General features: G+C 37.1%; 1 protein-coding gene and 1 long non-coding RNA gene across 4 annotated transcripts; both read right to left on the reverse strand.

The window, feature by feature from the left end:
- Window positions 1-21,200: 21,200 nt before the first annotated feature.
- LOC125317367 lies at window positions 21,201-26,140 on the reverse strand. The gene is made up of 2 exons (XR_007200035.1): window positions 25,944-26,140; window positions 21,201-23,366 (listed from the first exon to the last, which is right to left on the reverse strand). It is a non-coding gene; the product is annotated as an uncharacterized LOC125317367 (long non-coding RNA).
- An 8,880-nt stretch (window positions 26,141-35,020) lies between these two features.
- Window positions 35,021-57,288, reverse strand: PEX2 (peroxisomal biogenesis factor 2). 3 transcript variants are annotated; one of them, XM_048286725.1, is made up of 3 exons: window positions 57,008-57,288; window positions 49,066-49,147; window positions 35,021-39,496 (listed from the first exon to the last, which is right to left on the reverse strand). In XM_048286725.1, exon 3 carries the CDS (start codon window positions 39,475-39,477, stop codon window positions 38,563-38,565), a length of 915 nt encoding a protein of 304 aa, XP_048142682.1. In that variant the 5' UTR covers window positions 39,478-39,496; window positions 49,066-49,147; window positions 57,008-57,288; the 3' UTR covers window positions 35,021-38,562. The 3 variants fall into 3 exon arrangements, with proteins under 3 accessions (XP_048142682.1, XP_048142680.1, XP_048142681.1); XM_048286723.1 differs by lacking the exon at window positions 49,066-49,147; XM_048286724.1 differs by lacking the exons at window positions 49,066-49,147; window positions 57,008-57,288 and adding an exon at window positions 56,570-56,977.
- Window positions 57,289-72,089: the final 14,801 nt, after the last annotated feature.

The raw sequence follows: 72,089 nt of genomic DNA on the forward strand, positions 1-72,089 counted from the left end.
AGAAACGCTACTGGCCCTGAACAGCATCCCCCAAAGACTAGGCCTTCCAACAAAATCGATTAAAGAAAACTCAGACCCCAAGAATATTCACCAGATAGGCACTGTTTTCCTAATTCTCATAACGTAGGTGCCATAGCTGGGACAATTAAAAATGATTGATTCCACATCACAGATTGAGTCATGAATCATAGTAAATGAACCAAAATCTCTCTGAAGTAAATAAACTTTAAAAGCCTTGCAGTAATTAATAATGTAGCACAAAACACCTAGCAGTTGAGTTAAGGTGATCTGATGCTTTGGGTGTGATGGCACAGCAGGAGAGCTTCTGCAGACCTTACACTTCAGAGGAAAGCACTTGCTGCATACCATTCTGGGCAATAAAAGAGTCACTATTTTTCAGTAGTTAACATTAAAACCAGGTAGGAAGAAGCATCTATTAAACTAGGCAGAGCAACACATTAACATAGTAACATGGCTTTTGGAAGCTAACTCTATGTTTTGGACCACTTCAGATACCTTAAAATCACAAAGCAGCACAGGATGACTGATGATACCTGTCAATGTGGTATCTTGCAAGTATCAGTAATATCCCTGATACAGATTCCCCAGTTAGGGGAGAACTGCTGAGTATGCTGGGAACAGAGAGGATGAAGCAAACCAGGGTATGAGAGCAGGGAAAGATGAAGCACAGCAGGACTTGCTGGGCAGAAACTCCATACCATGCCACATCTGTGCCAGATGTGTTATGCCACAGTTCTCAGTAAGAAAAAAAACCAAAATAACCTCAAAAAACAACAACAACAAAATCAATCAATCAATCAAACAAACACAACCAAAAGCCCAACAACCACCAAAATCAATAGCTGAATGCCAGATTCTCCAGAAAAGTTACAATCTTTTTAGCCTTTTCAAGCCTTCTGCAAGATGTTTTAGCTGCAAGCTCAGACATGATGTATTTTTCCTGGAATGACTCCCATTTCAGTTATCATTTTTAATGTTATTGTCCCAGTTACTAAGTAATATAAAGTTGCCATACACAGCCTTCCCTTTAAATGCTATTCCTGTGTTATACTTGATACTTTAAATCACAAAGTCAATTCATTTATGTACATAGAAGGATCAGAGAAACAACAGATTTTATTGACTGAAATATTGAAGTGCTTTAACTTCAACAAGCTGTATCTTCGTTCAATGTAGAGTGTTCATTTGTAAGTCAGTGTTCCAGTCTGAAGTCCATGCTAAATAAGAAGATTATTAAAGCAAAAAAGTATATTTTGAACATATTAAATGCATTATGAACTAACTAAATTCTACAGAAAATGAGAACTTTTCAGAAGTGATGTGGCCACATCCAACATCAGCTGACAGAACAATAAGTAGCTTATTTACATTTAAAGCAGTGAAACATTTTGTCCCTTGATTGAGAATTATAGACTCCCACATTTGTAATGCTTATTTTAGGCTTGCATAGCTCAGCTTTGAGTCACTGGTCAACTCATTATGATTATGCATTCACTGTTGGAAGTGCTATCTGTTTTCTCTGCACTCTACAAGTACTCCCACAAGGCATACTTAAATTCCCACAGAAGTATCTTTGGAGGCATTTGTAAACTTGGAGTAACTCCTGCATACTTGTCTTTTTATCTCTCTTTTCAAGTGACAGAGAAGTAGCAATGGGAATATCTAATATGCCAAGATGTGCACTGTCAGATTCTCACAACACCACCCTGCTTCCGTCATCCTGTCTTTGTTAGGCTCGGGTAATTAGTTCTTCTCATGGCTGGTAATTAAAGCCAGATCTCATGGACCTAAACACTTTGGGAAAGAAGATTAATGATAGGGTCTCTGGTTTTGGGCCTCACAAAGGTAGGGAAATTGTAATGAGTAGGAGCAGGAATGTGGAGGAAAGAAGTTGTTCTGTGCAGTAATTGGAGAAAATGGCAAACACACGACTTCTGGGAAGAGAAGAAAAAAGTATAATGGCATTATCTTCTCCCTTTTTGTGAGAAATTTGCTTGCAGTACATTTTGCATTCCTTCAACTTGAGTGCACCAGGAAGGATTGAAATAATTTTCTTCCCACTATGAAATGCAGATAGAACAGTTTGGAGGCAGCAGCCAACCAGTGTGACTGAGAGTGGCTGAGCTTTGACTGATGACTGTGAGCAAGCCTGCATCCCAGATATGGTCAGGGCAAGGGCCACTGACCAATGTATTTTTTGTATCTTATTGTTTTATGTTAGAATCTCAAGGAGAGATTAGAAAATCTGTCTTCCAAGACGCTACCTGATGTAGAGTTTTGTTGTTGATTTTTTTTTTATTAACTATACAGGGTGTACTAAAAAAAATAAATAAAAGTATTAGCTTTTCAGATTTCATTCCCCCACCCCCAAAAGACTCAGTGATGAACATGAAAAGTTTTGAAGCAAACTATTTGAGACAAATGTAAAAAATCTGATTTAGTTCTTCAAGTATACATCTGTATCAGCATTCCTAGAACCATAGAATGGTTTGGGTTGGAAGGGACCTTAAAGATTACTTAGTTTCAACCCCCCTGAGAAGGGCATGGACAAATTAAAACTCCTAAATTCAGTAGAATTTATGTACATCTCATGTCCAAGAACAGGTCATAAGTGCTTGATTGCAAGATCAGCTGTTGCTGTTATTGAAGTTTTGTAGTACTAGAACACTAAAGGGACCCTTATCTAATTAGGATCCCATTCAACTCTGGAAGAAAAATAAATCTATTGTAAGGAAGAGTTCACTCTAACATGGGGAGACAGGTGAAGTGCATCCTGGCAGAAGGAAACAAAAGACAGGGAAAGAAGAAATACAGGGGAAAAAACAAAACTCTTTTCAAGCAAAGTGACCTTAGGAATGTGCAGTGAAGTATTGGTCAGTTCTACACCTTTGTTTGGATCCCAGTTATAAATAGGCTTGAAACTAAGCTAAAAAAAGAAAAATCAGTGAGTGGCTCACAATAAACAGAAAGAAAGCAAGCCATGCAAGTCCATGTGCCTGCTTAAAACAGCAAGCTAAATAGTTTGTTGGTCCAAACTCACAGTCTTTGAGGAAAAACACCGCTTGACATTTAATTCCCACTTAAACAATTAAAATGAGCAGTTCAGGGACAGTTTCATTTATTTCTGTTCCAGGCCATACCTATTCTATGTGAACTACCCCTAAGCACTATTCAACAATGACAAAGTTAATTTTAAAATAATAAGGAAGTTGTTCCATTAGGTTCTCTAGTTACATAGAAACTTCTTCCATCTCCACAAACACAAATTAATAGGAGAATTACAGAACCGGATCCCCACCACAGGAATCTGTTCCCCTGCTTCTCCTCTCTAACACGAGTCAGTTTTGTACATGAATTTTTACCACGTGTGGAAATGTATGTTAGTACTGAGATTCTGTAAAACTTCTAATTCAATGGAGCTTTACATGTCTGAACTCCAAATATTTAACTTAGGTTTATTGGCTCACTGCTTTTTAAGGAACCTTATGTGGATTAAGCTCTGCCTAGTAGGCAATGTATGTTAAGTTTCCAGCAATAATTTTCCCTTTAGTTTCTCACTTTTCTACTGTGGATCACTGAAAGACCAAAGTAAAACTAGTAAACCAGAAAGAGCTTACCTTTTTCAAAACTCTCCAGCAGTTTATAACAGTATCTGTGCTTCATCTTGTTATTTATTTGACTTACTTTTTTCAGAGTGGGCTCCAAGTTTTAGGCAATAATTTACATGACTCAGACCTTGGAATGACAGAAAAAAAGGCCATTCACTAAGAGCATCTACACAAATTTTCATGTGTGTGCACATTCATACATATCAACTAAGGACTAAAAAACTCTTTGGATTTTCTGCTGCACAATAAAAAGGTGTTTTATACACTCTCAAAAATGTAAGGGGTAGCAGAATGGGAAACTGGTGTATTATGGTATATTTAAAACAACTAACATGCAATTCAAACCTTGGCTGAAGTCAAAGTGGGCTTTGGATGCCAAGACCTGAAAAGCAGATCACTACAAAGTGTGAAAAAGATTATTGAAAACTGATCCTAGTGTTTAAAGGATTAGCAAAGTAAAGGCAGGCTTAGATTTTCTCTGACCTGACAGTACTGGCTTTTGAGCCAGCTTCCAAGAGTTTTCAGTATTCTTCATTGTTATGATGGCTTGTGCAGCTTCCAGAAGGTCATAATTAGGGGCAGAGGCTGGATTAACTAAGAAATATACAAAGTTCAGAATTACAACTCATGGGTTGATAAAGGTCTAATTAGTATTTTAGAGGCTGTGGAACCATAAAAGTTACAGTCTCTCCAGGGAATGGAAGAGCGACTGAATGTTTTCTGAAGGAACTTGTCATATACTTCTGGGACAGGAAGAGCCATCAGAACAGACCTAATGCTTAAGAAACAGCACAGGAAAAGTTCAAGGGCTCATTTGGACCTATGCATCTCATGAAAAAGAACTGAGAGCATAAAGATGAATGCCACAACTGCCAAGAAAAATGATCTAAGTAAAAATTTTCAGTGGCAGAGGGTCGAGCCAAGAATGAATTGTTTTTGTAGTGTAGGCTTGAGAGAAGGTGATTGTATGCAAGTAAATAACTGCCATAAATATACTAGTCATCCTAACAAAATTAAAAGGTAAGTAAATATTTGCTTAAAACCATTTTGGCACAAGGATTATGTTTATGATAGCCTTGTCCAGGTTTCTGTCCACAGTACTTTTTATTTTGAAGTTTTTCTCCTGATATTACAGAAAAGAATCATCAAAAATTCAGAGCATTTTGATTCCTATTGTTTCAGGCTTTTGCAGATTGCTGTTGCAGAACGAAAAAATAATTTGTGATCAGGAGTGATGGTGGGAAGACAAGTGTTAATATTCAGTCCTAGCCAGTCCGGCCATGAAGGAAACAGAAATGTATGTTTTTCTAGAGGGTGCAGTTCAGATTTTTTTACAGAAATAAGAGAAAGCTTAGAGAAGAAAAAGGGGAAGGAATAAATGATTATAAGAATCAGAATCTTTCAAGTCCTTTTTTAAGTTCTGACACAGATCATGAATGCATTTGCCTGACTAAAGACTAAGTTCAAAAATAATGTGCTAGCATTTAGCTCTGAATTTTTTGCAAGTGTGTAACTGTGAGTGTTGTACAAGATAGGACCTACATTCTTCAAGTTAAATAAACATAATGAACAGATACAAGTTATATCCTAGAAGCCTCTGCTTTCTTCATATTTTTTAAATGTTAGGAGGATAAATTGGATTTGGGAACTTTTAATCACCTTTGTTGTAAGCTTGTCTCTTCAAGGGCCTTCCAGAGCAAAGCAAGCCACAGCCTGATTGATCATTTTTAAAGGGATTCCATTGGCCACACATGCACTCAAAGCAGCGTCTTTTATATTTTCTGTGACAAAGTAATCCTGGTTAGGTTCACAAGGTGAATATAGAAAAAAGCCCAAGAGAATGAGAACTAGAAGAAACTTGTATTTCTCATTTTCAGGCTTACCATACACAGTGTTTCCCACCTTCAGTCATACGGGAATTCCTGTCCCACGCAAAATAACTGAGTAACCAAACCTTTTTGCTCTTCTTTTCTCAGGAGACATAAAACAACGAGAAGCACTCAGAAATGCTGGATTGTCCCAAGTAAGAAAACTCTGTGGAAAACAAAAACAACTCCCAAAAACTTTACATAAAACCTGCATCATCTTCATGTAAAAAATTGACTTTGTTGTTTACTGCTGCACTCTGTTTTTAAAACAGCAATAGCAAGGAAGAAATTTACAGTCATTTAAATACCATTGACAGGCTTTGCTAAGCTGCAGTGCTTTGGCTACTGATAAAACAAATTAGCATCAGAGTAAGAATAGGACAAGATAGTGCTATGACAGAAATAATATAAGGAATACTAAGAACCCAGGTGTACATAATTAAGATTGTAATTCAAGCAAAGGGTTCAGGTGACATCATTTATCAATGTCACTACAAACTCTCGATGGAATTACAGCTTTGTATGCAGAACTCAGATATACGCGATTTGTTAGAATACATGAGGAATGTTTCTATTAAAAGTAGACAGACAATATGTTAACCTCAACTAGTGGTGGTGACAGGATGAGATACAAAGAGAGGAGGTTTTTTTTCTATTCTAGCAAAAAAGAAGGATGAAAGAGTCAGAGTATTTCTAAGATATTTGGAAATTAAATTTATTTAAAATACTGACTGGGGACTTTTTCACCCCAAAAAGCAGCAGAAAAAGTTTCAGTTCTAATGTTATTCAACATTTCAATAAAAAACAGAGTTTTACTGCAAAAATGAACAAAGGAACAGCCAAAAATACTGATTTGTCTGTCTCATTATGTAGCACAAAATCACATTAAAATAAGCCCAAGAAAAAAATTTCCATTAGAAGGATGGTATAAAATATTTACAATTAAACACACAGTAAGGCTAGCAGTAAATTATTAATTGCAAATTAACTCATTTTTAGGAGGAAAAAAGAGTGAACACTGATGCTTGTAAATACATGTACTGAGAGGAGATTATGATCTTTACTCTTTCTGAATGTCTGATTCTGGTTTTATTCTTATAAACAGAATACTTTTATGAACATAATTATGAAACAGAGGCCCCACAGTCTGTGTGAATTTTAAAGGTCTTAACTGAACTTAAATGCTAATTAATGCAAAATTACATCCTTAAATTACACTCCTAAATATAATTTCAATGCCAAACTACTTGTTACTCTGTTATAATTCCACAAATACCTTGTGGAATTTTCAGCCTCGCTCAGATGCCCACAGACCTTGCACATTAAAAGTGAACAGCATCTCCTTGAGAAGGCATCACTCAGGAAATAGTGATGCATCCCAGAAATACAGTGCAGAATGGTATGAGGCTTGACTGCTAAGTAATTAGAGAGAAAGATCCTAATCAATGTAGTGAAGAAAAGGTTTCCTTTGACTTGATAAACTTAGCACTAAATCTCACCTGTATGAAGTGCTTACAGCTATAGCTGTAAAAATTCATTAAATTATTCAAGGCGCTGTGTATTTTTCAGGTTTGGTCACTTTCTGAAGTACTCTAATTGAACCCTATAAATTGCATTCCTTTTTAAGTGTACAGCAAAACTTGTGATGCTCTTGAATACAATCTAAAACGTGTTTCTGAATTCTATATGGTCACTGATAGTATCACCAATTTTTCAAGTTTGTCATTTGTAGATTGCAATAATATCTCAAAAGATAACGTATTCTCTGAAACTATCAGGAGGTGCTGACTGATGTAATACAGTCACGGGGTGTTTAGTTCTCATTAGAGAGTTGTGGGGGTTTTAGTTGTCTGTTGTGGAAGTACATATCTCTTATGAAAAATGAAATGCACAACAACTTGGGAACTTGTAGAGTAACAACACTTGTAGTCCAAGTTCACAAGTCCTGAAAGTCTAGCTTTGCACATTGTGCCTGAAGAGAATGGCTTGAACAGTAGCAGTTTTGACCTTGAGTAACTTAATTTGGAAAGGAAATTTGGCCAAACTAGCTCAATGCGGGAGTTCTCATCAAGGATTAATGCAGAGGATCAATATGAACTTTTTATAGCAGACTATTTTTGAAAGAGGACAACAAAAGGTTAGAGTACTTTAAAACTTGAAAAAGCAAATTAGTATGACTTAAAGTGGGCAGTATAGGAATGAGAATGGAAAAAGCAGGGATCTTGATTTCATGCCAGCATTTAGTAATACCATTCAGCTAAAATACAGAGAAAACGGACTTTAAAATTATATTTTTGTATCTTTTTGCAACCATAGCTGACTTTATAAACATTTGACTACCCTGTCTTCTCATCTCTTCATGGTGGTGCTGAATGACAAACATGATTGCAATTGACTGATGTTACTGTCACAATTTTTTTATTTTCTACAAGGTCAAAATTGCATATAAACATATGTCTTTATTTGAAAATTTAAAGGCTTAATTTCCTTCTAAACAAAAGAGTTATGGAAAACACATAAACATAGCTCTTCCTTAAGTTCCTGTACACACAAATCCCACTCCTGAAGTGTAAGAGCTCCTGTAATGGGGAATCAGGCCCCTTAATAGCCCTGTCAGTAGCAACAGATATTTATGCATGACCTCATGTTACCTTACCTAAGGAGCTAAAGGACAGATTGATCCCACTTACTGTCCCCATCACTGTCTCCTTTCCCCTTGTCTCTCCCTTAACTACAAATCAAACTCTAATATGGCTTCTTAGCACAACTCACATCTGATATTTTTCTCCACTGTCATGTGGCAGACTCACAAGAGCTGACTACCTCCCCATGTGCCATTTGTGTTCAGCAAGCTCCATGAGCACTGAGGGTGCTTAGAAGCTCAGAAGGTATCTCCAGCTACCTGCAGCCATTCCAGCATACCCATCTGTGACAGATTCCAGTACATTTTAATCCATTTCAGAATACTGTTAAAAGGATGGTTAACATCTTTGTAGATGGCACTAAATGTGTTTTAAGAAATATTATACAAGCTTTATGCAAAATTAAAAATTTTCTAGTGTGGTTATTTAATTCAATGTTTCAAATTTTCTGTTTCTGACACTTGCTGAGGAAAGTTTACAAGCAGTCTCATTTTCTTAGACCTCTTCAGTCTTCACCTGTGCTCTTTTGAAGCAGAGCAAGCTAAGTTCCTGAAAAACAGCAAACAGTTTTACCAGATAATTTATCTTCTTGAGATCTCCCTGTCATCTTCCCCTTACTTTTTCTCTGAGGATGAGTCAGTGGCACAAATTCTCTTTATTCAGATCGGGGGGGGGGGAAAAAGAATATTTGTCTGACAATGGTCTCTCGCCCCTGAAATTTCAGTTCTTTGTTCTCCTTTTCTTCACTCATTTCTGTCTTTTGTAACCTGTGCCTCCCATTTGGGTTCCTATACCCAAATATTCATTATTTCTGCTCTTTGGACTCCATTTCTTGTCTTCCCTCTCCTTGAAGCTGACTGTATCTTTACAGAGAGATGAAGATGCTTCAGGTGATGGAGAAAGACCATGATCCTTTTTTTCCAATTCCATTCTGGTTTGGAAGTTAACTGGGGTTCAGTGATATTTTCAATAATGGCTGGTTGATACACTGTTTCCAAACATGAACTCTGCTTTCAGCAGCAGAACAATAAAGATGTAGTGCTTAATAATGAAGAACAGCATTTTTTATTTTACAAAACAAGCCTCTCAGCTTCAGTGGTGTTATTCATGAATAACACCTTGTGCATATGCATTATGAGACAGTGCTTAATTGAATGATTGCATAATATGTTGTTCCACAGAATAAAATATGAAATATTCATTAGTCCAGAGAGGGAGTTAAAATGCCTGGTGGTTACATCACTCACCAGGGAAATCCAGCTCCTACTCCTTCCTTCAAGTGAATACGTAAGTAGTTTATACAAAAAGGCTGTAAAAGCAACTAGGATTTTTCTTCCCAAAATCTACTATATCCCCATGGTGAGTGTACTATCCCAACAGGCAGGAGTATGCTCTGAGTGTGGCATGGAAAGACACAGTTAAACACAGATCACCTACATCCTTTCATGGAGCTAAAGTAGTCAGATCTGCCTTAACCAGGCAGCTGGGTTTAATGGGACCAAAAACTCCCTACAGATTTTACTTTTCAGGAAATGACTGTCTTCGTATAGGTGCCTCATTCAGGAAAGGGTTTCCAGATGTGACTCCAGAACAGAAGGAAGAACTTTATGCAGTCTGAATCCAAACTCAATTAAGTCCCTCTGAGAAACATGGTGTTAGCAATCTGTGCATATCCTTAGCTGAAAGTGCAGGGTTCTCCACTCACTGTTAGCTGCTTTGAGTCAACAGCTAAGAACCCAACTCACCTCATGTCTTGAACTGGGAAACAGGATGCCAAAAGTATTGCAATAATCTGTAGTTCAACACCTAAATCCTGTTGCAGATTTAACCTTTGTTAATCTGTGAGGCGGAAAGATCTTTGGGAGACATGCTTAGGTAAAGTAATACCTAAATAATGCCCTCAAAAATTAAATTGATCTCATAATCATTGTGCCTGTTGGAATCCTATTGAAGTGACAGGGGAAAAGAAGTTTGAAATGGATAAAATTAGGAGGAAAATAATGCTTCTTAAATAAAATTAATTAAAAAATTATTTACATCTCAGACAACAGTTGGCTCTGTCAAAAGATATGTATGTGTTTTATGAGTTTCTGGTAAATAGCAATAAAAAAATGCATTTGATTTTGTGTAGGGTATCACAGAGAGGCATTCTCCTGGCATATTTATTTTTGCATTTTTTCAGGAAATAAAAGAGAAAGTGAGATTGGGGAAATGGCACACTCTGGGGAGACAAAATCAGTCAGAATAAATAAATATGCCCAAAACAATAACAGAAGCAAATGTGGCACCAAATATCACTGATAGACAAAGAATGCATTAATTCAGTATTGCAAATTACTTTTGCTTAAGGCGGATGTACTTGGTATACCCTCTTAATTATTGCTCTTCTCATCAGTTTGCAACTCAAAGCACATTCTCTCAGTAGCAATTAGGGAATTATATAATTATATGAAGCTCTAGGAACAAGAGAAAGCTTCTGAATCAAAATGCTACAGAATTTTTTAAAAAAAGTTTGCATTGTAACGGATGCCTCATACACTGTCCATCTGGAGAACCCATTCCACATCTTTGGAGGCTCAGGAAGCAATCTGGATCAACAGAGACTTGATTTTTATATCATCTTTTCAACCCACCTTCTCTTTGAATGCTCAAGCTCTTCTCAGGCATGGAGAAGACAGAAGTAGATGGCTGGTGAATTAAAGGGTTCAGCTTCTCGGCTCCTGTTCATCCACAGAGTGGTTTCCCTTGAGGACATTCTACTTACATATGCACATATGCATCTGTAACTCTAGAGAAGATCTCTCTCAGTACCTGACAGGTCCTAGAAGAAGAAGCTGCTGTACGAAGGCAGGGAGCAGAAACACTTGTGTGTTTGTCTGCTTTTATGCATCCAAAGGATTAGAGGTCTATTAACAAATGTCAGTCATACCAGCAGGACTAAGTTTCAGAGCCTATCTGCCATCATCACCCAGGGGCCAGGAGTCTAACTCACTCTTTTTATTTTCTTCACAGAGCTTCATGCATTGACGAGCTAGAACATTATTAAGTACATTTCTGTCTAAAACTACCTTTTAGTAAAAAGTCCAGGTTGTTTCAGTAGATCAACCCAAAAGATATGCAGGTTCATAGAAGTGCACTAATGTGAATGTGGATCAATATATGTGGACAGCCTAAATGTTTTATGAAAGCAGTCACCATAGTGAACTTCTCTTCAGTTTAAGAGTTCATAAGAAGACAAAAGTTTGCTGCCTTTATATTCTTTTGGCCAGTGAGTTTAGGATACTGCCAACAAATGAAAAATAGTGAATTGCCTTCTCTATTCAGTGCTACAATTAGTTAATTCAGCTGGAGACTAGAATAAATGCTCACTAAAGCTGTTAGCACTGTTAAAATCATTAAGATGACGACAGTATTAAAAAAATTAACTATAGATATGGTACCTTTAATATTTTGGGTAGTCACTTTGAAACTGATACTTTCCCATCAGCTGTGTTTTATGTAATGACCAGACCAATTTTCTTCTTGAAGAGAAAACAAGAAATAGTGTACTTTGTTGTGAGAGATCCTGATTTTTTTAACTTTAAATGGAAGAGTAGGTCTACAGTCAGCCATAACAGCCATTTAACACAGGTTGATATCTTATGGGGCAAGTAAACTTTCCCAGTTGCAAAAGCGGTACTAATTTGATTTTTAGAAATACTAAAAAATAAATATTTCTCGAATCAATCAAAGAGGGAAAGAGCTAAAGATTGGGAGAATTTGCCAGCAAGGAGCCTATTTATTTACATTTGCCCTCTGGAATCTTGATTTTTGGTAGAAATTTTTCCAACATGCAAAACATCTAGAAGTGTGTAAGTAGAAGTAACTTTATTCACCTTTCCTAAGTGGAGAAATCAGTCCTAAAATATTACAAATTTCCATGTTTCATCTTTTTTTCTTTGGAATACAAGGCAATCTGGAATTGTTTTCTTTTGCATTAGTATTGATCATCATTATTTTAGGAGTATATCAGCCTAAGAGAAACTTTATGTGAGATTTAAGTAGTTCTAACATTGGGATAGTTGCAGAGTTTCTCAAGAACTGGCCAAATGCAATTCAGGTAGAGCCTTAGCTTAGGTATCTACAAATCAGACATTTGAAAAATGAAGAAAAGCTGCCTTTGCAGCTTACAATTCCTTTGCTTCTGAGGATATTGTTTTAAAAAGAAAGTAAATTTCTGTATTATAGTAGTGTAAGAGTTTCTCAAACTATTCACATGTGACAAGGATGCCATGCTACTGTTGCTTTCCATGGAAGGCAGTTAATTAATAAAGAATATTTAATTTCATGTCAATGTCAAAGAATAGGTATTTCAGCCATTATCACCCCAAACTGGGTTTCCCTCCATTCCACATGGATATTAAAGTATCTGAAGCAGACATGGCAATAGGAACCCAGAAGACTGTGGTTGGGACTGATAATATCTGAGACAACACATGAGAATAGAGGGGACAGTTCCAGTAATATCCAAGTTCAGCCTGTTTTTCAGAATGGTATGTCAGACTATAAAGATATTGTCTGGCTAATAGTGTGCATTTGGCTTACATCAGAAATCCAGTTTTCCTGGAAGTTCATCTGTTCCCTTTCAGGTAGGCGTTAGCCCAAATGAAGAGCATAGCGGGGAGTCAGAAGTTAGCTCTGATTCATTCAGGATGAGGGAGCGGCCATATGAATGGACGAAGATAAATCATGATAAAACATATGGGGGGGAAAATAATGTCAGAATTGAGATTAGAACAAGAGGTCATAAGTACAGCCAGATCATATTACGGCAAAATGACTGTGATTTCAGGACACCACACCAGAAAGTTTAGGTGATCACGGGAGGAATTCGGCTGATTTATAAATTAACTGAAAAGAAAAATCAGGTAACTATTCATTTGAAGTGCGCTTTCAATGGAATTCTATGTTCTATTCAAATTTCTGACTTGAAAAGGAATACAATGCTAGCAGCTCTAATGGAAGCAATTATTGATAATGTGGGAATTTGGCTGGGGTAGAAAAGCTGTTGCCTCACTGCAGCAAATTTCCAGTGAAGGTAATTATTGACTAATGATTCCACTTTATGATAAACTGTAAACAGAAGTGAGAAGGGAACAGAAGACTGCAAAAAAGGTTGGAGCTACATTTGAGTAAAGATACAGCCACCTTTTTCTTTGTTCGGTCCTCTTCAGGGGAAAGGGGCCCATGGATCTCAGGAGTGATGCTAAGGCCATGTTAGCAGGGTGGAGAGCTGATGGCAGTTTGCCACCACGTGGTATGGATTACAAAGGAAGTATGACCTGCACTGGACGAGTCACTGCCAGATGGTTCCCAGATGTGTTATTTATGAAGTCACGGCCTACTTAAACCACATTCCTGGTGTCTTGTCTTCTTTTCCTGCAATGTCCAAGACATTAATGAAGGAATGTATGAGAACCAAATAGCAGACCAGTTGTCAAAAACCAAATGGCAACAGAAATCCTTTCCTGTCTCTAGATATATGTAAATACATATTAGATTAACAAAACCAGCTTTAAACAGCTGATCCCTGAAGAGTCATAGAACTGGCAGTAGTGCATTTGAAGGACAGTACATATCTTGGCCTCATCATTCCCTTGTGAATCTCTACCATAATACTTACCACATTATCCTTGATGATTCTGTTCTTATAACTTCTTCCTTTCAAAGATCCCTCTCTCCCATAGCTTCTTCAATGCAGAGAAAAAAAAAATTACATATAAAATCTAGGTTATTCCTTATAATATCAAGTAAATCTGGATGAATGCTGTAGTGTTTCAGATGATCTGACAATGTCAAACATAGTTTGTGGGTTGATTGGTTGGTTGGTTTGTTTGCTTAGATTAGTCAGGTCTGGCAACACGCTGATGTGACTGATCATGCAAGTTTCTTACCAGAAGGTAATTTATTCAGTTTGCATAATGCATCTGAGGCAATGCAGTAACGGTGCATTAGAGCAGAATTTTCTATTGCTTTCGTTGGTGTGGGGTTTTTTGTCTTTTGTTAGAAATGAATGGAATATGATTTGGGGGTTTTTTTACAGTTGCTATAGTTATGAGAAACAATTCCTGAGTCATTGCTAAGAAGGTAGAAAAGAACACTGCGAACAAGCTACCGCTTTGTAACATCCTAGGGACAGAACTGTAGCAATATGACTTGACATACAGAATAACATCAGTTGGCACAAGTTTTATTGATTACTACCTATCATGTGATGGGCCCTCAGGTTTTAAAAAATAAGCTGGAATTCTACTGGTACAAGAAGTAATGGAACTATGTTTAAAACAATTCAGAAATATTTGTTCTGAATACAGAAAGCTCACAACAGATTATTTTGCATACAGTATTTTTATGCAGCTATTCAAAACAGACAGTAACCTGTTTGCTTTCTATTCCCAGAAAGTAGGGGATATATATTAACATTGATTTTCATTACAGTGATCTGTGTTTCTCAATTTATTCCCTTGGTGAGCAGCTGTCCTAGGTAGAGGTCAGTGTAAATGAAAACTGAATATGTCCATAATATGAAATAGTGTTGCAAATATATTTAGGGTCAATGGGATTTTTCTATTTATGCAGTATTCTACTTTATTGTAGATACCAAGAAAAATGAAACTCCTATAATCCATTTCAGACAAATACAGAACAGTAAAAAAGGATGTGTGTAGCACATTTTGTATAGGTGCAAGCACTCAGTGATAAAGAGATTGGTCATCTTCATTATGGCAAAATATTTTAAATCATTCATCTGAAGGTTAGAAGGAGAGAAAAAAAGTATGGTTATCATTAAAGAAAAACCCTGGAATCTGTTAGTTTCTTGTTAGAAAGATTATGCTTTGTAAGTTAATACTATATGAAGTAGGGAAGGGAACAGTGAAATACAGATATCTATGTTTAGGCTGAAGGCATGTGGCATTTTATGCATATATTAGAGGACATAGAGCTCACAGATCAAGAGCTAATAGTTTGACAAAGAAGTGAGGGAGTAATCTATTGAAACAAAACCAAACTAACTACCTGGCTTTTACCATTGTTTAAAATACAACCTTCTTGCACAGATAAGTAAGCAGGTTAAAATAATTTAAGAACAAAAGCAACTGGCAGGAACAAGCACATCAGCTATATCAAAACCCCCACAAATGGAAGTTAATTGAACAACACATTAATATAGTCTAATTATTCCAGATGGTTTTAGACATCCAATTCTTACAAAATTTAAATTTCAAAATAGTGGACCAAATTAGTTTATACATTCATGATCTTACCTTTCCCAATTTCCAGTTAAAACTTGATTCCAGACAAACAGCACAAATTCATTATTGTTGTTAACTGTACAGTGTGCAATAGATTTGATCAGTCTTTGATTCATCCCAATATATTTTTATGAGGATAGTACATAGTTAATTTTTTTTTCATATTTAATCTATGTTCTACTAGAACTGGTTCAGAGAGGAATATCTGTAAACACCTGAAGGGATGGTACAAATAAGACAGTCAGGGTCTTTTCAGTGGTGCCCTGTGACAGGACCAGAGGCTAGGGACACAGCTGGATATGCAGAAAGCTCTGCCTGAATATCAGAAAACACTTTTTCACTGGGAGTGTGACTGAGCATGGGCACAAATTGCCCAGGTGATGCCATGATGATTTTTTGCCTTTTCTTTTATACCCCTTTTATACCTTTTTAAATCTTCCGTATTCTTAGTGGTTTTTAGCCTACATTATTAGACTTATTTGTCCAGCTAAGAGACTAAACATTTTAAAAGCTTCATAGATAGAGATCAAAATGCCCGAGACACCCAGGTCCTCTCCAGAACACATTCTGTAAACTAAGATAGAACCCTCCAGGGGAAGGTTCCTTGGAGAAGAGGACTCATTCGAGCCTCTCATTGAGAAATCTTTCACATATATGCTAATTAGTAAAACCTATAATGTTATACTCGATCTATTGTGTGTGGCATTGCGGTGTGCGTTGGAGTGCATTTGAACTGGACGTAGTGTACCTAAAGATCCTTAAAATAAATACAAAGATAAAATCCCTTTTTCTCTTCTAACCATGTTTGATTCTTGATTTTAAGACCAGGAAAAGGCATCACAGGGATGTTGTGGAGTCTTCCTCCTTGGAGATATTCAAAAGCCATCTTGGAAAACTGTCTTTAGGAGGCCCTGCTTGAACAGGGGGCTTGGACCAGATGATTTGCAGATGTCCCTTCTATCCTGAGCTACTTCATGATTCTGTGGCCTTGAGTGAAAGGAATTCACTTTAGTTAAAGTGCATTAATTAGTCTGCAAACAATGCTATTATATAGGGGATCTTTATATTACTCTAGATCTTTTTTTTCAAGTTTCTACAAAACCTGTCTTTATAAATAAAAATTCTTATTTCATATAGAAAAAAAAAATTCTTCACCATTATGTATTTTATGAAAGTCTTTTTTTCTCTCTTGGCAAAAGATTCAAAACCATGACCATGAATAACCTAGTATCAACTTCCCACTTGTTTCATTAACATTTGAAACTTCATTTTATTAAGTTTTCATTAGTATTTTTTGAAAAGTAGAAAAAAATCTAAAATTACAAAATGGCAACATTTACCATGCCAAAGGATTTTAAAAAGCACCCAACTTAAACAGATTTCTAATTTAGATGCTTTTATCATCCTTGGGTTTTAAATGTTGGGCTGTAATATTGACAAGATAATTTGCAGAGCATTACTCATGCCATTTAGTTTAAGTCTTCACTGTTTCTTATTTCCTTTTGGAAGTTTTTAAAACAGAGATGATTACCCAAAGAACAAGTCAGATCCTTTATCACAGTGAAAATTACCAGTAATAGATTAAATTTATAGATATTAGGAAAACATTATTTAAAGTTACAAGAGTGTTTGTTGCTTTGCTTAGTGGTTTTCAAGGGTTTTATATAGCTGCTATTATTAATGCATGTTGTTTGACTGGCGAAGGAAAGAAAGGTTGAAATCTGAGACAATATTAAAATACTTTAGAAACTTTAAAGCATTATAATAGTTATTTCAATAAAACTACTTCAAATATTTCTTCAAGAAGGAAACAATTTGGAGTTCAAGTTCAGCAGCATAATAACTGAAAATGTATAACAGTACTCTTATTCCCATCACTAAACTATAGATTACGGTCTTTTTCAGTTGTTGCCATTATAAATCCCTGTTCCCAGGGGTGCTAAGCTATCATAAAAATTTGCTTTGGGCAATGCTTTAAGATAAGTTCTTCAAATAATGCATAGGGGATTGGCTTGCAACTCCCACTTGTGTTAATAGGAGCTATCTAGGCAAATCTCTCATGGATTCATGGGAGAGAAAGCTCCAGAGTATAAAAAAGTTTCGGCCTGAGGATTATTTGTTTTTGATATATATCCTGATAAAAACATGCTCTAAAATAAAACACTTCAAGCTAGTGATCTCAGTTATTTGCTGGGTCTGTTAACACTCAGATTTTTTTAAATTGAAATTCCACTAATGAAGCCTGCAACATAAATTATTTCCTACAAGTTTGTGGAAGAAAGAGTAATAGTTTGGCTGAAGAAATATAAGTTTTCAATCCAATAATATACAATTAACTGAACAGAGACATTATATACTAAGCTTTATGCTATTTTCTATCTAATCCAAAATGCTGGTAGAACTTCACTTTGATACACGCCCTGCTCTTTAGGAGGTGGGGATATAGATTGATGTGGCTGATACAAGTTTAAGTGGCCCTTAACTTCTACATGCAGCTTCACATTTTCCACTTTTGATGTAGGTTACAGTGGTATATCAACTCATCTTCCCTCTTCTGGGAGAAATTCCATTCCCCTAATTCCAACAGCTCACATTTCATACTGTCCATCCACGAATCAGGTCATGAGTTTACTATAAATGAGTGCGCTGATAAAAAAACTTGACACACTTCATCTTCTAAAAAAAATCTGGCTATGTCTGTGTCTCTCATGCCTGCATTCCCCAACTAGTTAGGCAGTAAAAATATACCAGAAACTTCCACTAAGAACCATAATTTTCAGTTCTCTGAAGTTCTCCTAGTCATTTATATTAAATATACAAGTGTCTGAATATTGCAAAAGAAGAAACACTACACAGAAATACCAACTTCATCAATTTCAGCCATTTTGGAAAGTAGCTTAATTTTATGCGTTCTGAATTATTCCTTGAAAGAACTTTTTTTTCACAGACTGTTATGAGGTTGCAGGGAAAAGAAAAATTATCCTTCCTATCTAAGGACCACCTTTGTGAGTACCACTTTTCAGCCTACACATTCTACATTCTTTTTCTTAGGCAAGGTTTTCTAAAAGAACATGCTTATGTCAGAGGTTGACTATGTCAGCTTAAAGTACTTCTTCAACACAATTACAAGACTATAAAGTCATCTCATGAGCTCGGGAAAGTGAGCTATTCTGCATATAATAGGTACAGCTAAACGTACTCTTTCTTTTCTGTATCAGATATTTCAGGTGCACTTCTTTATGCTTCTTGTAATTTCCATACAACTTTCTGGTAAACAGATGGCAGAAACTTTAAATAGTACTTGAGGTGAGATCTCACCAATGTCTTCTACAACAGAACTACTTTCCTTTCTGTACTGCAGGTTTCTTACTTGCCACAATCTCAGATCATACTTTTCATTTCAATAGCCTCTTCGCATTGCTTGTTCACGTATTTTATGTGACTGATTAATAGTACCAAACTTTATCTGTAAGCAACAAAGCTTTGCTATTTGTCCTAAACCCCACACCTACTACTGTCTTATGTCATCCTATCTCTTTTACTCCAAAGTTAAATTGTCCATTTTGCTCTGGTAGTCTGGACCTCTCCCATGTTAATTTTCTATCACTGTAACTATTTTATTTTTCTTACTAACAGTTTCCATGAACAGTATCACCTGCACTCTTTTCTTACACATATTACAATTCTTGCACTAGTCTAGCTTCATTAACCTAATAAACAACTTACTATTGGATTACTTTGTAGCAAATCTGATGTCCAGATATATTTTAGCTACTACAATTTCTTTGCCTAGATAACCCTTTAATTTACCCAAGAAAGGTACAATTACCCTGCATGATTGGCTTTTGCTGGATATACTTAGAATTTTTTCACTTCTGGTTTATATAATTAACTCTACTATGATCCAGATTTGTTCTCAAATCTCCATGAGGTAAGATTACTATGTCTGTAGTTACCCAGATCACATATCCGCCTTCCTTAAATATGTACAACGTTTGTTTTCCTGCAACAAATGCAATATGATTCTCAATCTAATGGACTCCTTAAAAAACTTGCTACAAATTAATTTTCCGTGAGGAAATCATGAGTTGAAATATGAAAACAAAACTTAAACAAAATTTTTTGTGGTCATGCGGGAAATATATTTAAATAATCAGTGGAAAGTTATCAAATTGCATTTTGCTGACCTCCTTGGTTTGCAATGGGTAACATCTAAAAAATAAATAAATAAGTAATGAATATTTATAACCTGTCTATTTTTAATGTAGTCCATCAAATTTAAATGAGGCAAAGGATTAAAGCTACAATTTAAAAGCTTAAAACTAGAAGAGCTTATTTTTAACCTTAGGACAGCCCAGCATTTAAATAAGACCAATTGGAACTGGGAATGAAAATGAACTCTTAATTTTATTAATCTCCTTATACTGTTGTGCATTGTTCTGAGTCACCAAAATATGCATAGCTTCTGAACAGCCTGACACTTTGCTTTGCATTTCATGCTATATTTTAAGAAATATGTATCATATATCACTTGTTAATGGTTTCTGTGGGAGGAGATGAGTAATTAAGGACTTGTGAAATTGGGGCAGGGTACGTTTTTATAACTGATAACATAAGCTCACAGGATGGCTGCAGTTCAACAAAGGGCTTAGCTTGCTCTGTTCTATAAATAAGCACAGGAAATTAGATTAAATTTTTTAAATTAGATTGCCAAGATTTTCAAAAGTGACCATAGGATCTGTGTGTCTTGCTTTGGGACCCCCACTACAAAGTACTTTTCAGAATCCTCATGTTTGACTCCTTTTGAAAATATTTTAGTTTTAGAAAGATTTTATTTCTTCAGGCTTAAAAAAATATATATAAAATAACTCACATTTGAGAAGGATTTAGCTAGACTTGGGAAAAAACCAAAGAGAGCAACCAGGACTACTCTTGTAATTGAATTGTCTTGTTCAACATGCTATATATAGCACATTATGGGATATAAATTTTCTTTACAAGGGTGAATTGTAGTCACTCAAATACTTCTGTATGGGTTTTTTAGTGTAAAGTGTTTATTTGTAATATTAATAGGCAGAAACTAATCCTTACAGTTCCTCCCTCTTTACTATTGCTTTGAAGTTTCATTTAGAAATTTAATGAATGTTTAAGTTAGGTTGGTTTTCTTTCCCAAACTTTAGTAGAATATGAGACAATGCCATTTACAGTCTTGTAACTTGTAGAAGATTTATCTGGGTTTTGTAAATAAACCAGTCATATTGGTTAGGGCTTAGATACTCGAGTTCCAGACAGAGGAGGGAGGAATGGAGACATTTTTCCTCCCCTAGTGTTTAAAAAGGTGTTTGATACCTGACAGCATCAGACAATCCACTCAATACAGCTAAGACACTAAAGCAGGCTTGTAACTTCAGTTTATGACTATGTTTTGAGGTTCAAGGGTACTCTCCAAAGCCCTTGGGAAGCTCAAACTGTATTTGGATTTGGTGTTGCTATAGAACCTGAGCACTCCAGTCCATCTGGCCACTGTTTGGTTTCCAACAGAAGGAAAGTGGAGGCCGAGAAAGACACTGATGTGGATGATGCCAGCAACATGGAAATTTTCAAAGTACAGCTTACTTTGACATGTGGACTATATTTACTATGACAGATCCAACTTTTTGGAAAGCCTGGAAAATGGTCTATACATAGCTCTCTCTTTGGCAGAATGAGAGTTGGGAAGACCCTAGGCATGTATCTGTGTTCCATTTTTAAAAGAGAATGAAACGCATATGCAAGAGAATGAAACTTTATTCCCCTTTTCTTAAATTCTGAAGTATCTTTTCACTCAGTACTATTTCATTGGTTTAGTTGTTTATGAAACAAAACAGTAAAACATAGTGTTGAGGATAGAAAATGTCCTAGTATGTGCTACACATGAACTGAATATAAATTTAAGTTAGTAACATAGTAGCAGATACAACACAAAAACAAGGAAAAGGGTTGAATGTAAGGTTTTATTTTTTTCTGCTGCTGTTTGAATTTTTCCTACTGTCTTTACCACCTCAAAAGTAGGTCCTTACAGAACTTCTGTGCAACACCTAAAACGTTATCTAGTACCCATGTTTCAACATTGTATAGGGAAAACAGCTACATGTACAAACATTTCATGGAAGAGGAGCCTTAAAATTCTCATAAAGAAGATTGATAACTGCATAAAAATGGAGATTAAATATCTCAGTCTCTATTCTCCAGTCCTTCTCAACTTCCTTGAATTATAAGTCTTTGTAAAAGGATTTGGGATCCCTGAACAAAAAAGATAAATGGACAATTATTGCAGTTGCAATTGGAAACAATTTAGATGAGCCATTTGGCAAGTATGTTTTTTGCTGTTCTGGTCATACAGAGGGCAGGAAAAAAACCATTTGTGGATAAATGTGAAAATTTGTAAGTTTTGTCAAAAAAAAAAAGAAAAAGAAAGAGAAAAAAGATTAATAGAGGAAATGCTACATGTCCTTGGAAACTGCCCTTGCACTTCTAAGCCATCACGTGAAATCTGAGAGAAAATGTGAGGTAGGTTTGTCACTAAGAATAAAGTGGGGCCTGAACTGACAACCCTTGTTAGATTCCTTCCTTTTCTTTCTCTCTTGTGTCCTTAGTAGACAGATATACAAATTACAATAACAAAATTAAATGTCCAAACAGCACCTGGCATGAGTCTAATTCCGCTCCTGTGACATTCCATGTAAAACTGTATTGATGGCACCATACATTGGCTAAGCCCACACAGCTACTCCTTCTGCCAGTCCTTCCATGTCTCACAGCGAGCAACTTACACATCTTCCTTTTATGCATGAAATTAATATAGTGTTTGGAGGGTAAATGCTGTTTAGGATAACAGTTGAACTCTATTAACAGCTTTGAAAGGGGGAGGGAAACAACAGAAAAAGCTGCATTTACTTTGATGACACTCTCACTACTCAGATGAAATGCCAGAAATGCAGCTCACAATGCTGTTCAGAGACAATCTGAATGATTTTGTGGGTATTTTGATGCAAGTGGAGATAAAGATTCAGAACAAATTCATTGTGTAGAGGAGGAACTGCACAACAGCAAATCTTTCTCCTCAGCTACCAAACCTTAAAGCCAAAGTTCCCTTGTGTGTATCTACACCATAACTCATCCAACAGTACATCTACTGTATGTTAGGTATATGTGCAGGATATTTCAGTCAGTATTCTAAAATTCTCATGTAAAGCCTGTTTGTTTGCTACGTGTCTGTCCAGCAGTTCCAATCTATGAGGCAAATAAGTGAGTAAAAATATGTCTTTAATTTGCTAAAACAGGTATTACACAAAAGAGAAGATCTTGTTTCTCAAGAACAGTAGACAACTGTTTTCTTAAACAATATATCAAGGTTTAAATTCTCAAAGGGTTTTCCAAATTCAGGCCCAGAAAGCAAGTAAAGTGTTGTATCATAAGTTAAAACTGAAGTATTTTTTCTGTTACTAAAAAAATAATGGAATGAAGTATTTTATCTTGTGTCACTTCTCAGATTTGAACATAAAGGCATGAAAAAGTCTAATTATTATTAGCACACAGTAAAAAAAAATTACCATATGTGAACTTTTCACAGAAAGAAAATTATTTGGAAATGATGCAATTGAATATAATTTAGGTCCAGTAGATAAAGATGAAGAAGAAATAAGAAAATGCAGAAACTATTACATTCAACGATGCATCAAATGCCATCATCTCTTATTGTTGACTCAGTTACCCTTGACATCTATGGAAGTTGGTCTTCAGTGACTCCCAAGTGTTGAACTCCAAGAAGATAGAGAATAGGTAGTCAACAGAAGAAAGAAGATATATTAATTGACAAAGTAGTTCTGCCAAAATATTTCATTGTTGCCTTTTAAGTTGGGATAATTTCTCTCAGTGGAAAGCATAGTGATGAACCTACACAGAAAAGAAAGAGATCGTTAAAAGTCTAGATGCTATAAACTCTCACTTCTTTGACTGCTGACTCTCCTACAGGCTAATCTAGAGCTGCTGCTGTCTCCTCACAGGCCTGTGTGTGAGTTGAACTTCCAGGAGGTGTAAATCACAGAGATCAAATCTCTCATTTCTACCCATTGTTATATTAAAAAATATGGATATAGGCAGGTGCATCTCTTACTGCTTCTGTGTTTTATGTATGACACACAGTTGTCAATGCATGTTTGGAAATGCACCTTTAGGGAGACACGGGTAATAGGACTGTTGCTTTATAAATCCCAAGTTCTCTTAGACACAAGCTGGACATTGTCATGTTCTGCTCTCCCAAAGGAGATATACTTTGGGATATGCATAGGACCACACCAAGACATAGCTAAGAAATTTGCAGTAGTAATAACATTATTGCTAGAAAGCAAGGTGCCTACATATTCCATTGGAATTTTGGATCATTCTCTTGAATTTAGGTGCTGAAATACTTTTTTGAATATATTCATAGAGCCTGATCATCTCTGAGAACTAATCATATTTATCTTATTTATTATTTAGTCTTTTTTTGTGAATATAATTTTAAAAAAGTTCTCCGTTAAGTGTTCCTAGGAAACTACTAACTTCTACATATCTGCTTTCTGGCCCTATATAATAACTATGAAATTTATCCAGTAACTGCTGCCCCAAGGTTCCTGAGAAGAAGAAACTCTGCTATGTATTTCAGCAAATAAGTCATCTAAGGTGCAGGAAGAAAGAGAGTACAATAATTTATACAGTGCTTTACTTCCTTTAGATAATAGAAATTAATTATTTTTTTTAGTTATTGGCTGATTATTCATGTTGTATTTCTGGTGAGTTTGGATTCATTAACTATTATACAGATTCAAGATGTGGTGTTAAATTAAATTGGAATATAAATGAAACAAGCAATCCAGAATAATATATATACCATATAAAGATGACTAAGTAAGATACTATCAAACAAATATATTTTGTTAGAATTTTTAATTTCTCTCACAAAATAATAAATACTAATATTTTCTTATTCACTTTTCTTTCTGGTAGGTGATAAAGGCACCATTCAAGAGAGGACTCTGTAGTGTCAGACCTTTGCCATTTGCCCAGAAGTCTTTATTCAGATCAGAAATAAAATGGTTAAGTAAAAAGCAAAAAGGTTTGGAACTGTTAATGGAAGCAACTATAAAATTTGGAAGTACAAACTATTTCCACATTAGTCCTATCTATCTCAGCCTTTTTTCTTCTTCTTTTGTACACACAAGGTACACTTGCTGTTCTCCATTACAAATTAGCAAAACTTTTTTTTCCTAACTGTATTTATTTTACTGGATAGTGGACAAACTATCAGTTGTACATTGTGTTTCTTATAAGATTTCTCAAATTTCAGCCTATTATTAAAATAACTTTTTTTTTTTTTAAGAAGTGAAACACTATTTCAGGTTACACTGTCTCCGTTTAAGCTGTCATTTCAGGTAGCAACAATGTAGTTTTCCCGCACTATAATTGTTTTAGGCATGACTATTTTCTCATTGCATGCGGCTACCCTTGCTTATTAGAAATAATATGTGCTGTACTTAGACATAAACCTATGCACACAACACTTTGTTAGAAATATTTAATTTAGAATTAGTTAAGTGATGGCTTGGTAAAAATAAATGTCTGGATTTGTTATTTATCAAGTAAAACCACCATAGAAATATATTATGCTTTTATGATTATTCCACATTTAAAATGGAATGATTAGTTTATTTCAATTACCATTATTTCAAGAGCATTTTGTGATTCCTGCTCTGTTACTAGATTTTTTCCCTAGAAGACTTACCAAGATTTGTATCTAGCATAAGATTTGTTGTTACTAGTAGGTTGAGTGATCAGCAGCCAGACATTGGACCAGTATCTCATTTCCTGTCTTCTGCAGGTGTCTATTGACATATAGGAAGAAATTTCTTCCTGGCAGTTAAATTATTTTACTTGGCTTGGATGGACAATCTTCTTTACTGGTTTCCTTGACACTGACATGAATCAATAAGGACACAATTCATTCTATGTTCATGAAGCTGAGGTGGTCATCACAATGAACTGTTTATTATGCATTACCACTTAACACCTAAATGTGAGAGAGGAGAGCCAATGTCTTGTAGTTTCAGATTACAAGCTATGCAACAAACTTGGACTCCTGGTTCCATGAACCTAAGGATCATAAATCTTGCACGCAAAATATCATGCTAGTGTTTTCAGGGCATAATACCTGTTTAAATTGACACAAATTAAATCAACATGTTGACACTGTTGGGGGTTTTGGTATAATAAATCCTAGGACCCTTTTGTTCATGTTTTAATAAGCTACCCTTTTATTTAGGCTGAAGTTTCTTTACCATCAATTTAATTTATTGCTTAATTTTCTCTCATTTTAATGTGCTATTTATTGCTTCCAAAGCAGTTATCTCATCTTACCTTAGTTTCTACAATATGTCTACATGAGACTCTAATAGCTAAATAATTTCCTTTTTTGGTCTTTAGATTTATACTTACTGGGTTTACACATTGGAAATATTTCCTCTTGCTTCTTAGTATCTAGGGGCTTCTGATTAAGTACTCCTGAAACTGTTGGGTCCTTCAGTTTTAACTGCTTGACTTGGTGTGCCGGTTTGGACAAATCTGGAGGAAAATATCCTCTAATAGAAGGCAGGTCACAACTGGCCCTCCCCCACCAGGTTCAGGAAAAAAGAAATTTTCCTCAAAGGAAAGTGAAAGAGATAGAAAACACACAGGAAAAGGATAATAATGCTAAATAATAAAACCTCTCCCTGTGGAAAGAAACCTGGGAAGATTTCAGAGTCCTTCTTGTAGGTGTGGTCTCTCTCCTCCTCCTTGGAGCTGGGTTGGTGTGGGCCTACCTCCAGGGCCTCGGTGGAAAATTCTCCTGATGTGTTCTGATGTTGAAACAGTCCAGAAGAGAAGAAGGGGAAAAACTGAAGTCCCAGGAAAACAAAGTTCACCTCTCCATCTCCCTCTGGAGAAAAGGAGCTGAAAACTGGCTGAAAAGCAAGAAGGGTGCTTCCTCCGCTCTTGTTGCTGCAGAAGCAGAGGAGTGTGCGTCTGTGTCCTTGAACAACTGTTTTGAAAAGTTTGCTCGGTTTTTTTCTCTCCCCCCTCTCAGGCTCAGTTTAAAGGCACAGAAAGGCACAAAATTAATTTCTGGGCATAGAGCAGTGATAGGGGATACACATCATAGTCACCCCAAGATGTTCCACCCCTTATCCCATATCGTTGGCTCAATGCCCAAATTAACATAACTCTACACACACACATTAATACATACATACATAAATATATACAGCTATGTACAAACAGTGACAGTGACACTCAGCAACCAGTGGTATACAGGCATTCCACACTACAGGTGGTTCTCACCTAACAATCAGATCTCCCTGCGGTACACAACATGTTGTTCCATCCCTCTGCATTACCTATCAGGTGCAACCAGGTCCCTGAGCAAAGACAACCCCACGGATGGGTTTGTCTGTACTCGAGGCAGAATTAACCCCGTCTTTATGGTGTTTTCTTCACGTGCCTTTACCTTTCCCTTTCCTTTGATGTGGGAGAGGACCGACGTCTGCAGGCTTCATCTGTTCTGGAGGAATCTTAACAGCACTAAGAGAGTTAATCTCACCCGGGCCTTGCAGCTGGAACTCGCCTTTTGCTGTTGGTCACCTAATTTCTGCCGGGTGGTGGCCAGAGCTCGTTTCAGTGTAGCATTTTATTTCCGCAGCTGCACTGGGAGGGGCTGGCCACGCCGTGGGGCCGCCTGCACGGAGCAGGGCCGTGGATGGAACAGGGCCACTCGGCTCCAGGGTGTCTGTGTCCCGGCCGGCCCGGCCCGCACTGAGGGGGCTGTGCCGGGTGTCCAGCGAGCAGAAGTGGCTGAGATCTCAGCCAAGCCGCACCACGGCTGACCTGGCTGGGCAGCGCCGAGCTGGGCCCGGCCCCGCTGGGCTGTGGGCCCCCACGTTACCTGTCCAAAAGCTGGAAGCAAGGGAACGTTCCCGGGCTTTGCTCGTTCTTAAATGTGGATCACAGAGGCGTGTCAGGCTTCTTAAGTGGCTTTAAAAAGTTGCCAGTATTCAAACTAGCCAGTTGATTGGTTGTGTCGGGTCTAGAGGAAGCTGTAAGCACCTCTTTGCAAGAGAATCACTTCCATGGCTGATGGAGCCCTCTTTAACTAAAAACCCAAACTATGCTAAACCATGACACTTGGTTAGCTTTACCTTGAAGACTTTCAATTCTCATAGGCTTTTCAACATATAAATTAAATGTTTCACCTCAAATTTGATTGAACATAGATGCTTTCAGTACCTTTACTCATTAAGTATGTTCATCAATCAACGTTTCCTATTTTAAATAAAAATGTATTATTCTGGCACTTGTGATTATGGTCTCCTAGCAACTTTCTCGAACCTATCCTTTTCATTTCAATGGTCTAAGGCCAGAAAGGAATGATGTTAACCCTAATCCTGTATGTGGTTTAATCTTTCTCCATGTGGTATAACTTTAATTTGTTAAAGGAGCCGATATCTGTAATTTCATTGGACTAATGATAAAGTACAGTATTAAACTTCCATTCTACATGTCACTGTAACCTATATCACAGAAAGAAAAATCCTTTCCCACATATTCACTTGGAGCCTGCAGTTAGCAGACTGATTGTTTTTCACACAGAAAGCTCCAGCAAGGCATCTTAAAGGAAAAACTTAATTCAATAGGTTTTTTCAATACCTCAGTAAGAATCAACTTTTTTTTTTTCATTTTACATGCTGCTTTTCTCCATCCCAGTGGCTGCATGAGGTAAATTTTCTTGTCCCCAGTTGCAAAGTGCCTTTTCCTTTATCAAGTCCTCCTTAAGCTTTTCTCTGAAATTACTTCCTCTTCTTTTTATTTCTGTCCATATGTCTATAGTTTTTTTCTCCTCGAACATATTTTTTGTGTCTTGTCACAGCTCATTCTTACAAAATTGTGTAAACTCTTCTCCTTAGGTGCCTGATCTTACAATCTCTGGAACCCTGGGGGACAGCTGCACTGCTTTCAGAACAGGGAAGTCTGTAATTCTACAAGAGTAGATCTTAAGAATAATAGTTCATAAATGACCATATATCTTTATATATGTATAAACTTACACATGAAGAAACTCATTCTTCCTTGCTATCAGGGTGCAATTTCTCATTTTTTACCACATTTGAATTTAGGACTGAACAGATCTGTTTGTGCTAGTTGGCACTTACTCCATAGGTCCATCTTCATGGATACACAAGGAAAGCATGACTAATGATATCAGTGTTCATCCTTTCTATGTAAACCAAAGCTGTGAAATTAAGTATCTGATCCTGTTCTTGAATTTAAATTTGTTCATCATCCATATTGTTCACAACACAATTTAATACAGACATGCAGGATAAATTCTGTAGATCTTTGAAGGAGTAAGAGCCTGCATGTGCTCAGGGCTTTAGTATAGGCTCAAGCTTTTGTTTCTATAATCTGCATAGGGCAAATACAGGTAGCTTGAGTACACTGTCCTCTAGGAGGTATGACAAATTCAGGTTTTCTTTGTTGACATACAGTCAACATCCTGGTTGAAGCAAGAAATAAATTTGGAAAGAAAGAACCTAGAAGACAGTCATGCTTAAACCTTGTCTAGGCTTTGCCCTGTTGTCAGGGCATCAGGCTCAGCCAGCCTGGGTTTGTGAAAGGCAGGTCCTGCTTGACGTCGTCCTACCTGCTGATGCGGCTGCACCTAGAGTCCTGTGTGCAGTTTTGGGTGCTATGATATAAGACATTAAGCTGTTAGAGAGTGTCCAAAGGAGGGCAACAAAGATGGTGAAGGGCCTTGAGGAGGGGCTGAGGTCACTTGGTCTGTTCAGCCTGGAGAAGATGACACTGAAGGGAGATTTAAGGGACAGGCACCAATCTCTTCTGTCTGGTGAGAAGTGACAGCTGGCTGAACATGAGGCAGCAGTGTGCCTGGCTGACCAAGAAGGCCAATGCCATCCTGGCTTGTAGCAGCAGAGTGTGGCCAGGAGGACTAAGGCAATGATCATTCCTCTGTGTTTAGAACTGATGAAGCCACACCTCAAGTCCTGTGCTTGGTTTTGGGCCCTTCACTACAAAAAAGACATTGAGGTGCTGGTCCAGAGAAGGGTAACAGGGCTGGTGAGGGGTCTGGAGCACAGCTCTTATGAGGAGCAGCTGAGGAAGCTGGGATTGTTTAGCCTGAGGAATAGGAAGCTCGGGGGACCTTTTTGCACTCTACAACTCCCTGAAAGGAAGCTGTGGCTGAGGGGGGAGGGGGGTGGCTTCTTCTCCTGAACAAGTGATAGGGTAAGGGGAACTGGCCTCACGTTCCTCACACCCCCTCACTGGCACCAGGGGAGGTTTAGATTGCATATTAGGAAAAACTTCTTTAGGGAAAAGGTTGTCAAGCACTGGGCTACCTGGGGAAGTGGTTGAGTCATCCTCCTGGAGGTATATAAAAGACCTGTAGATGTGGTACTTGGGCACATGGTTTGGTGGTGGATTTGACAGTGTCAAGGCAAGGGTTGGATCTGATGATCTTAGACGTCTTCTACAAATAAAATGATTCTTTGATTCTAGATTGGATCTTGCTGGTTTTAGCTCATTGACTTACACGTTTGGAGAAATGTTCTCTCTATGCTGTTGAGAATAGTAGCGATGGAGAAAACAAAATGGAAAATAGAAGACTTACAGCAAGACTTAAAGCAGTATAGAACGTTCACCTGCAGACTTAATCTGTGCATTTTGCTACTATCAGCTTCTTCTCTAAGGGCTAAATTCAACCCCATCTTGGAGATATCAATAAAATTAATTCCTCCTACTGGAAAAAACCCAAACTTCTTTCTGGTTCCTGCTGCTTGCCAGCTACTATTCTGGTCTCTCTGCTTCAAACCTCCATACCTTTTCACTTTCATCTTAATACATATATTCCTTTGCCTCCTTTCCCTCCTTCAGCTATCAGAATCAAATTTTGTATCTACATAAGTTAATGCAGTGGAAATATAGTAGGGTGGATTCTATATGCTATATAGAACAGTATTAAACAAAATTGCATACACTTGCAAGAAGTTTTTCGGCCTATCCTTTATTTCTGGCTCATTGTATAAAAACAGAATTGAATTAACCAGTTAATTACTGGTTCTTATAAAAGTAAACTCTAATTTGGTCAGTTTGGTTTTTTTTAAGGAAGAAAAAAGGCAAGTTTGTTAGATGATGAAAATTAGTGGCTGATTACTATGGGAAATTTCTATATTTTGAAGTATTAAACAAGAAGCAAAGAATGGAAGAAAGGAATGAAAAAAGCAAGAAAGAAGAAAGGAAGGAGAAGAATGAAGAAAAGGAGGAGAGACAACTATGTAACCCAGTTACATTTTGTTTAACCTCAAAGGAAGATTTTTCTCTCCTGCAAGTTATTCACTTATGCACTTGCTATGAAATCAGCACTGTGAGTAAGTTGATAGCCTGTACAGGAAAGGAAAGAATGGCAAGCTGATTACTTTATGGTTATTTCACAAAACTGATGAGACAGCAAATGATATTCAATCCTATTAAAAAGACTAAGCACAGCCTTTTTTCCACCCTTAAAAAAAAAATTCCTACATTCCTTGTGCTGGGATTGGATGATACGATTCTACAATTCAGGGAGTCTGCAGAACATCTGCAATGAAATTGGTTTTCTGTGGAAAACTGATGAATCACTTACCGCCAATGACTGGAAGGAAAAGTACTTGTTTATGCCCTTATGTAATGAATTTTTATGAGGTGAAGTTTGCTGTTTATAAAAAATACACTTTCAGTTGCTGCAGATGTAAAATAATAGAATTCAGAATTTAGACCACCACATTACTGAAAAGGCAGTCACTAACAGATTATCATCTACTTACAAAATGCCAAAAAGGGGCTTTTATTTCTGTAATAGAATTAAAATTTCCATCCATTCTATAAGAGAAAAAAAAAACACCACCCAAAACATGGACAATATTAACAGTAACCTTTTTTAATGTATTTGAAAAAAAAATGAATACTTTTACCAAAAATTACTTGTTCTGCTGCAAAAGGTGGATCTAAAACATCATGCTCATGAGCAGTCCTGAGAAAGCAAGCAGTGTCTCTCTGTAATCATGGAAAATCAATTACACGCTTTTTCTTGCATGTTCCCCAACAACCTCTTTGAAGCACAAATTAAACTGATAGCTTAGGTGTAAGAACTGACCATTTCATTGTGAAAAGCAACTTCTCACAATCGTATGTATCTTATGAAAGTCGTATGCCTGCAAATTAATTAGTGGAGCTAACTAAGAATTTAACAAAAAACCCCTTTTTTATTCTTACATTCAGCAAGAGTTGAGTTTGATTGCTACAATCTTTTAATTTCTTTTAGAATCTTGAGACATTTCAGTAAAATATTTCACAGCTTGAATGCTATTTCTTTTTTGATCCTGCCATGTATTTCCAGGAATAGCTGTAGGTGATTGGAAATGTGCAGATATCTATTCTTAATGACTAATGCATTTTGCATTTCTTCAGCAAAAGCTGTTTTGCTGTGTATGTGAAAAACTTTCAAGTGCTATTTGCTTCATACTTCTAATCTCCAAGTCCTGATATCAATATTGGTTCTTCAAGTATGGCTAATGCACCAGTTTTTCTTAGATCAATTTATATTTTTATGAAGAGGAGTTTTTGTGGCACTAAGCAATGACGCAATGAGCAACCTGCACTTTTTTGTGCCTTGCCACTCCACTACCTTTGAAATTGTTGCATAGTGACTGCTATTGCTGCTATCAGCCACAGGGATTGTGAAAGGATGTAACAGAGAAGGCGTGCTGCAGGTCCATGTATACCTTCTGCAATACCCAGGTTTGCTTAAACCTGGAGACAACCAGCCAAAACCAACTGAACTAATACCCTATTTTCCACAACACATGTAATAAAAGCTGTGCCACTTGGCTAATTGCCCACCTCATGCTTGCACTTGGAGCATGCTCTGGCCATTCAAGCATTGTTTTGGAGAAGAAATACCATGCACCACCAATATGGGACCATTTTGTCCTCTGTATATGGAATGAACAGTAGTGAGCGCACAGTTTTTGCATACAACAGGCCCTCTGAAATCCTCATGTTGTCCAACCTGTAGCCACATTCCTCTAGAGCTCTGATCCCTGTGTCCAGCACCTGCCTTGAGTTTTGCCCTATTCTTAACCTTTTTAATATGGAATAAATCAGGGAAAGGTTGTTATTATTGGTAGTGTAGCAGTCATGGAGATGTTAGAGCCTTTATGAAAACTATCCTGAAGCAATGGTCATTATTTGTTCTCTATCTTTGAACCATGTCACTTTATTAGGTTGAGCAATCCATGGGATTCACAATCTTTGGCAGCAGCCTGCATCAAAAGAAGCTGGAGTTAGAAGTTACCAATAAATACTGCACACACATCATAGAAGCTTTTATTAATTACAGAGAGACTGTTTTGTGGCTATGGTAGTCACTCGTAAGAAACTTACCTATTTAAGTACAAACAGACACAAAAGCATTTTAAGAAAAGCTCTAGTAGCCCTGGGTCTGCATTATGCACACTGCTTCTTATGCCTTGTCATAAGCCATGCATCTCTATCCAGATAATTTGCTCTCACACAGTATGTTCATAGTTGCTATTGTGGTTTAATGCATCTGAAATTAAGATGAAGATCACCAGTGACAAACTGGATATCAACATCCAGAATACCAAGCTTGCTGTCCCTTACTGCACCATGCACAACTATGACTAAATACCTTGTATCAAAACTGGGTGCATTATGAGAGAATTCATTCAGAGTAACCATGTAACAGGCAGTAAACCTCAATTAAAACAGGACAAGTTTCAAAACTCTTTGCAAGTCTTCAGAGGTAATACACATTCCCACGTAAGAGTCAGTACTGCCACAGATGCAATTTACTGTCTTTGCCTGCTGCAATAGGCACGCTCCTGGGGCCTATCCCCAGGGAGTGCCCTACCTCTAGGCAGTAAACCCCGATCATTTCTGCACCCTGTCTTCAAGCCACAAAGGAGAACTAACTAGAGGGCAGGAGAGCAATCCTGTTAGGGAATCAGGTACTTGAAGACTTCTGAACCTGTAAACTGTGACTTTTTTTTCCATTAAGACAATGTATCTCCAAGGATTATCCTTGAAACAGTTATTGCATCAAGGGTATCCTTGCCAATTGCACAATCTGGAGATGCTATCTTGGGTTATTTCCTTGGCACGGTGTGTCCTGAAGGACTATTTAGGTAAGGGCTTTAAACAAAACGGCACACCAGCTATTGGCAAGTGACTAAAAGCTAGGGAACATAAGATGCTTTGGTCATGTTAATGTAGTTCTGCAGTTCTGCAGTCAAGAAGTTAAGACAGAGTATTGCAATGAATACAGAAAACAGCAGAAGAGAGAAGAGTCAGCTTTTCCCCCTCTCCTGAGCTACTCCAGCATGCTTAGTTTTCCATTACAGCTCTTCCAATATAGCCTAATGCAGAGCATTTACTAGACTGACAACCTTTTTTCCCCTGAAATTTGTCCCTGAAAGTAGACAGATTTGAGATGAAGGGTAGCACACTGGCCAACTTTATCATACTTTGCAACAGTTTGTCCTCTTAGGAGACCCAGGATTAGAGGTATGCAGCTAAGGATTTTGTACTTATTAAAAACTGCCTACAGGACATAGAACTACCTGCACCTGCTGTTGCACAAGTCTGCCCACACCTCCTATCTGCATTTTGTATGCAGTCAACAGTCTGAGAAGTCTAAAACCCCAGGTGTGCTCTAGAGAACAGAATATGACTAGTTGGCTTCAACAGATGCTCTACAAGTATTCCTGTGCATGTTTGTGATTCATCTGGTCCCAGCCTGAGAGGAATTCTGCCCACCAATGTCTTTTCCTTGAATGATATCTATTTGGTCACTGCCAGGCTTGTGCCAGCTCCTCGCTTTGGAAGTGGACTCCCCTGGAATGGCAGAAACTTAAGACTGTGGTAATAATTTAGGTGGATGTTTTAATGTTGTCAGCATGTAAAACTCTCTTGGGAAGTTGAAGGCAGGCAGCTGTAATCTATTCGGCAATTCTACTAAGAGTTCTTCCTGGGAATACGTATAGGGTTGAAGCACCATTTTGAAACTGCTTCTGTTGTTTTGGTTACGCACTGTGACTTGCAGTACCTCAGGCTACCAAAACATTCTTATTAAAAGCAAATTACCATCAGTTTTATTATCTATTGTGGCAATAAGCATGACCCTATCCTTTGCCCAGTCATGCCACAATATTCTCTTCTCAGTACAAGCCAACACAGCTTCCTAGCACACAGTGAAGTGTAACAGCTATGACTAATCTGCTCAAAAGAAGAAATGTGAAAAAGATAATTTGCTTAAACCTAAAACTGAAGAAATTTTTAAAGAGAACTCTAGTTTCCCACTTTGCATTTTAGTATCATAAATGGCAAAGTATGAAGTCACCCACTGAGTAAGAAATAACCACCCTTGCAGAAAAACTCTTAAGAAAAAGGCAAACTTCAGAACCTCCTGTTAAAAAGTATAATTTATTTGTCAACTTGGTTTTCATAAGAATGACACATCCCAGATAACAATTGTATTAGTATTCTCAAATAGGGACATTATAATAAATTGTATTTAGGAAATATGTATCTTTCATTTTTCTTCACATTGTCTCTTTACTAAGGCTGAGATCATCTTTGTCCATCATATATCACAATTACGAAAAAATAAATATTTCCAGGTAAGGCAGAAACCAAATACTATCCCTCTCATTTCTTTTACAGAAACTCCCACTTTTAAGTCTCCTATAAAATTACTTATATAAGACCTCCCTTCAAACATAGAGAGTACACAGAACGGTGATAGTTTGTGGAAGTAAGAATCAGCATTCTCTGATGCCTTTCATCTGAATGCCTCCTGAATCACACCTTGTGGAAATTGGTAATTCTCATTCAAATGAAGATATGAAAATTTTTCTAGTATGTTTATTAATGTAATTAGTCTGTTTCATTCATACCTTCATTTTTTGATTTTTGATAATGAAAATGTTCATGTAGCACACAAAGTCAACACAGCACAAAGAAAATTGGTAATACAAGGCTCTAACTCCTATCCAAGACTGAATAGACATTCTGGTCCTTTAGCTTTGTTAAATTCTAAACATGTATTCTTTTCGCTGATGCACCTATGTACAGTTTAATGGTAGCTGAATACTAACCCCCTTTCATTTAAAGATTAACATTTCAAAATAAATTTTATTCCCTCTACTGCAGGAAGCATGACCAGATGCAGCAGTCCTTTGTTAGAGTTTTAACTGGAAAAATATAACGCTTATGAGGACAAATTATCAAGGTAATTAATATGTAAAACTAACTATCTTTTGATTAGTCTACAAATTATCTGATTTTTTTTCCTGCAATATCTTCAACTAAGACTCTTCGGCAGCTTATAGATCACAAGACACAACAAAACAGAATTAAAATATTAAAAAAAGTATATATTTAATTTTAAAGTGCTGTCAGGAAAATGCTAAATATTGATTTTGAAGTACTAAAAGGCTAAGCTGGTAGCAAGTAGCTTCTCAATACTCAAGTCGGAACCTTGGTCTCATTAATCTCAGCCGCGACTACAACTGAGCAAACGCTTTACCATATGGTACATTAAAAAAAAAAAAAAAATAATAAAAAAATCTATACTTGACATAAACAACCATTCTTTTCCCAAAACACCTACTTCTGTGAGAAGCTTGGTACCTGCTTACTTGCATGGAAATTAAAAGAACTAAAGCCCACATTAAGATCTAGGATCTTAGGGTAACAAAAACTGTTTATGCCGCAAGACACAGACTTTACAAACTTTGGCAATGCTATGGGCTACAAACCCAACACAGTCATAAGGAGGTGCTACAGAAGCAGACCAATGCTTTGGTAAGTAAGTTAAGTATTAAAAGTTTGATTCCATAAAAAACTCCAACAGTAAAGTCCAATACAGCACAGCCAGCAGAAAACAGCTGTACAACAGAGGTACTAAACTGCTGGAAACAGGTTTTGTATTGATAGTGTAACAGGGATGAAAAACAGAATACAAACTTTACCTGCATGAAGCTGCAAGAGACAAAACAAACCCCAGGAAATTCATACAGCTTACGCACATCAAACAGCAGGACAGAGGGAGGTGGAATGAAAAAGGAAGATAACATTCTTCAAATACTCAGGAAAATAAACCATTTCTAAATAGGAAAGAAGCTAACTCCCATATAAGAAGGACATGACACCTAATAGAGGCCAATATAGAGAATCCATGCTCTTTTGACAAAATATTGCTCTGAGACTTCAGAATAAATGAAGAGTCCACAGCAAACAAAGGTCTGCTATGATTGTAAGCTACAAACACTGGATTTTGGATGCATACAAGTCTTAATTAATAAGGACAGTTAAAGACATAAGTACCAAAAATGCTGATGATGTTTCTGGACACATCGGATCACCTTGAAGTCAGGGTTGCTAATACATTTCTTTGGGAAAAGCTATTAAGTGACGTGGAAGGACAATCCATATAAAATCCCTTCAGGATCAAGAAGTGACTTCAGGATGCTCTCCAAATGACTTGTCAGTTTTGATACTCTAATAAAGATGGATTTGCACCTGCTGGTTCTAATTGCAACAGCAAATAACAGAAATATGGCAGGCTGCTAATACACACATTTGACAGCAAATCATATTGCAGCACAGTATCTGGAAGCACTTGCTCTGAAGACTCTGCTGACTCACAGAACAGTAGCAGAATTAATGAAGTTTTGGGCTGCCCATCCGCTAACTATATTTAATTACATCAGATGAAAGCACTGCGTGTCACTCTAAAGATCAAAACCTAGAATTTAAGATCTTCAAACAAATAGGCTGGTGGGTTGTTTTAATCAGAATGTAGAATGAAGAATGTAATAAACATAAAAGTAGATCAAAGATAATCAGCTGTTACCCTATTTTTGGGACTGACTATTGATGATTGGCAATCAAGAACAGAGTCACCATAAAGCTATTTACTCAATTTAACTGTATATGTTTTTGACAATTTAAGATTCAAAAGAGGATGCAATGTATTTTTGCGTTAATGAGACTCTTCTGGATAAGACTTCCTGCTAAAAAAGGACTGCAATTAAAAAGAAAATAATCTTATAAAACCAAGTTGAAGAATAAATAGATAAATTGCTAGAACAATTAAAACACTGCAAAGCCAACTAAGAAAGCAAACAGTAAAAGCAAAAAGCAGGAAATTACCTATTTTAATATGTTAACATGCACATAACTGTGTTTGATCTTTTTCTGTGTGGAAGTGAATGCTGAGATTTGGCACCCACCTTGACCAGAAAAACAAGAGTGGCCATTCCTACAGACAACATCTTGTGAGTAAAGTTTTCTTCAGCGTCTCTGGCTCAGAAGAATGTGGGTTACCCTGAACAGCTGCCACATTCCAAGGATGGTGGGTCTTATCCCTCAGCTTTTGAGGGAAGAGGTGGAAGGCAATATACATGTAATTGAAGATCAGAGACGTAGTTGCCTGAGAAAATTAGTTGTCATCTCATGAAGGTCTAGAAGGTGCACTGTTTTGCTTACACCTTCTTTACACTTTTTTTTTTAGTGTAACATCACAGTGGGAATTCAAATTTAAAATTATTCTTCAGGCATGAAAAGAACAACTTTCCTATTACTAGCTAAGTTGGTAATGGCACTGTGTCTGGACAAGTTAAAGATTTCTAAGTCAAAGTTTGCCAAGTGCCTTATTCAACTGGCATGTTCTAAAGCTGGCAAGTAAAATTTCTTATTGAACCTCCTGAGAATGCTGTTGTTTCTACCACGTAACACCCAGAGTAAATCCAACTACCTTCCCCAACCTGCCAAGCGGGGTAGCCATTATGGCACTGTTACCCAATAAAAACCTAAGACCATATGTTGCAATTACAGAGTCTCCAAAACCATCTTTAAGCAGTCTGCTTCCAATAATTCCTGAATTCTTCCATTAATCTCTTCAATATATATCATGTCAGCATAAAACTTAATCAACCTAATATCAGACATGCAATTCTATCATTTCAATTTTATACTTCAATGGCTGAAGATCGTGTACCTCTGAGCCACATTTAGGACACGTAAAATACATATCAAATATAAAATTACTTTTAATACAGTAGTAACAAAAAACATGTGGACAGCCTATGGTGTGTGGCATGGTAGGCCATTCCCCACACAGTGAACATTCTCTGCAGTAAGCCGCTAATGTGTTTTCACTACTGGAAAGACCTGCGATAGGTGAGCACCAAGAAGAAATTTTAAGTTTCAATTTCTGTACATTAATGAGTGGTAGCAGATATATCAAAAATTCAGCAAAGCCATGCCATAAGAGCTCCCTGTTCATGTATTCAAATCCTACCTGACGAACACTTTGCGGCTTGGAAAAAACTGACCTAATTCCTAGAATGCGTTCTGTAAGTGTTGCAAACATTCCATTACGAAGAAAAATCAGAAAATTTAGAAGTCCACAAAGCTTAAGAAGTCCAGATCCAAAACCAATATATCTCTTAATTTTGCTGAAAGATTGCTGTTGATGATTGCTAAATAAATCGTAACATCTTTCTTCCAACCATCTTCCACCAACAGTGAAAATAAGATACCATAACTTCTGGTGTTTGCTCAGAGGTTGGTATTTCTCTGTCTGAGATAAGTTATTCTTGTATTGAATATTGAGAATAGCCTGTCCCACAGTTGCATTCTTGGAATAGACAGTGAATTTCCATAATATAAGACATAAAAATGCTTTTACTTCTGGTTCAAAATGAGCCAACACCCCTGGTTTAAATCCATGAAAACAGCTGGTAAACTGGGACCACACTAGTTGTTCCAGGGCTTTGTTTAATTCAAGAGCATCAAGCTGACTTATTCTGAGCACAGGATTCACACTCTTTTCATTTCCAATGCTGGAGGCCATTTCTTCACAAAAAAAATTTCTAGAAATAAAACACAAATAGATATTAGTATAATGGAACATCTCCTATTTCTATTTTATTAAAGAAACAAAGTTGTAATATACCAGAAGTAAACAAGAAATAACAAAGTTCTCAGAATGCTCTATAAATATGTTAGTAATATGCCACAATTCCTTTCAGGTAGCTTTACATTAATATAAAATTAGTATACATTTAAATTAGTTTAAAATCTCATTCTCAAAATAAATTATACTTGACTATTTCTCACAAACAGTTAACATTTGGTTATAAACAAGTGCTCAACATCATCTAGATATTTAGAAAAATCTACAGATTAATATACATATTAATATATGCATATATACATTTTAAAAAAATATTGCAGGGCATAACTGTAATATTCAATTGAACCTTAAAATAGATCAGAAATAAGAACTGTAAGACTATTTGGTGTTCTATGGAGAAATAGGGAAAATGAACACAAAAGAACAGTGGGGTAGACCAAGTGTTGCCATATGAATACTTCAATAGCTGCAGCTGAAAGCAAAACCTTAGAAATACTGACAAATTTAGGAACTACATAAAGGTATGGATGAAAATTAAGGTGGGAATGAATAAAACTTTCTCAAGGCAGTGAGTTGTTTAGAGAAAAATCATATGAGATTAAAGAAATATTTAGCATTCAGACATAAATTATCATACAGTACTTCACTGAAGTCTGCATATATTTTCTAGAGCGTTTTTGACAGGATTGTGGGATCGTGCTACTTGTTCTATAACAATTCCAGGCAAGATGATTAATGTATACTAACAAATTCAAGAAATGCATACTCCTCTTGCTCAAGCATTATAGAGAAAAAAAAAATTTTTTTAAATGGCTTCTTTTAAATGTTGTTGCATCTGGAATTCTGTGACTGAGAAAATAAATGCAACAAATTGCAACAGCAAAATATGGATAACAACTCAATGCAAAATTGTGGGGTAACCAGTTTTTGCTTCCTTTTGTCAATACAAAATCCCCAAAATGATTCAGAAGTGATTTCAGATAGTATGCAACATATTTCACTTTCTAAACCATATTCTTTGCATGACAGACCCGCAAGGAGTCCACAGCCTTGTGCAGAAAGAATAGGAGGTGGTGCCTCAAAATCTTATTTATAAGAGAAAAATCTTATAACACATACAAGATTACTGTGAGTAAAAGATGCTGTAGAGGATCTTGGTAGGAATGGTTGCTAATGATGCCAAGAATACTAAAAATAAAATCCTCCAAATGAACAACCATGTTTGCTGAAACAGAACACCCTAGAAATTTTAAAACACAGTATAAAACATCATCAGTAGCCTTCCTACTGTTTTCCATACTTATAATTGGTTATCACTGCAAGTAAATATGATTTTGTTGTTAGTGTAGGGTGTATAACAGTAGTTTCCAATTAACTAAGACTGCTGCATGGGTAGAGCATACAATAGCACCACTCAATTTTTTTTAACTCCTCCTTCCTTATTAGCAGGCAAAACATGGCTGAAGGTACTATAAGGCCCCCTCCTCTGGGCAAACAGCTATGGGGTTCATTGCATCAACCCACACGGGCTGGAAAAGCCAGGATACAAAGGGTGTATATCCAAGCCTGTACCACTCACACTTGGTCTTTTCTGTAGCAGGAACCAAAGCACAGGAAATATTTTCCAGTATGATCCAAATAAATTCCATCCTCTAATTTATGATCAAAGGGTCAATTCAACCCCTACTGGATTTTGCTGCATCACTTCAAAAACTCCAGCACCAATGACTACCCACCCTCCTATCCGTCATCTTTTCATCCCACTACCATTTTAGGAACCAGAGCCTTTGATAACCATCTGCTCTGGAACCTGTCACTGATTATTCACTCATAACCCCTAAAAGTCTAATATCTTCTTCACTTTCTCTTCTACTCAATTCACTTTGCTCTACTCTTTTCAGTGTTCTATGCAATTCCCAACACACAAAACCTCTTTAAAAATGCTAGTTACTCAAAAGGGGTGTCTTATCAAACAACCTCCTTGATCCATCTACTAAGACTATTTTCCAACATCAGTTCAACCATCTCTTTTAACTGTTTTCCATTACTGCAAGTGCTATGAGCAATTTCTATTGTAGGTTTCTCATTAATAAAGTAGACTAAATCTGTACAGATATTTTCCCCCATTATAGCCATATTATCTAAAGAAACCTGAGCAAGTGAAGAATGGTCATCAGGAACTTCCTGAAGACAAATAAAAATGGGTCAAATCCACAGGACTATGATGGATCATGAAATACACATAGGCTGGGAGCCTGTATGACTGCATTCCTGCTTTGAAAAAGAGGATGTGAGGATTCTGACAGGCAGCAAGCTGAACACAAGCCACCAGTGCATCCTTGAAGCATATTAGCATGTGACTAGCCAGCAGACTGAAAAACGTGCCTATTACCCTCCACTTGGCATTGGTGAGTCTACACCTGGGATACTAAGTCCAGTTTTGCTTCTTTTCCACAAATAGTACAAAAGAAATGCCAACAAACTGAAAAGAGTCCTTGAACTAATACCATCAGGGAATCCCAGGTCCTGATATATGAGAAGAGCTTGAAGGAACTCAGATTGTTCAGTCTTAAGGATAAGGAAGCTAAGAAGTGGTCTATGAGTAATCTACTACTTTCTAAGGGTTGCAGAGAAGATTAAGTCAAAGTTTTCTGTGAGATGCAATGAAAGAAAGAGACACAACTGTGTATTAAGTCACTACATGCGAAATTCCAATTGGACCCAAGGAAGCTGGAACATTTTGCCTACAGGGACTGAAATCTCCATCCCTGGAAATTCTTGAAACTTGACCAAATGATGCCTGAACCTACCTGCTTTAGCAACTAATTTACTCCCAAATTTCACAGGTGGGTAGACTAAATGTTGTAAAGATCTTCTCTGGGACTTGGAGCTTGACCTTCCCATTGCCTCATTGCAGAATCTAATTGAGTTGTGATAATACATATTTTTTTCATGTCCATGATCCTATACAGAACTGTATTTGAAGGAAATAACTTCAGTGAATCTGTCAGAGTGCACTGGAACTTTGTAAACAGAAAATGGGAACCATTTTTGAGACAACATGCCCAAGCAGCACAACCACTGTTAGTTAACCTTTGAAATTTTGTAAAATCCAACAAGTCGTCTTTTTTAACAAAATCAGAATCAACACCATATATACTGTTTAATGGTGTCATGTTTAACATCTCGTCCTGAATTACCAGCTACCAAATCAATTCAACTTTTAGTCACGTTTATATAGACTATATGGAAAAGGAAGAATACCAAACAACAATAACGATGCTACCCTTTAAATTATGTTTGTAACATTGCCATGTTTAAAAAAAAAAAAAAAAGGCAACCGCTTTCTTGTTCTCAATTCAAGCAATAAATCTGGGCATTGTTCTGAAGTCCTTTCCTGCTAAGAACACTTAAAGTTTGCCATAGGCCATGGCTGTCAACTGGACCCTGCAAGTTACCTGAAGATTATATTCATATAATTTTGATTATAATGTGTAAGCACATTTCAGTGTGCTTAGTGTTCTGCTATCCCCTATGCTTTCTTCTGAACTGATTTAAGGTTTTATTGCACTTATAGGGAAGATACATACTCCCCACAGACAAATATTAAAAGGGACAGTTTTAAATCGGCATTGTCCTATGAAAATGTCTGCAAATGTCCTAATGATCTGAATAAGAGCAACTGTTTCCTTGAGAGAAGAGCCCTAAATTTTAATCTCAATTTTGCTATCATAGGAAATTTCCCCTTCAAAATTACTTCTATACAAAGTCCTTTGAGAAATTTGTTGTTTTTCACAGACAGTAGTACTACAGTAGAAATAAATGAGAACTATAGTAGCTTAAAACTAGATAAAAACACACCCCATAAGTGTTAAGACATTTACCTTGTACTTTTTTAGATGTTATTTTTGCAGCCTATATTTTGCTGAGCTACACAAAATATAGAGAATGTTGGTTTTCCTCCATGTTTCTTTATTACATTCTATTTGTCAAATCCTTACTGTTTTAACTCTCTTATTTTAAGTTGCTTAAAACATGAGAACTCAGAATCACAGACCTAGTAATGAAAGGGACAGGTATCAATGTTCAGATATATAAAACTCAATGTGTGATGAACCTTTTATATAAATACTCTTTAAGACAAAAGAGTAAAGGCTGCTACTTGTAAGGTTCTCCCTTTATTTTATACTGTCAAAGATATTGTATAGAAAAAAACCTGCCTGCCAGAAAAAAAAAAACAAACCAAAAAACCCTAAAATGTTCCTTTCTTAAATAACCTACATATTGTCTGTTTTGGTTTTTTTAACCAAACAAACAATCCCACTTGTACAGTAAAAAAAAAATTACTGTATATCACTAGGGGAAAAGGAATTTCTTCTGGTATACATTAGTGCTGTTATTGAGCATTGTAAAAATTATGAATGAATATATTTTATTTGGAAACATGTTATTGACAGAAATCTATCAATAGTAATGTGAGTATTGTCAACAGCCTGTCAATATTAATGTAATTATAATTAAGGGGATAACATGGATTTTAGCTATAATACCAAGTAACATCTCCTGCATTGCTGCTATCAATATAAGCATTATTATTGACCTGTTCTGGGACTATCAGTAGGAGATGTATTACCATCAGGCATATTTGTCAATGCATTCTGCCCACAAAAATTCTACATTTAAATTTACAGGTCTGTAAACTTTACCTGCAGAAATATACAAATCCAAGTAACCTCCTGGGTGCCACTTTTTCCACAAGGCTTTTCTATTGTGGATGTGTAATCAAGGGGTTTCTATCTCAGAGCTACTGCAATCACATTCCCTGATTTCCTAGCATAATCATTAGATGACAAATAAGACATATATGCAGAAGCCTTAAAATAATTTAAAGTATGATTTGTCAAACCACTTTTTGAGAAGCCAAATAAAAATATATTTATTAAATTAAGAAAACAAATTTCTTCCTTACTGCTTCAACTTAAAATTACATTTGGGATGCGTAAGTAGCACATCCACTAACTTCTCTGAGTTTATTATTTAATTCTTTTATACAATCTCTTCTGTGTAGCCAAACATATAGTCTGAACACTGGACTTACAGAAAGATAGAATGGACTACAAGAGACCACCAAATCCTAATGCAGCACGAACACAGGCTCAAGAATATATTCACAGGTGTTTAACTACCAAGAAAGCTAAGTCCACGGTTTTTCTACGTAGTCTGTTCCAGTGTTTTATGACCCTAATAATTACAAAGACACTTTTTCTCATATTCAGTATAAAGCGTCTTTAGTACAAATCAGGATGGTTTTCATTCCATAGCTGAAAACAGGAGCAATGAAAAAAAATTTCCATTTTGCTGCATCTTCTCAAAGGCAAAAAGCAGCAAGGCATGTGAGAGGACCAACTACCCACAGAAGATTTGCCAAAATAGACAATATCTGCTTTCCTACAACATGCGTGGTATGATCCTCATGAAAAACCAAACCAAACCAACAACCTGAACAAAATCCACAACAGACCAACAACTTTACTTTATTCCCAGCAGCAATTTACCTTAAGATCTACTATAGCTTCATGTCTTTTTCTCTCATTTTTCTATCTGAATAATTATTTCCTGTTTTGGATTCATGTATTTTGAGTTTTTCATGTTAAATGCAGTGTTTCATACTTGCCTGCATTGTTTTAAATCTTGTTGATTTCAGACTTTCCAAACTCATCAAGAGTATTTTGGATTCAGATCTTATGTTTAAAACAAAGGAAAAAAGAAAACCCCGAACTTTCAACCTCTCTCCAGCTTGTATCATCAGTAACTTTTCTAAGTATGTGTTCTCTTCCATCATTTGACTCACTAATGCCTTTTCATCTTGACAGGCTACTATATATAATTACTCTGTAAAGGCAATCTTTCAACTTGATGCTGATAACATCAACATCTAATGGAAACAATATTGATATTACGTTTCCATAGTTTGCCCATGTAGGGAAAAAGACTTTATTAAAATCAAGCTGTATTGTACCTAAAGTTTTCCTCTTATTAAACTTGTTACTCTTATTTAGAAGATAAAAATATTGAGGTTTCTTACAAACAGCTCTCACCAAACCATACTGCTGTTTTACAATTTCTCTTCTACACATCATTAGATACAAATTAATTGCTAAACTATTTACTCCTGAACCTTTATTTGGAATCAAAACTGACAGCTTCAATAATTCTCTTAACAGAAGAATAAAGAGGCACAAAACCAGATACACACAAACCCATTTTGCTGGCTATTTCCACCCTCTGGGATATTAAATAAATAAATAAAATCAGTGGTGCCTAATTCCTCAATCATTCTAGGATGAATTTTATTAGGATTTGCCACTTGAGCACATCTATATTAAGATTCCTTAGGCTATTCTTTCTGTGCTTTGGTTCCACTCTTATTTCCTGTCTAAGATTAATTTTATGAAACTAGCAAGTCGCAATCTATCTCTTTTACAAAGTATGAAGGAAAGAATCAGTCTCTGAAAGTCTGTTACTTGTTCTCCTTTCTTATTTAATAACAGACGTGGATAATGGACTTATCCCTTTGTGCCTCCTCTTACTCAGATTTTTGGACCCTTTCATTGATTCTTGTGCTTTGTAAATTGAAACTTATTTTGTTCTTCAGAGTCATTGATTTTATTCTTACATTCCTATGCTATTCCTTTATATTAATTGCTAATCATGTTGTATTATTTCTCCCAGGACAACGCTTTTAATTTCCAGGCCATGGAAGAATTCCAGATATAAAGTCAATCTTTGAACATTCACGATTACTATTTTAGTTTATTACTATAAACTATCTCAACACAAAGAAACAAACAAGATATACATTAAAGGTAACAATTTTTCAGCCTTTTCAACAGACTAGATTCTGCCAAGTCCCAGCATTCAGATCAGTGGTCCAAGCATGGGGAAGCAGTATGTAGAGTGGGCATGCTAGAAATCATCTCCCCTCTGGAGATAACACTAACACACAGCTCCTTTTTCCTTCAGGAGCTACAATACATTTGCTATTGTGCATTCAGCATTGCCAAACTGAGCAGAAGAGCAAGCCATAACCTTGGTCTACTATCATAAAGTTAGGGTCTCAACATATAGCAATGAAAACTACCTTTCCACCCATCACAAGAATGCTGAGATGTTTTTTAATGGGGGGTGTTTTTCTTTTTCTTTGTGAAAATGTATACCATTTAACTATTCTTTTTAGGTACTTTCAATAGCAGAGGATATTTTAGATGTCAATTTAAAATCAATAAAATTTAAAGATGAGAAATCAAATGATACATACTCAGTTAATTTTAAAACCTTCCTTTACACCAACTCTCATAACACAGAACAGGGACCCCAGCTGCTCAAAGCCTCATGTCCTACCATTAATTCTCATCTCTTTCTTGCTTATCAAGTGCAGAGAGAAAGTCTGATCAAAGTCTAATTGGGAGCCCCAACTGTGTTGTCTCTTAATCACTGTAAAATTAACTTATCACTATATCATTACCTCAAATAACTTTAAAAAAGATTGATTTTGTATTACTGTCTGGATTTCTACACACTTCGGACAAATACCTATCATTTTCTAAAGAATATAAATTGATTCTGTAACTGTTCGGAATAACTACTAACACTAATTGAAAAGTCAGTAACACACTGCAATCACAGAAACTATTATTTATTTCTTATATTCCTGGGAGAAAGGACTATTTCTCAAAATAGACAAATTCAAGGAAAACACTGAATGACTGTGTAACAAATCAATCCCATATATAAAATTAAGAATTTAATTACGGAAGTTAAGTAAGCAACTAGCAAATAACCCCAGAATCCTAAATGCTACAGGTACATTTAAGGTCCAAAGACCACACTGAAGACAAAGACACATTGAAATCATAGGTTGCTTTTCCAATTTTAACTCAGTAAACTTATATGCCATAAAATGAGATACAAGAGATAAGCCACTGCTGAATGCCTGGAGACAGCAAGGAAACATAATGATAGCTCATTGATTTATCTTCCATAAACTACCTGCCAGAATCAAAATATTAGGGCTTCAAGTTACAAAATGAAAACCAGCTCAGAAGAGCCAGAATTGATACAACAGTAATGAAGAGCAGTAGGAAAGCGCTGCACTGTTAGAAGCTGTAAATCAGTCACTTCTGTCAGCATTTGATGGAAACTGAAAATCCCACATCAGTGTAACACATCCCCTCAGTGAACGCTAGCAACCAAGACTGTTACTGGTCACTGCTAAAGATACTCTGAATGCTAAAAGCTTCTACTGACTTTACACAAACACGTCATCAGTCAGCACTCTTAAAAGACTATCAGATCCAAACAACCAGATCTGATAATTATCTCATAACTAATATTTAAAATACTACCTTTTAAAATTTGTGATGCTAAATTCAAGTCTATAAAACCTCAAAGTACATTTGTATTCCTTGTAGCATAGAAGCCAGAGACAGCATCATCTACCAACTTTTTTGATATGGCCCTAATTTTCATTTATTGGAATAAACAGGAAGATAAGCATGTAACAAGCTAATGTTCAATCACTATTATTTTTAATCCCATATCCTTTTTCTCTTCCTCCCCCATCTTATTTCCTCTTTTGTCATCCTGCTCCTTAGTACATCAAATTACAAATTCATCTCTAAAGGGACGTGTCAGTTCCACTTATAAATTCTCATTCTCTATTACACTAAATGAAATCTAGTTACTGTTCCTTTTAAAGAAATCAGTGATAAAACCCCAAAAGTGTAAAACACAAAGCTGTATTGTAATTTGAAGACTTCCAAAAAACATGCTTAAAAATTTCTTGATCAAGATGCTGAGCAAAATATGTGCCTAATACACAATATATTCTTTTTTCTTTGGAACTAGGTAATGGGAATTATTTGGACAAGTGCCTTACCTTTACTGTTGATGAATTAAAATGGTGAAGAGAGATTTGGTTGAAGTAGTTGAACAGAGTGGCAATTGTGATGGTTAGCTGGGAAGAAACAGCCCCTTGCAACGAAGGGGCAACATCTCTGACTAAACCAGTATCAGGAGGTGTAAAAGCTAAGCAAAGTTAAGAATCCCTTGTGCTACAAATGTAGGTCTCGACTGCTGATGTGATCAACAGATGGTCATCACCGGGAGACTCCTGTATTTGAAGACATTTTGGGTATGATAAGGATATGAGGTTCTGGTAAAAGGATGCCTAAGTAATATTGCATTGCATAGTGTAGCAGTGAAAATAATGCAAGGCTTAGCAAATGCGCCATTCTTTGTGTAAAGCAGGTGAAATATCACATGGTGGCATAGCTATGCAGCTCCATTTCAGAACTGTCCAATGACAGAACATGAATGCACAGTTCTGAGCACAGTGTGGGACAGTTATAGCCATAACTCTTCCTTTGCTGGTTACTGTTGCTTTTCTGAAAACTTGGTCTTATACCTCATGATATATGTAACATCTGCATTTAATTGTTGTAAGGGCACTGTATCTCACATCACCTTATATGGCAAGCGCAGCGTCAATCCCAATTTTATGCATCTTTTCCATGCCCCTCCTTACCGTTCTTCCATTCAAAACTACCTAAAAACCAAACAAAAAGTCATCTAACTTAAATTCTCATTTCACAGCTCTATGTCTCTGTTCTGCTCCTACCTGTCTGATCCATATGAATGGATCACCAGGTAAGTATGGAGATGCCAGGATGAAGATTGAGAAGATACATACAAGGGATTCAGAAGCAACACCTGCTTTATATACAGATACAATTTACCACAGATGACAGAACCCTGCAATTTTGCATTAAACACCTTATGCTTATCATTTGTGAAACACAGTCACTGCCCAGATTTTATTCCAACTTTCTTCCTTTTTACATACATATGCATACCAACTGCACAGTCATGAATATTCAGCGATATGCAAGTGTAGCAATGCTGATCCAAGTACTGCACAGCAGGAACGTAAGGTCCTTTAACCTTTTATTAGAAATACTTATTAGATGAGAATGTTAAAATCTGTCCTAAATGCATAACTAAGTCATAATTAACCCCTGTCCACATCTGTACCAAAAGGAGGACTCTATGTAAAAACAATGTTGTTACAGACTGTATATATTTATGATTTGCTACAGTCAATAAAGCCCTGCATCAATAAAAAAACAAGCCTGTTCACTCTACATTTTAAGTCTTGGCTTTGTATTATATGGCATAATTTATGAATGATCTAATTAAAATCAAGAATTCTCCACTGGTTTAAGGATAAAGATCAGTACTTTACTTGACATATATATCTCATTTTCCAGGCTTGTGTTCTATAAAAACCAAAGGTAATGTAACTTTTGACAGCTACAGTTGTTGTCTCCTATTTTCCTTCTACTGTGTATTCTGTCCTTATCTTACAGATTAGCACTAGGACTCATTTGAACTTCTGTTGAACTGTTTTTGCATGTTAAACTGGCAAAAACTCAACGTGCTGAATGTGCAAGCAAAACACAACACTGCAAATACAAAAAATGAGACTTTTAGCTGTCTTTAAAAAATTAAAAAGAAAATAATTATTTGTACAAGTCCACTGTAGGATCCACTCAGACTTGCAAGTGAGAGGCTACTCTGTTTAAATAAGTAATAGTATGCGATTCCTCCCTACTTTTAGCTTTCTTCGTATGACTGTACTTTGAAATGTTTGGCATAACAAAATGACTAACAGAGGTGCTGGGAAGATTAGATGTGCTCAGTGTCCCCAGTCCTTGATTTTATTACTTGGTAATTATGGTAACTTTAAGCACACAAGGGAAGACTGATACACTTCCACCACACTTCTCCTCAATCCTATCATTTCATTAGCATTTTAGAATCCACTGAATGGTTGTATACATGTATTAAAAGTAACAGTTTAGAAGAGGGATAATAACTTCCTTGCTAGGTAGCCTGAGTTGTATGCTGTTACAGCTTCTGAAATCCCTCCGCAATTCCAGTGTGGATTTCCCTTTGTGATTTAGTTATGCCCCACAGTGTCATGGCATTATATTAATTTCCTTTTCAGGAAAACTTTCCTCCTTACCAAATCCCTCCTGTGATATATTTTGTCTGCTTCTCTGCCTACAGAATTAATATTACTTTTGAATACTATTATTTTAATGTATTTTTTCAAGTTTTCTTAGAATTTAAATTTTGATTAACTCCTTTCTTTTCTAACTTCACTCACAATATTAGCAAAAACCAAGAGTGGAGATAAGGGGTGTCAGAAACAGGATTTTTAGGGACATTGTTCCCAGGCAGCTACTGATACAAACACAATAAATATTAGCAGCATTCAATTCAGCTTCCTCCTAAAGGCCAAAAACCTCCTCAAGTCCTCCCTTGCAGGAAAAGAAGGAAGTGCCCAGACCCAGTCAGAATCAACCTTGAATCTAGAGTTGCGTCACTGCTGTAATTCCTCTTTCTTCCTATATTGTGTATGTCCTCTTTTTCCTCTAACTCAAGGTTCTTTATTTCTCTTAATTTTCACCCTTACTCTGAAAAATTTGGATTTAGTTTTGAAATTTTTGAAGAGTCTGAAATAAACTGAAAATTCCAAAGTTCTTGAATTCCACCTCCAAACCAAAAAATCCCTACCCCCATCTCTGAGAGAGGCATGTTACAAACAGACAGCGTCCTTTCCTGAAGGTTTTTGTAAAGTTTAGATGCAAACTGATGATGCTTGTAGTTGTAAGTCAGCTGTATGGGTGCAGGAACAATTAGCTCTTGAAGAAGCTACAGAACAGTGAGCCTGCTACCTTGTCTGTGCATGTACCACACAGTCTGACTAATGAGCCTGCATCTTTTTAGCACAACACATTGGCCATTTTTAATATTTTTTTTTTATTTGCTGCTTTTAACTTTACAGGGAGTGCTGTACAGCAGCCGATGTTGAGAGCATGCTTGTTAGTTAAAATGAGGGGAACAGAAACGGTGTGACTCTCTTCAGTGGTCTATGTGAAAAAGTATGTATGTTAATAGGTGTCAAAAGGAAAAAAAGCCCAACCCTACCTCTAAAAAAAAAAAACCAGACCAAGAAAATCCAATAAAAACCTCAAAAATGCATAAGCAGCCTGCTTGAAAACATCATACTAAAGAAAACTTCTGTAGCCCAAGAGAGGTGACAAGTTGTAGGGGCTGTCCTCATTAACTGCAGCAGCAATACAGTGAGTGGGTCCATTTCCAATTTAAGTCATAAACAACATACTATCATTTGGGTTGAAAATTTAAATTCACTTTCTGGATGCTCTGAAACATTGCATGAATTCAGACGTTTTTCCTAAATAGTTAACATTTGGGAACCAGACCTTGCTACGGTGAAATTTACATTAGGGTATTCCAGTGAAAGACTGATTTTAATTGACAAAATTATCATCTTCTAACTGCACACACTGCATCATCCAGATCATTAATGGAGATGTTAAAACAGGGCTGAACACAGCACTGACTCCTGGGGTACAACAGCAGTTACCAGCTTCCAACTAGACTTCACACCACTTATTGCCATTCCTTGTGGTCCATCTGCTCTGCATGTTTTATGCTGACCTCACTATTTGCTCACCCAGCCCATACTTCAGCAGCTTCTCTGTGAGGATGTCACAGGAGACACTGCTAAAAGCCTTACTGATACAAGTATCTACTGCCCTCCCTCCCCTTGTCTACCAAGCCAGTCATTTCATTGTAGAAAATTACCAGGTTGGTCAAGAATGGCTTCCCCTTGGTAAATATGCTGACTACTCCTGATCGCCTTCTTGAACGTGTCTCAGAAGGGTTTCCAGGCTTAGCTGCTCCATCACCTTCTGAGGGATCAAGGTAAAGCTGATCAGGCTGGAGTTCCCTGAGTACTTCTTCCTGCCCTTTTAAAAACAGAAGGAACATTGACATTCCTCCAGTCTACAGGCACTTCTCCCAGTTCCTCAGTCTCCCAGTCCTACAATTTTTGAGACTGTCCTCATATCAGCCAGCTCCCTCAACACTCATCGGTGCATCCTAAGAGCTTTATCTATGTCCTATTTACTTAAGTATTCTCTGACCTAAACCTCTTCCACCAAGTGTACATCTTCCCTGCTCCAGGCTTTTCCCTGTGTTCCACAGTTCCTGAAGGTCTTTGCTAGCAGAGATTGAAGTAAAGGTGGCCTGCAGAACCTCAGCTTTTTCCACATTCCTTGTTCATTCAGCCATGAGACTACATTTTCCCTTGTAGTCCTCCTACTACTGGTGTATTTACAGAAGCAGTTCTTGTTGCCTTTGACATTCCTCAGCAGATTCAACTCCAGGCAGAGTCTGATTTTCCTAATCACATCCATGCATGCTCAGACACCGTCTCTATACTGCTCCCAGGTTACCTGTTCCTGCTTCTGCACATTTACTTTTAATGTCTGAGTTTCATGATGAGCTAGTTCCCTGTTCATCAATGCACGGCTGCTGGCAGTTTAGCCTGACTTTGTAACTGTTGGGATGGACTGCTCTTGAGCCCCGAGGAGGTGATCCTTCAGTATCAACCAGCTTTGCTGTATTCTTCCAGGGCCTGACCCTGGGGGATTCTTCTAAGTAGATCCCTGAAGAGGCCAGAGCCTGTTTTCCTGAAATCCAGGGCAATGATCTTACTTTCCTATTCTTAAACCAGGCTCTCAGAGAAAGCCGGCACTAATATCACTCACTGACTGAATAAGAAATAGATTACATTTGTTTCTGTCAGAGACCATATAGCTTAGAGGAAACATTGCTAAACTGGCACAAACACAGTGAACTTCTTTATTGAAAAAGTTATTACCTAGAGAGTCTTTAAAAAGCCCTCTCTGCCCAAAAATCATTAAATATCTAAAAGGTTTAAGAAGTAAGATAACAAAAATGTAATATAACATAGCTTATTCTTCAGTTAGACTGATATTAATCCAGAATAAATTTATTGGTAATGTATGAAGAACATTTCTTATTAAATACAGTGTTATCTTTTAATTTAAAAGTTTATTCACATTTCTTCTTATTATGTTAATTATTATTATTGGACCACACCATGCTTACAAGCTAATTCAATGAAACTGTATTTATGTCTAAAGCTTATAAGTTAGTGTTAGCTGGACACAATTTATTTGTTTCTTTATATGTTCTTGATTTCTGTTTTCACTGAATAAATGCAGAAATTCCAAAAGCAACAAGAGTGCTGTGGAATTTTAAAAATTTTTGTAAGAGCAGGCCTTTTTAACCAATAAAGAAATAAAACACATGGGTAATAAGGTACTTAAACTGTAATCTCAAATTGTTGACTGATTTTGTCTATTGTTTAATTTACAACTAATTTTCATTCAAAAAGCTGTCTGACTCTTCTTCCCTTCTTTGTTCCTCCACCCCCTTCTCTCTGAACTTCACGGCTTTGAAACTACTTTCATATGTTTAAAATAGTAAGATAAGACATTCCCACTATCTCACATTTTGAACATGTAATTAAATATTTTGCGTTTTTTCCCTGAAAAACCATGTGCTTTATTACTACATCCACATATATGTTAATAGAGGACTCAAATATCACTCCCTACACTTGGATGATTTATATATTGAAGAGTCATTTATTTTACACTATATTCTTGGTATTGATATTATGTAGCCATAAACCTGTTCCCTTCCTTCCCAAATATTCCCTAGGTAGCAGATTTTAGCCATTTTCAAGACTGTCACCTCAAAAGACTATAAAAGACTGTTAAACAGAGGACAAGATTAAATGTCTTTCTTGACTTATACCACAGCATTTGATATCAAAGAACAAAGGTGGTCCTTGGATTAGTAACAGTGTCAAAAACTATCAGGGTATAGAAATTACCTTTCCTGCTCTAGTCTATGAAGGGTTCAATCAAATCTTTATATACTAATAATACCCATTTGAAAGTTTTAGTTTAATTTCATTTAGTCCATTACAGGAACATTTACTTCCTACATGTCCTGGATGACCTTAAGTATCAAAACCCTTCTGTGAGTCACTGAAGCTTCTAATGAAATTAAACCTACAGTTTTCACCTACAGACATGGGTGAAAAATAAAAGAACCTAACAGGAGACAAACAGAGCTGTCAAACACACAAAAAAATTCCCTCCCAAATCTAAACACCCTCCTTGCACAGAACTGATATTCCATATAGCTACCTAATCCCCAATACTCTACAAACATGAACTGAGGCATGCCATTCTAGTTACTTGGGAGCCCTTTAATAAGTGGGGAGATTCATAATGCATCTGAAGACCCATTACCTAAGGAACTAATTTTTAAAAAAAATAAATTCAGGACATGATATCTTATATGTCTGTATAGTACAGTATGTACTACTACACTAAGAGTTCTAAGATTAGCTAAGAGATATGTAAGCATGAGCTGCTTCAAATACACATAAGTTCACTGCTACTACTTTACAGTTTTCAACATTTCTAACAAAAGTAAAAGATATTTTGACATTCATACACAGAGATATCTAATTTTAGTTATTTACTTAATTAAAACAACATTAATAGAAACTGATTTTTTTCATTTGCTGAAAAGGATGTTCTTGACAAATAAAAACTCACAAGCTTGAACAAAGGTAAGCCTAGGAGTTAAAAGGATGTAAAAATAGAGGCAAAATGCTAAGCAGACTTATTTCAGTTGCCTTGGCCCCATATTAATGCAATTTCACAATACTCTCTACTGAATAATAAACATCCTCAATTCCTACTTTAAAAACTGCAAATATATATACATAACACTGGGGTTTTTGAAATATTGATATACACACAAACTCTCACTACATAAAGAGGCCCAAACACCCCACCTCTATCAGACTCTTCCCAAAAAATCCAGACTAGTAGGCAAGAAAAAGAGTGTAATGTAAGATCCTTGCAAAACCTTCACAGACAATAGCTTTAAACATATTCCACTTTCCAATCCACAGACTCTATCAAAAACTTTATGATATGGAGAACACTACAAGCATCATGGTAACTAAAAGTGTAAATCACAGAATCCCAGAATCATCAAGATTGGAAGAGACCTTTAAGATCATCAAATCCAACCATCGACACAGCACTAACTCCAAAAAAGTATTCTTACTAACATCTAATGCTAGAGGCACTAGCAACCAAAGTAGACATTCCAATACTGACATGATCATCTATTTCTGTACTAATTTCCAGAATTAAAATATAAGTGTCAAATCCCTCCAGTACTCTTGATTATGTGCCCTACTGGTTTATTCAATTACCACGAAAAATTTAAAAAAAAAAAGCCCTTTTAATGACCTAATTTATACATCTTACAGATGTGAATTTAACCCCGTAGCAAGTAACAGAAATTGATGACTTCATGCAGTTTAAACAAACATTAAAAAAAAAAAACAGACATGAATTTTTACTCCTCTTAATAGCTTATTTACTACTCTAATTAAGTGCCAGCAATGACACTTTCAGTTATTTTCCTACAAACCACATCATTAGATAAACCAGTCATGATGGACATCTAAGAATTGAAAAACAAGCTGCTGCTGAGGAAGAGCTGCAGCAGAAAAAGAATCTGTAGAAGAAAACACTGATAACACAGGTCTCCAAAAAGAATAAAAATAGCACTGGTCTTAAAAAGAAAACTTTATCAACAACTGTTTCTAAACTGTATGTCAATAAAAGCTCCAAAAAAGTCTGACAAGAATTCACTAACTTCCAATAAAATCAAATGGCAAAGTATTTTGGACTCAAATTTTAGTACAAACTTCATTATTTAGTACAAACTTTAGTCATACCTCATCTTGGACCTTACTGAACACCTTCCTCACGTTTACAGGCAAAAGATCATACAAGAAACATACATTGGTTTTCAATAAGCACTATATCATAAGCAGAATTTGTCTCTCTGTCAAAACACACTGGCCATTCAGAATAAATCCACATTTGTTTTGTGGTAAACCAATGGTTTGTTACTTACAGGCTGCACAAAACTGGACTAACAGAAAGTGGAAAGGTGTCACCCTCACCTTTAGGTTTCTTTGCCACCTATAGTAGACAGTCAGAGGAAAGACCCTTGAAGATTTCACTCTCTCAACTGATACCAGAATTCTGATGATAATACTCCTCTGACAGGGTATTATGCCCTTTCCTCTCCGCAGAGGTCGTCACCAGGCTCTGTCCTCTCTTACCGCAGGCCTGGGCCTAGCTGGAAAGCTTCCCGTCTCTGCACGCTGCGGCACCAGGACGCTGAAAGCCAGCGGGACTCACGGAACGAGGGCGACCGGGGCGTGCAGGAGGCCAAACGCAAGTTTCTACAAGCAGAGCCTGCATGAGCTCCGGGGCCTGCCCCGGCCTGCCGGGCCGCGGGAGGTGCCTGGATGGGCTCTGCCGAACGCCATGGCCCCTGCAGCGGCCCTCGCCCGCCACAGCCGCTCCATCTCGTCCCTCCCCGCGTCCCGACTGACCTGCGCCGCTGCTAGGTGCAGCCCTCCGCGACTCCGCGGGTGCGCTGGGCTCAGCCTCGAGCCTCCAAGTGAAGCTCTGCGCGGACGCAGGCCCCTCGGGCGCTCTCCCCTCAGCCACCCTGACCCGCGGGGACCGTCCCGGCAGCCGGGTCACAGCGGCAGCTGCCCAGAGCGGCGGGAGCACGGCCCGCAGTCAGCGCCGGCCAGCGCTCGGCGCGGCTGCGCAGGAAGCGCTCCGGGAGACCGGGATGGCGCGCGGGAAGGGCTCCCCGCACGGCGGCCGTGCCTGGGCGGGCCGCGCGCTACTTGACTGACAGCCCAAGCAGCAAATCAGGAGCCCCGGGTGAGGCGGAGGAGCCAATGGCGGCGGCGGGGGGCGGGGTGGTGGTCCCGGTGGGAGCCGAGCGGCGGTGCCGCTGCTTGGGCCTCAGCCAGCGCCAGAAGCGGCTCCTGCTCGGGCGGGTCGCTCGTGTGGGAGCGGAGAGACTCCGGGCCTGGGGTGGCGTGGTCACCGAGCAGCTTGGAGCCGACGGCAGTCTGGGGGGCAGTCCATGGGGAGGCGGGAGGCCTGTGGAGCGTGTACTGGCAGGGATCATAGGGCTGTGAGAGCAGAAACAAGCAGACTGGGGAAGGAGTGTGACAACAGCCTAAAGGCACTGCAGGCTGTATTTCTCCAGCAGTTGCACTGTTTGGTACGTGGCTGCTCGGTTAGTTACTGGCATCGGTGTCAGGTTTTTCTCACGGGGTCGAAGGTATTTTAGGTGATTCAAAAGCTATTATTTAATTGTATTTTACACCTTAGGTTGAGGCAAACTGCTTTGTGAAGTTAGCTATTACTGTTCTGGAAAGCAAATTAAAGAGAGCTCTATGTGAAGAGATTGGTGGAAACTGGCAGTGTTTATTAAACATAAAAGTTAAAAGATACTCAAATTGTGACTTATTTACTTATTTCCAAACCATAACTATATTTAGTTTTGACATATTCATGAACATATTTATGACATTCATGAATATTCATGAATTCCCAGGTGACATTAAGGGTTATAGTTCCTCAGATAACTTGCTGAGGTTATCTGTGCTGAGGAGGCTGTGGGGGCATTCTGTAGGCACATATTGTTGGATTCTGTACTATTTTTTTCTAACTCACAAGAAATTAGACAGGACTCTGGACTACCTCAGGTGCCACAGAACAAAATGCAGGCCTTTTTGAATATCAGTATTGTGAAAGAACAGTTTTGTTCAATATTTACATGCAGTTTTTCACAATGATAAAGCAAAACAGATGCCTAACTTTGTTAATAATAAGAAATTCCTCTTTTAGAAGAACTGTTTGAAGTGAATAAGGCTAATTCACATGGCTGACTTCACAAACTGGGGATTAGATCTTTTTGTACGAAAAGTGCATTTTGAGTAAAATGAGGCAACTATCTTTTGAGCTAGAAAGACTCTTTTGTTTCATATAAAGACGTTGTAGTGGAAAGCTTATGACCACTGATAAAGGAAAAACAATCACCCCCAAATCTTTAGATAGTCTACTATGTACACCAATGTATTTGGGGTAATTTTTGCTTTGTTTTTAAAACAAAGCCATGTAATAATTTATTTCTGCTGAGGAGTAGTTAACCATGAAATTTATTTATTATCATTGTATATTTGAATTAGAAACAGAAACACTTCCTTGTGTGGGGCACTGTGGAGACCTTATAATTTAAGATCCTGTGAAGTGAGACTCTGTGTCACATGGGCATAGCAGAGAAAGGCAATAGAGGACCTACAGCTCAAGAGTGAAGCAATGTGCTGTGTGTTGGTGGGGCTGATACTGTGGCTGTCTCTGGGAGCCATGCTTTTTAGGTGAACCCTTGCCTCTGTTTTGACCTGACACTGCAGAGGCAGCTGACTATCCGTGTCCATCACAGGAGGTGTGAACAAAAGCTTGCAGAACTAAGTTGTCAACGCTTGGAATACTTACAGACCCTGTAACAGGAAGTATCACAGGGCAGTGCTGAACAAGTCTTGTGTGTAGAGTAAGAGTTTCGACATGAGTTCTGGAAGCTGAGTTTCAGAATATGCCATGAGTAACTCTTGATGAAGCCACCTTTTATTGTTTATTCCAGTTGCTGAAATAAGCAGTAAACAAATAAGGGTACTTCATATCCAAAGTTTGTCCTCCTTTCTGCATTTCTGTACTCATCTGACTCACATTTCCTCCTGCTGTTACTTCTGCTCTGTTCATATGGAGATCATCTGGCCCCCATGCTGCTGAGAATTTCTCTCTCCTCAGGCCTGGATGTGGACAAAGACAGCAAATTCATTGCTGAACAGGTTTCACAGACTGGATAATGTTATCTCTTCGGAAACTGGGAAAAAGCATGCTTTCTTAAACTATACTACAGTGATGAAAAGGGAGTTTTCAGATACACTCTCCAAAGAAATGGAGAGCAAACTAAGATTACCTTTCTCTTTGAAACACTTTAAACACCCCTTCCTCCATGCAAGCAGTACTTGAAGTGTTGGGGTTTGCTGGTGGTTCAGTAATCAAAATGTTATTTGTAGTGTCTTTGTAGTAGGCTGCACAGATTGGGAATTTAGTCACTGCTGTTAATATTCTTCCTGAAGCAGAAAACCACAACTAAGGGAAATATGAAGAAAGAGAGGAGGATGGAAGAAAAATGAAAAGCTAGAGCATACCTTTGTCCAAGGTTTTAATTTGTATCTAACCTTCCCTGTCATTTCTATCCTTCTAATTCTTTCAGGATATGATAGAAAAATGTCCCCTCTGACTATAGAAAAGCACTCTCAAATTTCTGTGCCACTACTTGAAACACGGTGATGCTTTTAATGCAGACATTTTCCATGGCCTTAACTGCTCACAGGTCTGTACCAAACAAAAGTAGCCACTGTGAATACCTAGCAAGCACTGTTCATAAACATTTTTATAATGTTTGACCTTAAGAGTGACCTGAGATTAATGGATATGTTGTATCAGTTTTAATGGGGCTCTTCTCCCTTGGATACACACATGTGACTCCCATTAGTCTTAATGGGAGTTATATGTGTGCCTAGAGGTTAGACAAGATCTCTAAAGGTGCTGTTATGCTCTCTTGTATTAACGATCTCATAATTGCTGAGGTGCTGCACCTTTGCATTGAAAGCAAACTAATTAAATTGGTCTAGTATAAGTTGGTATACTAGCATACCTGGCACGTATGTGTGTTTTCCTGTGGGTCCCTCAGTACACAGAGGTAGAAGCCAAATAGAATGTGGAATTTAAATTTTACATGTGACTTGACTTTCTTTGTAATTGTTCTCTGTAATCAAAAATGAATTCATGAGTTTGATTTCTAAGAAAGATGATTGTTCATGTGATTACGGAGAAAGAAGCTGCATGTGGTGTTTTATTTTATCATTAAAGCATGTATTGAGAAAATGGACTGAATTGATTCTTATTTTGATGTTCCAAATCATGCACTTTGAAAAAAGACAGTTAGGTCTAGAGGATTAACGTGAAGCTTGATGTTGAATTTTAATTATGGCTTTGTTACTCATTTCTTCCAAGAGCCTTTAGACAAAGCACTTCACCTTTCTTTGATTTCCAGGTATGTAAAATATCTGCTTGCTTCTTAGTGTTGCAGACATAAATTAATATCTGTTCTGTGCTTTGAAATTTCAAGATTGGTATGTCTAACTGTATTCTGCTGGCATAATCATGAAAGTACAGAAGGAGGGAAAAAATCATAATACCCACCTGATACATCCAGGGAGAAGCTCTGGTGATGATGCAGATCTGTGGAGAGAAGTTTATGATGCATAAAACAGTGTATCAGTGATGAAAAATTTTTGGTATTATATATGTCTATCTTTTGGACCAGGTTTTTCAGTGAAAGCGATTGTACAGTAGGCAAATTGATATTGTATAGACATTTGACATTTTTATCAATCAAAATAACGATTAGAATTTGATGCTTAGTGTGGAAATTTGTGTGCTGTATGCCATGACTGTCTCTGTACATTTGAAAATGATGTAGTTTTCTTTGAAAACACAAATTTGGGGAAAGAATGAATCTTCATATTCACATGTTGGAGGAGAAGAAGCATTTATGTGCTAACCTTCACTTTTAAACTTGGTTTACTGTTTTCTTTTTTTCTTTTTTCAGATACAGATAAACTCAATTTCACAATTCAGTTTTACTGTTTGAGAAGTAACAGGTCCTGGGGTTCGTTTTGGTTATTTTTGTTGTTGTTTTGTTGGGAATTTTTTTGATAATATAATTATCTTTGACCTTATGTGTTTCTTAGTTTCTAGTAGAAAGTAGCAAATATCTACTGAGACTGTGATGGTAATGTCTTCAGCTCTGTAATTTAAAATACCTGGAAAAATTTTGTGAATAGTTTTGTAAATATATTTCTTTACCTTTGACTCCAGTGTATAAAATATATGGATAAAAATTTTCTTTCTCATGTAAATTTCAAACAATAATTTCCTTTGGTTTTTTTAATTTGTGATTAGTTCTCCAGTACTCTTTAAAGAAGGAATAGTTAATCTTCTTAGTATTATATTTTAGGTTATGTAAGATATTGTTAAAGAAAGTTGAAAGTTAAAACAAACCTTAGCTAATTTCAGTTTTATATGTATGCTTATCCATAAAAGAGAATGAACAGGTCTATTTTGTAACCATGGGAAACTAAATTTCCAAGATTTTAGGTGTGTTTCTATTTACTTAAGGTTCTTTGACCTAAATTCTGCTTTGATGACATACTGTAAACTTCCAGAGACAGGAGTTGTGTCATATGTATTTTTACAGTGTCAAGCACTTGCACTCTTATGAAGGAAACTTCTGTTGGGGAAAAATATACTCCAAGCTTTACTAGTATCTATAGACCAATTTTCTAGGCAGAATAAGCAATATCATCAAAAAAGATTTAGTTTTTGGTTTGTTTTTTTCATTTTCCAAAATTACGCATATATTATTTTTGTCAATATAATGGTTGACTGAGCGTGAGAAATTAATTCTGTCCCTCATATTTGAAGGGTGATCAAATACTAGAGCAGGTTTCCCAGATAGGTTATGGAGTCTCCATCCCTGGAGGTAGTTAAAACTCAGCTGGACACAGCTCTTAAACAACCTGCTTTGAGTGAGGAGTTGGACAAGACCTCAGCCATTCCATGAGTCTATAAATTGTGTAGTTGACTTGTTGACACTTTTTCATTGTAGACCAGCTTTCAAATACCAGTTTGTTGTAACTGCTGGACTCTGCCTAGCAGGCTGCTGCTCCCTGAGAGCTCAGCGAGGGTTTCCTAGGGCCATGCGATCAGTCGCATCCTGCAGTCCATTTCGGGCAGCCCCACGATCTGGCTCCGGCAGCCAGCAGCGTTACAACGCAGTGGGTGGTAAAGGAGGTAGAGAAGGGTCTCTCTTGAGGGTTTGAGATGGCTTTAATCACATCTAGCGCCCGCAACGTTCAGAGGTGGAGAGACAACGAGGGCTGGGTGCGGGGTGCTTTTGTCAGGGGCCCAGGGGCGGTCCCTGGGCGGGGTTGGGGTACAGGAGCAAATAGGGAGAAACCGAGGGAGTGGCCAAGGCCAGGGAGGGAACAGGGGGAACATGTGAAATAGGAAAAGCAATGGATTGACAGATCCCCACACCCATTCAGATATTTCAAACGGTAATTGAGATTGAGTAGTTTTTATCCCTATCTTGAATTAAAAAGCACATAAACTCAAGCAGTTAACATAACATTACTGGCCATATGAAATGTAAGACTAACAAATTAAATATATTCAGTGCACTGTGCACAGTTTTTTCAGAATATAAAGACAGTACACAGTACCAGTATTAAAGCTGCCTATTATTTTAGCATCCTTTGACATACTACCTAAGGAAATACTTCTGTAAATATTAATTGGGTTAGTTATACATGATTAATTTTTATGTGTAAATTCTTGATTGCGTTACAAACTTCTTTTGTATTAAGCATTCGCAGTTCTGATGGGAATGAAATAGTAAGACCTTATAAGCGAGTTTTTGTCTTAAATTTTAAATGAATCATGGAAATATTAGGTCCTTTACTGGAAAGTTAAGGTGTTGAAGCTAAGAACAAAAGTAAGGTATTGGGATTTTTTTGACTTATGGCCTGATTTTGAAAACTACTGTTGAGTAGTTATAACATAATTTAGTTCTAAGTCTGATATATTGAGGGTTACTGTAGCCAGCTGTTTTACCTCAGTTCTGTAAAAAGGTAGCTGGATGGGTGAACTGAAGTATGAGCTTGCATCTTGTGCCTTAACTAAGAGTTGTAAGCTTTAGTGTTCTGAAAATGGGGATGGTTTAGACACTGGCACCCTTGATTTTTGACTATAGGTTGACACTTTACCGTGCCGTAAATCAAGTCTCTTCTGATGGGAGAGAATTTGCTGAAAGTCCTTGCAAGGAGTTTGAGCGAGAAACCGAGACATCTCCTTTGGTTTCAATGCTTCCAGATAGTTGTTTCTTAAGTCTTATCAGAGGAACAGAGCCACTAGCGTGACCCAGGTACAGCATAGAAGGAAGAAAAGTAGGAATGAGACCAATTATCAAGATTTACACAGCCTTTTAAAGATATTTTAACCAGTAGTTACGAAAAACGTACATTATTTTCACTTTCCTGCCAATTATTCACTAACATGACTAGGAACTGTGGAATTTTCTATCCAATCATTCCAAACCACTTTTACTGCAGAATATGGAGTAGTAGAAGAAGGAGAAGAAGGTTTAGAGAACAACAACAATTCTCCATTTTGGTATTTTTTATCTATTTTCTACAAAGAGAAGCTTAAAACCTCTAAATTTTTCACCCTGTGACAATCTTACATAGTAGTTTATCACCTAATTCACACCACTGTATTTTCTAGTTCTTGTCTGACTGTTGGTAATTTTTTCCAAGGTTTGAAGCTAAAACAGTGTTGTTCAGGGGGGTAAGAACCCTTAAAAACAGGCAGGGAAATATTCTTGGCACTCTGGGTTCCTACATCAGGTGTTACTGAAACAGTGGAAGTGGAAAACAGATTTCTGATACCATCTCAGTAGCAATTCATCTAAACTTGCCCCAAGTGGAAAAGTAGTTTGTGATATCATCTCAATAGCAATTTGTTTGCACAAATTATAAAATCCTCAAGCCTCTCAGGGCTCTTGAGGATTTTAGAACCTTGTCATTAGGTAGTATTCCATACAGTTGTGAATACAAAATATATTAAAAGTTACTGATTATGCCTATGGAAAAGGTCTGGTACATTCCATATGCCCAAGTACTTTTCAGGACGCTAGTAAATCACTCTAGATTAATGATTCCTATATGAAATTAAGAGCAAAAAGATAAAAAAATATAACTGAACAACCTATTGTTGCTTTTTGTCACCTGTACTTTTTATTACCTTTATTTTCACACTTCAAAGATGGTAGAAACGGGATGATTAAATTTGTTAGTGGTCTATGGAAAGATTGATTTGATATGCTTTCTCAGGCCTATGTTGAACCCAGGTACAAAAATTAGTAACTTAGTAGAAAAATGGTAGATGTAGGGTGTGCATGGGAACAGGTTAAAAAGGGCCAGATCTTATTATTTTGTACAATAAAATTTAAATTTCACTGTGTTTTTTATTTGTGTGCATTTTTCCCATGGGACAAGAAACAGAGTCCAACTCTGCATTCTTTTGTGAGTGAATAGTGTGTCCCATTCAGTTCATTCTGCACCTAATGTCACAGAAAAATGCTGGAGGACTTCAGTGCTTTTTAACTCAATTTTCATAAAACACATAGCTGAGATAAATGGACTAATCTTATTCTGAGTGAGGGTAAGTAATGGATGAACAGGAGTATTTCTTGGGTTTTGTAGGGTCCATATTAATAATAATTTCATCACCCTTATACAGACTTTGCAAATGATGCTTATTTAAAATTAGAGATTATCACCAAACATTTCTTTTGAACATAATGAAAGAAAAATTTAAATTGACTGTTCATGTACTTACATATGCAAAATCATCTATGTTCTGCAGATGTCTAAAAGCAGAAGCAGAACTAGATCTGAGAGGAAACCTGTGTTGTATTCTGATATCAACAGCAACTTAGATCACGTTGGTATCACATCAGTATAATGTTTTAGAGCCTCTGACAATTTAAAAATCAATTTGATGCTAGATTTGTATAGAACAACACATTTGACTGACAGAAAAGGCTGTTATAGATGGATGTGATGTTCTATCCTTGTGTAACAAGGGTTTTGACTGACAGTTTAACAATAGTACACTTTCTACCCCATATATTCTAAATGATTATTATTACAATACAAAACATTTTTGCGCTTGCTGTATATAGATAACATGTACACTTTTTGTGTAATAACATTCAAGAAGAGAGAGTTTCTTTTATGTCTTAAAGATGATGACAATTAATGAAGGCTCCATCTGACACTTATAACCAATGTCAAGGATTGCTATTGTGGTGCATGGTAATGTAAAAACTATCAGGGTACTTAGCTCCCGGTGAAGGATCAGCATAACTCAACACATGCTGTATGGTGGATGTAATAAATCTCCTCAGAGAGCAATAGAAGTAATTCTTAAACTGAAGACTACCCTTTCTGTTTTATAATCCCTCTTTTCAGCTTTGCAGTTCTTTGCATCACTGTAAAATGCAGTTTTAATCTAGAAAGTAACTGTGTAAAATGGTACCTCTTAATGCAACAAATATGCTTTCTGTGCTTTGCAGTCAACATTTCTTTAAAATCAGATCTAAGATTCTTCTTCAGAGCTATAGCTAGAGATAAGGAAGGTATACAGTTTTTCTTATTTGGATCTCATTCACTTTGGGGAGATCATCCTTTAATATTTATCCTTTTCATTTTAAAATTTTCATTTTGAATACTTGGCATCCTTTTGCAGCACTTTATACAGGTCTCTCCTACTTTGTGTAGGTTTTCACAAGAGTAGGGGCAGTACAATGTGTTTACATTATATTTGATGATAATAAAAAGATCAACCTTAAAGTCTAAACTTCTCTGTAAACTTCAGTTTAGTGTTGCATGCAACTAAGGAAGAAGGCATAATCTTTTATGAACCTCCCAACAATGAAAAATAGAGAAAGAATTGAATGGAAAAAAAATGGGGCCACATTGATCAAACCCCATCCACCTCTTATCTTTTTGATTATCTAGATAAGGAAAACATGATACATACAAAGATTGCTTTTACAATATGGATTTCTTTTTTAAATTGTCTTACTGCTAAAGATATTTTTCTTAAATGACTTTGTACTTGGTAAGGGAATGAAATAGATTGGTTTTTTTCACCTCATTATGTATGATCAGTGGGATCTTGGTATCTCACATTTATTCAAAAAGATTTTATTTTTCCATGGAAGGACTAATTCAGTATATTTTTTATCCAACAATAGGATTATTTATTGGCTTGAGGCAGTGATGATGATATTTCCTGCAAAGCACTAAAAAGATCTTTAAACAACATTTGCCCCATTACTGGTGGCGCCATTTCAAGTCTTTGTCAGTTTTAGATGTAATGCTAGTACTTCTCTAGCAGTGACTTATGATTTGAAGGAAGGGATAAAAGTAATTTGAGAAATAATATTATCCAGTTAGAAAACGATCCCTCAGAAAAATTGTAGTTTTATCAATATAGACTGCTAAGTTTTAAAGTGAAGCCAACTAAAAAAAATCCATGATGTGGAATTATATTGATCTTCTCATAGCTCATTGTGATAATACAAGCATCTGGTACTTAATTTGAGAGAACTAATGATAATCATATGTAGAGGGACCAACTTCTAGAGGTTGTTAAAGCACATGCTTTGCTGACCACTGAGACAGTTGAGTTTGCAAACTTAGAATGAGTTCCAGTCTCTGAGCAGGATGTATTATACTGGTGCAGAATTGTCCTCTACCTCCTCTCAGCTGGCAACATCTGTTTAACACAGCTTTTCTTTCCCTGACATCACACCCACCTTGCTTTATGTCCTGATTTTTCTCATTGTCCTTCATGAGCAAATATAGGTCTAAAACTGTCTCATCTTAGTTTCTTCCCCTTCTGATTTTTTTTTTTTCCCCCTCTGACCTTTTGTATGATTGTTCCAGTAGCAGTTGTCTGTCTAATCTACCTAATTGTCTTTGGTCTTCCTTGCCTCTTTTATGCTTCTCTCATCTGTGAACTCCTAGTGCTCAATTAGTGAAGGAACAAAAGACACAGAAGGAAATGTTCCCTAGCTGTCTCTTCTTGTCTTTGGCATTGTAACAGCCTGGAACAGAGGCAACTACAAAGGGCTAGATTAGCTCCTTCATCTCCAGCTTGGACAATACTCAGTAGAGTTTGTTTGCTTTTTTTAAGAGGCTTTTGCTTTTGGAAGGAACTTTCTGCTGAGCATATGCAAAACATAATTTATAAAGATTCACAACTTGTCCAAAGGTGGGAGAATTTCTGCAGGATTCATGAAAGCACAGTATTGAGATAGGGTGTTATGGGACGAACTATTTTGAACTTTCATGTTAAACTGTGATGAGGTTTACTCTTTTAAGCAAAACACTTTGCCACTTTCAATAAGGGCAAAGCATTTTCTTTCCACTTCATTTTTAAGTAAATGAAACATTTTTCTTGCTGTTCATGTGTCTAATTCTTTCACTTCTTTAACAAAAAGGAGAAGTATAATCTCAGATGAGCATAGAAACATGCCAAAAAGCAAGGATTTGTTATTTGGGGAGCTGAAGTATTAGGTTTTAGAATAGGTTAAAGTCTGATGTCTTTAAGCATTTACTGTGCAATGAACACCACTTACAAATATGTGCGAGGGAAACATACACATTCATCATGTTACCTTATTTTTCTAATTAAAAGGAAAAAAATTACTCTCCCTAGCAGAGACATTTCCTCTCAGAATAAAGACCTGATTCTGGAGTCTCATAGACATTTAATTTGCAAGATAGTATAATGAAAATATGTTAATAGCTTTTTCATCAAGTTAATAGCTTTCAAGTTCATTCTAATTAGTTTGTTAAAATATTCTATTGGTAAAATACTTTCTTTTTCCCCCCAGTAAAAGGTAAGAATGTAATATAGTTTTATAAGGAGTATCTTGCCAATAGTAAGGGTAGAATCAGTAATATCAAAATTATTAGAAAAAAATAATTAGCAAATGAGTCTTGAAGGAAGCTGCCATAATTGTCATCAAAGATAACTTTCTGTTACTTTTACTGTGAAATCTGAGAGAGTGTAGGAGTGGATCTTGTGGAGTTAAGTAAGCATTCTTGGGAACAAGGATGTGAAAGCACACTTCTCACAGTGTCATGCTTGGTCCCAGGTGTCCTGCATTCCTGACTACCTACAGTGGCAGCTGTGGGAAGGGTGAGTGATATCCCACTGTCTGCCCATCCTTGGTGGCCGGAGCACCATTAAATTAAAGCATGCATCTTCACATTGAGAAGATAACCCATACCTCTCATTTTCCATATTATTTCTCTATTGTTAGAGTAATGGAATTCTTTGTTCAATCAAAAGTAATGAACTTTCTTTTACCTTTCTTTTCTTTTCTTTGGGGGTTGGGGGCAGGGAGTGACTATTGTATATCTCCTACATTCTGGCACGGTAAAATCCAGCTTTTTGCTACCGCCCTCTTCCTTTGGTATCTTTTAGTAGTATGCTGAGACCTCCTCAGGGTTTTCTAAACCAGTAGCTCTTACATCCTTATATATTCACTCTGAAATACTTGGAATCCTATTGCATTTATTTATATCATTCTCATGGGGTTTTTTAAACTTATTCTTGTAGTACCCTCAGCTTTCTTTTGCTTCTGTTGGCTGGGCAAAAGGCATCATGTGCTCTTACTTATTCCAAAGGATGCATGTGCTGAATGACCTGCTGGTTGTTGTCAAAGTGAATAACATCTAAAGTCTCCCTGTTCTACCATCAGTCAGGGAATTAATAGAGACTATTCTCACTTTTCTATCCCCTGGACCTTCCCATTTACTGATTACCACAACAGCTGTATCATCTTTGGGAACTCGCATTCTCAAATGTAGTAGAACTAAGACACTGTATTAAAATTTAAGGTAATACTGTCATAAGACAATCTGGAGTTGGGGAATTTTACTTGAGGTAGTTTATTGTGAACAAACACAAATTTCCGACGGCTCTTTTGAGTGTTTATAAGAAGAAAATGACAAGCAGTTAGACATACACTTATATGAACAAGTGATCCTCCCTCTGGCCTGGTCCAGTCAGGTCCAGAAGATTCCTAAAACACCTGGATGACTACTTCATGGTGCAGGTACTAAGAGAGCCAACTAGGAGACATGCTCTCCTTGATATGTTACTTGTTAACAAAAAGGGTCTTGTGAGCAAAGTAGGTATTGGTGGCCATCTTGGCCAGAGTGACCATGCAGTCGAGTTTAAAATCTCTGTCGACAGCAGGAAAAGTGCCAACAAAATTTCAGCCTTGGACATGAAGAGAGCAGAGTTCAGGCTGTTCAGGGAACTAATTAGTAAGGTCCCCTTGGAAAATGCTTTTACAGGTGCTGAAGTCCATCCTAAGGGCGCAGGAATAGGTAATTCCAAAATGTCAGAAGTCAAGCAGACAAGGCAGAAGGCCAGCTTAGCTAAGTGGGGATCTTCTTTTGGAGATAAGGTAGAAAAGGAAGGCATATACCCAGTGGAAGCAAGGTCAGGTGACATGGGAAGAATACAGAGATGTTGATTGCCACTGTAGGGAGAAAATTTGTGCGGCCAAAGCTCAATTGGAGTTGAAGCTTGTCAGATATGTGGGGGACAGTCAAAACAGTTTTTTAAAATACATTAATGGCAAAAGTCAGTGCAGAAATTACATGGGCCCATTAGAGGATGAGGATGATCACCCCACAAACAGAGATATAGACAAGGTGGAGATGTTTATTGCTTTCTTTTCCTCTATCTTCAAAATTGATGATGGACTAGAAGGGTCCCAGTAACCTGAGCTGGAGGACCATGACTGTGAGAATGATAAAGTCCCAGGTGACCCTGAAACTGTGAAGGATCTGCTGTTCTAGCTGGATCCCTATAAATCTATAGGGCCTAATGGGATTTGTCTGAGAATAGTTAAAGAGCTGGCTGATGTCATCATGAGGCCTCTCTTGATGATTTTTGAATGGTCTTAGGAATCTGAAGAGGTCCCAGTTGACTGGAAGCTGGTCAACATTGTCCCAGTTTTTGAAAAGGACAAGAAGAATGACCCTGGAAACTACAGGCCTCTTAGCCTGAAGACTCACTTCTGTGCCTGGTAAGGTTATGCAGAAGATTTTTCTGGCAGGTATTGCACAACACCTGAAAGAGAATGCAGTCACTGGTCATGGCCAGCATGGGTTCATGAGGAGAAGGTCCTGCTTTTCAAACCTGATTTCCTTTTATGACAAGGTAACCCACCTAGTTGATCAAGGGAAGCCAATTGATGTAATCTTTTTGGATTTCTGTAAAGCTTTTGATACCCTCTGTCACAGAATCCTTCTGGACAAATGTCCAGCCCACAGCTGGATAAACACATCATGTGATGGGTGAACAACTGGCTCACAGGATGGGCACAGAGGGTTACAGTGAATGACATCAGGCTGGTGACCTGCCACTAATGGGATTCCACAGGGCTCCATCCTCAGCCCTGTGCTCTTCAACATCTTTATAAATGATTCGGACACAAGACTGGAAGGGATGCTGAGCAAGTTCACAGATGATACAAAACTGGGCGGAGCTGTTGACTCCTTGAAGCCAGGGAGACCATGCAGAGAGACCTTGACAAATCAGAGGGCTGGACAATCACCAGCCATATGAAGTTCACCAAGGGAAAGTGCTGGATTCTGCACCTGGCATGGGGCAACCCTGGATGGATGTGCAGACTGGGGAATGAGATGCTGGAGAACAGCACCATGGAAAGGGGCCTGGTGGTCCTGGCTGATGGCAAGTTGAATCTGAGTCAGCAGTGCCCTGGCAGCCAGGAGGGCCAAGCATGTCCTGGGGTGCATCAGGCACAGCATCACCAGCCAGGCAAGGGAGGGAATTGTCCCACTCTGCTCTGCACTGGGGCAGCCTCACCTCGAGTGCTGGGGGCAGCTTTGGGTGCCACAATATAAAAAAGACGTTAAGCAATTAGAGAGTGTCCAAAGGAGGGCAATGAAGATGGTGAAGGGCCTTGAGGGGAAGCCATATGAGAAGCAGCATTTGAAGTCTTGTCATTCTTATATTTTTAATTAGTGGTTCCTCTTTCTTACAGAACAGCTGTTATGTTTCCTAATTATGCAATTAACTGTCCTCATTTGGAAAAAAAGAATAAGACTTACATTTGGTTCAGAGTCTCTAGGAATATGAAGTTCTGGTCAACATGTGAATTTTCTTGTTAAAATTCCAGCTTTTTGTTTCAGACTTCTCTCAAATTGCCTACTTTATTGTGACTAATGTAATACTTCAGAAAAAGTCCTCTGTCTGAACAGTGTCTCATCTTTACATTGGTTACAATTGGCTAGGTCATGTTGCTTATATATTTTTATCCTGATAGTATTTTTATTTTGTTCCAGAAAATAACTTTTTGGTTCCATACTTTTTGGAGTATGTTTCTTTCTGTTGATCATTATAAGGTTTCAGTATTTTTTCAGTCATTTAATCTTCAAGCCTAAGTCTGTATAGTTATTTATAGTTTCATGTGAAATCTGGTTTGGTCAAACATGATACTGTTTTAGCTCACTTGTAGGAAATTTATAAAATCTAATGTGGTATAGGACCTTGAGTTTTAAAATATTGATATAATAATTATTCATTATATACTTGAAACTATGCTGGTGTTTTGGAAAGGAGATGAAATCCTGTTCACATGGGGAAAAGGATGGAGCTGTAGAAAATGATAAATATTGTATTTTCACTGTGAGTTAGAAAAATAATTTGAGTTCTTCCAGTCTTGGTGGCAAGTCATGAGTTTATGGAAGGAGTTGAATGAGGCAAAGAAGTTTGTATAGCAAACAGGGTTAGAATTGTACAAGGAGCTAAAATTTGTCTTGGTAACCATCCAAAAGCTATACCCTAAAGGAAACC

This window comes from Corvus hawaiiensis, chromosome 26 (genome assembly GCF_020740725.1).
Source record: "Corvus hawaiiensis isolate bCorHaw1 chromosome 26, bCorHaw1.pri.cur, whole genome shotgun sequence".
NCBI classification, from domain to species: Eukaryota; Metazoa; Chordata; class Aves; order Passeriformes; family Corvidae; genus Corvus; species Corvus hawaiiensis.

What these genes read in the sequence shown, in the direction of transcription:
- PEX2 (XM_048286723.1), bottom strand. Translation starts at nt 39,477, where the DNA reads ATGGCCTCCAGCATTGGAAATGAAAAGAGTGTGAATCCTGTGCTCAGA.